At 49.4% G+C, this 60948-nt stretch overlaps 1 protein-coding gene across 2 annotated transcripts; it reads left to right on the top strand.

Annotated features, from left to right (window-relative positions):
• Window positions 1-3638: 3638 nt before the first annotated feature.
• On the top strand, window positions 3639-27487 carry ADAMTS8 (ADAM metallopeptidase with thrombospondin type 1 motif 8). Of its 2 annotated transcripts, none has more exons than XM_054441094.2 (9): window positions 3639-4678; window positions 12998-13237; window positions 15197-15332; window positions 15937-16104; window positions 17441-17742; window positions 20678-20861; window positions 23342-23514; window positions 23644-23819; window positions 26281-27487. In XM_054441094.2, the coding sequence occupies exons 1-9, from the start codon at window positions 3962-3964 to the stop codon at window positions 26849-26851; spliced, it is 2667 nt and encodes an 888-aa protein (XP_054297069.2). In that variant the 5' UTR covers window positions 3639-3961; the 3' UTR covers window positions 26852-27487. The 2 variants fall into 2 exon arrangements, with proteins under 2 accessions (XP_054297069.2, XP_063527698.1); XM_063671628.1 differs by having other exon boundaries at window positions 3832-4678; window positions 17489-17742; window positions 26281-27481.
• The last annotated feature ends 33461 nt before the right edge of the window (window positions 27488-60948 follow it).

Genomic DNA, 60948 nt, shown 5'->3' with positions numbered 1-60948 from the left:
ATGTAAGTTGATTAAAAACTTAAAAATCACTATGGGCCTACCGTATAAGACACCATAAACATAAAAATCTTTTAATTATTTAAGGATGGATTAAATAATAAGCAACTATTAGATACAGAATTAAAGACAAAAACAAAGATATTTTCATTTTTTGTATAATTTCCTTTTCACATTCAGAGCAAGAAATTATTTTGAGCTTCTTATGCCGTAAGAATGGCATATAGCAAGCCTAAGTAATCCCAGATTCCAAATTTGAGGAATCCAAATTAATGCTCTTTTACATTCAGGAGTCAGCAAACTTTTCTGCAAAGAGCCAGATAGTAAATATTTTAGGCTTACTCAACCATTCCGTCGCAGCTCAAGAGCAAAGAATGCGTACGTGAATGGCTGTGGCTGCATTCCAATAAACTTTATTTATGGACACAAATTTGAATTTCATACCATTTTCAACTATCAAGAAATTTTAATATTCTTTCCAATTTTTTTAATTTACCACTTAAAATATAAAAATTATTCTTAGCTTGTCGAGTGCAAAAGAACAAGCAGTGTGCAGCAATTAGCCTTTGGGCCGTAGTTTGGCAACCCTGCTGTAATTATATATTTTGGGAAATAAAGTAGTAATGTAAGAAATCCGGAATTGGCAGAATGCCGTTATGGGATTTTCACGGGTTGGTTTGTTGATGTTTGTTTTGCTGTACTGTTTTCATCTGCCATTCCTCTAAGAGTTTCCACTACAAACCACCCACCCTTTTTCTCTCCCTGTGGCAAGGGGCCTGGGTTTAACATAGCCAAGGTAAGCCTGACACCTTGTGGTTGCATTGAGAACGGCAGGAGCTACCTTGGAAATTAGCGGCCCTGCACATCTGGGGCAGGGGAAATCCAGGAGGGAGCGGGGGCTGCCGAGCCAGTCAATGAACCAGTCAGCAGGTGGTGGCGGCGGCGGCGGCGGCGGCGGTAGTGGGTGGTGGTGGTGGTGGTGATGTTGTTGTTGTTGAAATGAGGAAGGCTAAAGTCCAGAACTCACTATCTGACTTCTCTCCCCAAAGAGAACCTCCAAAATGCTACCTATGGGGGCACTTCATCCTATTAAAAAAATGAAGCAGCAGTGGCCAGGCTCGGTGGCTAACGCCTGTAATCCCAGTACTTTGGGAGGCCGAGGTGGGAGAATCACCTGACGTCAGGAGTTCAAGACCAGCCTGACCAACATGGTGAAACCCTGTCTCTACTGAAAAAAAAAAAACAAACATTAGCCGGGCATGGTGGTGGGAGCCTGTAATCCCAGCTGCTTGGGAGGCTGAGGCAAGAGGATCACTTGAACCCTGGAGGCGGAGGTTTCAGTGAGCCGAGATCTCGCCATTGCACTCCAGCCTGGGCAACAAGAGCAAAACGACATCTCAAAAAATTAAAAAATAAAATAAAAATGAAGCAGCAATTTCCAGAGCCTTCACAACTGAAGGCTTCATGGACACTCAAGACTTTCCTTGGTTCAGTTAAATCTCCCACTTCTAGCCCTTAGCATTCGGGTGAGAGAAAGAGAAACTGGGCATGCTTCTCACTCCCACTTCTCCCAGATGCTTACACTCGAGAAAGAAGGAAAACCTACAGGACCTAACTGCTACTGAAAACCAGGAGTTAGCTGGCGCAGTAGCTCACGCCTATAATCCCAGCACTTTGGGAGGTTGAGGCAGATGGATCACCTGAGGTCAGGAGTTGGAGAACAGCCTGGCCAAAATAGTGAAACCCCATCTCTACTGAAAATACAAAAGTTAGCCAGGTGTAGTGGTGCCCGCCTGCATTCTCAGCTACTTGGGAGGCTGAGGCAGGAGAATCTCTTGAACCTGAGAGGTAGAAGTTGCTGTGAGCCAAGATCGCACCATTGCACTCCAGCCTGGGCGACAAAGTGAGACTCTGTCTCAAAAGGAAAAAATCAGGAGTTGTACTCTGGGAAACAGCAAATAAGGGTCTTCAAGGAGGTAAAAACCAGTCATTGAACTGTTACAACAGCCCTGAGGCAACACAGAATTGTATTCATTGCTTGCCCAGGTCAGACTGTCCCAAGCACTGTACAGGATGTCCCAAGCACTGTACACTGTGCTAGGACGAAGTGTTTTGCTTGTTTTGAGAAAAGGCTTGAAGAGACTGTTCTTTCCATTCTCCTGCCTCTAGAAGTGTTTCCCCAAAACATTCTAGACTCAAGTTATTCCTATCCTATAAATTATGCACGAAAGGAGGTTCTGCACCATGCTAGGTTGGGAAGTTCATCCTTTCATCTAATTCACAGCTGTCCCTCTGTGTTTCTGAGAAAGCAAAGAGAGGGGGGATACTTAGAGGGAATTTGGCAGCACTTTCCCCTGGGCAAGAGCCTCCTCTTTGGAGGTAACAAGCCCTGAGAGTCTCAGATGCATGCCGAACCACCACAGCTGCAGAAAGGGGTCAGATGGGCTGAAAAGAATCAGCGATGACCTCAACTGTCAACATCCCCAGCATAAGCACAGAGCTGGGTACGTGGGGGCAGGTGAATTGGCAAAGGATTTAAAGGCCCTGATCCCAGCGGTCCCTAATGCATCACCCACATTGACAACTCAGAGAAAGGCACAGTTGGTGGGTGAGTCTAGAGTTTGTAGGTAGAGAACAGGGCTCTCCACCCAATCCAGACCTGTGTCATTGAGACTGGGGTGGAATGCAGTTTTGTGGTCTTGAGACCATGTCATCCCTCTCTTCCTGAGTACTACCCCCTTCCCTAGGGGGCAGTGGTGACATGGGACAGAATGAATTCACCTCATACACATTTATACCTGGGGCTGTGGGCAATGCAGTGAAAGGGCCTGCCACCTTACTTGAAGTCCCGGGCAACTAGCAGTATCCAGAAGAGAAGACCGTTTTCAGGGACTGGAGGTCTGTTTCCCTCTTGGGGAAATGCTAACTTCCAACCTCACTGCTGGTAACTTACCACTGTGCTGGCCTCTGCCCCACCTGCCCTCTAACATGACAGCGAGAGTCCCTCTTAGGGTTAACCAGGTGAGTTGTTTTTTGTTTTGTTTTTGTTTTCCCCATCTTCAGTTTGGAGTGAAAGTTAGGAAGGCTGTGCAGTAGTGATGAGAGGAGGGCATGATTTTAGCATGACCTTTTCCCCCTCTGCCTTTATGCTTTACAATGAAAAGCTCTGGAACCTTCTCCCCACACAGTCGGATCTCCGGAGGGATCTGCAGGGATCCCAACAGTGTCGGGCTCTGCAGTCGGACTCTGCAGGGATCCGAACAGGGTCGCTGAGACCAGTGCACAAGCCTCTTCGGAGGATGCATCCTGGACTCGGCCGCAGAGGAGGAAGCGGTTGGGGTCTCCCAAGGACTCTTTCTAAAGGGTCAGTCCAGCATGGTAGGGGTTAACGTGGGTCCGCGCGTAAAGGGAAAGGAAAGAAGTTGTAGTTGACACTTCAGGGGGGCGGGTGGCGGACGGGTCTCGCTGCCTGATTGGTTTTGCATTGCATCCCAATTTTTTTTCTCCGCTCTCTCTCCCTCTTTTCAGTTTCTCTCTCTGATCCCAGGGGAGGGGAAACGGGAATAGTGAGAGATCAAAAATAAACCTCTTATGTCAAGCCGGGAAGGAAGTATAAATAAGAAGGGCTCGGCAGCCCACTCGGTGCTTCCCGGGGCGGGGAGGAGGCAGGAGGCGGCTGCGCGGGGCCGGCGCGGGCAGGGGCGGAGGACGGGCGCACGCGGGCCGGGGCCAGCTGCTCGCGCTCGGCTCGGGGGCGGCGGCGCGGGAGGAGCGGGCTGCGCCAGCCAGAGGGGCCGCCGGGGGAGCGCTCCCGCCGCCGGGCCCCGCGGGCCGAGTCGGCCTTGCATCCGATCGATTCCGCTTTTCCTGGAGAGAGCGGCCGGGCCGCGCTCGGGCCGCCAGCACCTGCCCGCGCCTGGCGGGCTTCTTCCCTCTCCTGCGCGCAGTCACCGCCGCAGCCCCCATGCTCCCCGCCCCCGCCGCCCCCCGGTGGCCTCCGCTCCTGCTGCTGCTGCTGCTGCCGCCGCTGGCCCGCGGCGCCCCGGCCCGGCCCGCAGCAGGGGGGCAGGCCTCGGAGCTGGTGGTGCCCACGCGGTTGCCCGGCAGCGCGGATGAGCTCGCGCTCCACCTGTCCGCCTTCGGCAAGGGCTTCGTGCTGCGCCTGGCGCCCGACGACAGCTTCCTGGCGCCCGAGTTCAAGATCGAGCGCCTCGGGGGCTCCGGCCGGGCGACCGGGGGCGAGCGGGGGCTGCGCGGCTGCTTCTTCTCCGGCACCGTGAATGGGGAGCCCGAGTCGCTGGCGGCGGTCAGCCTGTGCCGCGGGCTGAGCGGCTCCTTCCTGCTGGACGGCGAGGAGTTCACCATCCAGCCGCAGGGCGCGGGGGGCTCCCTGGGTCAGCCGCATCGCCTGCAGCGCTGGGGTCCCGCCGGAGCCCGCCCCCTCCCGCGAGGACCCGAGTGGGAGGTGGAGACGGGAGAGGGTCAGAGGCAGCAGAGAGGAGACAACGAGGAGGACAGCAAGGAGGAGAGCCAAGAAGAGGAGGCAGAAGGCGCTAGCGAGCTGCCACCGCCCCTGGGGGCCACGAGTAGGACCAAGCGGTTTGTGTCTGAGGCGCGCTTCGTGGAGACGCTGCTGGTGGCCGATGCGTCCATGGCTGCCTTCTACGGGGCCGACCTGCAGGTAGGACTGAGAGCCTCCTCCAGCCACCGTGCCCGGAGGCCCCCCAGACGCCTCCCAGCGTCTCTAAAATCTCCCCTTCCAACCCCTCTGAGAAAAAAAAAAAAACAAAAAAAAAACAGCCCTCCCCACTCATCTTCTCCAGCCTTACCCCAAACGAGATTCTCTCCTTTCTGAGAAAGAGCAGTAACTCTTTTCTGAACTTCTGCCACCCTGGCTCCCTGCGCCCCCACCCCCAGGTCCCTTCCAGTTTAGAGTGGGGCTGCGACGCCCAACCCTCTCATCCGAATCTCCCGCGGCACGTGGCACACTGACCCGAAAGTGGGTATCAACGCATTCCCCGGCACCTGCCTCTCCCAGCAGAGATGAAAATTGAGCGTTTAGGAATAGCTCCCACTCCCACCCCTCAGCCCTCTACTGCCTCCAGATCTGAGAGGCTCCCAGGGAAAGGCAGATGGGATGGAAAGAGATGGCTGTCTGATTCCCTTGGGTATGGAGGTCGCCATAAGCAAAAGACATTGTTTGAAAGGAGCTGAACCTGGAGAGGGGCTGCCCAGCTTCTGTGCAGCCAGCTGGTTGTGATCAATGCAGCATGGACTACCTTGCCAACCTGGCGCTCAGCCCCGACAGAACTTGGCAGTGCCAGCAGCCAGCACAAGAGGGAGGGGCAGAGAACTTCTGCCTGGGGGCTCAGCCCAGAAACTGAAGCTTTGGTGGAAACGCGAGGGGTGTAGGGGCTGGGACCAGCTCTTTCGGTGTAAATGCCTCTAGTAAAGCCAGACCCACAGTTGGTCCACCCAGCTGCCCTTAGCCCAGACACAGCTCTTACCTAAACAGGGGAGAAAAACAGAGTCCAGGGGATGGCTACCTGACCAGACCATTTCTGACTAGATGCAAAGATGGTGCTGACTCAGCAGGAGGTGTCTGTGTTGCCCTAAACCCCAATTTCTCCCCTAAAGACCAGGTGAAGGCTTTTCCAGGAGGAAAAGAGGGTAAGGGTTCCAGGAGAGGGGTACTCTTTGCCCCTAGGGAGCACAGAACTAGAGATGTGCCAGGGAAGGAAGAACTGACCTGCCCAGACGTCATAGTTCCCTGAAACAGGGATCCTGGCAGTGCGGCAGCTAAGCTGACACTTTGTGGTGATGGCATCCTTGGCCGGGACCCAATACTAGGCTCAGCCTGTGCCCGACCGCTGGGGGCCCCAAGGGCATAGGCATCGTCTGTGCAGAATAGTCCAGACAAGGAGGCGATCAGCCTTCTGTTTCTCACCCCATCTTTCCCACCCTCTATCACTGGGAAAGGCAGGGTAGGAAAGACCCAGGGGGAAACAGATGCATAGGATGGGAAGTGCTGTGGGTGAGAGTCCACGTGGCTGCTCCTCTGGCTACTGCAGGTGCTGACTACACCCCAGGGAGGCACCCCCGCAAGCTCTTGTGGTATTTGCTTCCTCAAAAGCAGGGCAGAGCAGCTTTGGGTCACGCTGATTTAATACCTGTTTCCCTGCCTGCCCTGAGAGCAGGGAGCGGTGGGAGCACCAGCCCTCTCCTCTGACTCCTTTCTTTAAGCAAGTACTAGAGACTGTGGCAGAAGAGGGGTGAGAAGACGGCTTCTCCCATCTCTTTAGGACCCCCACACCTGGCTCCTAGGGGGCTCCACCAGAAAGAAGCTAAGATGGCTGGGCACGGTGGCTCAAGCCTGTAATCCCAGCACTTTAGGAGGCCGAGGCGGGCAGATCGCGAGGTCAGGATATCAAGACCATCCTGGCTAACATGGTGAAACCTCGTCTCTACTAAAAATACAAAAAAATTAGCTAGGCGTGGTGGTGGGCGCCTGTAGTCCCAGCTACTCGGGAGGCTGCGGCAGGAGAATGGCGTCAACCCAGGAGACAGGGCTTGCAGTGAGCGGAGACCACGCCACTGCACTGCAGCCTGGGTGACAGAGCAACACTCCATCTTAAAAAAAAAAAAAAAAAAGGAACAGAAAAAAAAAGAAAGAAGCTAAGATGCACCCACTGCAAACGCAGAGCGGGGTGCTGTGCCCGTCTACCCGCACACACGGAACAGATTCTGACATCTGCCTGAGAACCAAAACATAGGAAAGCCAACGAGAACTCTGTGCCAGCAGAGAAAGTCCGTTTTTCAGCCTTCAGGGCCAGACTGTCTCACTCTCTCAGCTGATCACCTGGACACTGGAGATAACTGAGTATTTGCCTCAGGGACATACTCGCATCTCCAGACATCCTAGCTATCTAGAGGCAGACATGCTCTGAGGCCCGACCCCAGGATGCCCAGGCTGCTGAAGCAGGAGACTCTGCTGGGGTTTGCACTCAATTTTGTTCCCTTCAGCTTAAAGTCCAGGTTTGCTGCCCCAGGCAATTCAGCTTTCTCTGTGTTGGAGATACCCGGGCATTGCCATCCTCATGAGACTCCTGACCGGGTGATCTGGCTCCTGCTTGCCCCACTCCCCATCCCCCACAAACACGCATTTCTGGACCTTTCCCAGCTGCACATTGGCACCTGCACACCCAGCCAGCCCACCTGGACCAGGAGAGCGCAGCAAAACAGGCATCGGACATCTCTGAAGGCTGAGTTCCTCTCCCTAGGGGGTTGACTTCTTAGTCTCACCTGGAAGGAAAGTCTTCCCTCAGGGAGACTAGCCCCGCCACCTCCACCCCGGGTCTCATGTCCCATCCCACCTGCGCTCCTGCTGCCACTGTGGCGGGTGGGGGAAGGACTGAGGTACAGCTGTGTCCAGGACCACCCTCGGGCCCCTCCACTACTATGAGCTGACCAGCCTCGGAGATGCTGCAGGACAGGCGTGACTGTCTCAGCTCAGTCCCCTGCACTTCCGAAAACAGGTCCATGAGCCCAGCTGAGAGAAGAATGAAAATCAAGTTCCCGTGCCTCAAGACCTTGGCTGCCCACACCCACCTCCTGCAAATGGAAGCCAGTCCTTTATATGTAGACCTCATTCACACAGAGGGAAGGCACTCTGGGGTGATTACTCTTGGTAATCAGGGGTGTGTGAGGATGAGAACAGCCTTTACCTCTCTAGGGCTTAGAGTTCCTCATCTGTGAAGTGAGACACCTGGACTAGGTGATCAATCCTGGTCTAAGCACCTGTGTGGCTGTTTCGTGATGAGCCGGTCTTCTGGAAGGTTTAGCCACTCTCTGAACATGTTCAATTCACAGCGTGGTTGTATACACATCACCTCCATGAAAATACCAGTGAGGGGGGCAGAGGAAGACTGCACAGCTCGCAGAGGAAGACTGCACAGCTCACAGAGGACATGTGGCTTCCTCAGGATCAGACAGCACTGATCAGGATCAGTAAGTGGCAGGGCTGGACCTGCAGCCCAAGTCTCCCAAAGCTGAATCCTGCACACTGTTATCCCACCAGGCGGCCTCTTTCTCAGGACTAGGGTCTGTGGCTCTGTCGACCCTCTGATACTTGCTTATGTTGTGGGAGTGGGTCCTTAAATCCAGCAGTTCAAAGCCGTCCAGGCCCACTGTGAGGCCCTATCCTGCAAAGAAACCACCATGGAGGCTGAGAGAAAGAACGCACCACTGCCAAGGCTGGTCTCACTGTTAAGCGACAATGAAGTTTTCCAGAACTCTGTTAATTGAGTTCATTTAATCCCATGACAAAAGGGGCCCCTGTCTCCCACCTTCTTATCTGGTTTCGGAGTTAAGGAGCTCAGACAGAGGGGCCTTTCTGAAAGGAGGGACCACCTGGGAAGACTCCATTAGCTCCGTCTACATCTAGCTGCTGCTCACTGTCCCCTGTGTGAACCCGGGGCGAGATGGAGTGAGGGGCAGCATGGCAGTGCCCACTCTCGCCAGCCTGGGACGCCTGTCCCGCCAGTGCTTCTGCAGTGAGCAGAGTTTTCGAGTCCTCTTCTTAGCAGAGAGGGTCCGAAAAGTGGCGCTTATCTTCCCAAAGGCCAGCAGAACACTCGCAGGAGGTCAGATTCTGGGAACTGATTTCAGGGACAGCTGTCACAGCCATCTCCATGCCCCCTTACCTGCATGCTCTGGGGAAAATGTCTTCCACAAGACACTAGATACTAGAGTGGGCATGCAGCCTAGGTTGTCCAGCAGCATCCCAGTTTCTGCCTGTTCTGGCATAATTATTAACACTACCGTCTTTCCCTCTCAAGGGTGTCCTGGTTTGGATGACAACACAAACAGATTCATGTCCCCCCGTCCTCTGTGGCTACCAGGGAGAAAAACAAGTGTTATATGTGTGTGATGTCCTTCCCATTGGCAAAGAATGCATCTTTTCCATCTCTTATGTCTGCTGCAGTCAGAATGATTATGGAGTATTTCCCAAAGAAAATGTCTCAGTGTCCAAAGATCACCCCTCCCCCATCCCCCAGGAGGTGGGGTGTGCATAGGCAATGAAAGGAGGACTTGCTGCTTTACAAGCCTTGGGTTCGCTTTGGCTAGGCTGCAGTTTTCCTTACAGCAGCAAAGATGGGTGGCAGTTAGTGCAGAGACTAAGAACATAGACTTTGGAATGAAATCGAAATAATGTAGTGTCCTCGAGCAAGTCACCTATTTCTCTGTACCTCGATTATTTCAGGTAGGAGCAGTTATACCAACGTCCTAGCCTTGTCTTGAGGATGTAAGAAAATATGGAATGCACCTGACCTGGTGCCTGGTTCAGACGACATACTCAGCAAGGCATGGCTATTACTAGAGTTGCCTTCGGTGATGGAAACCATTTGTTAGAGCGGGGAGGATGGGCTGGCCCATGCCATCAGAGTGTCGGCCACCGCTGTTTCAGCTTTGCTATTCCACACGGCAGAGGAACCTTCTCTTTCAGCTTGCCCATGCTCAGTGGTGAAGGCTGACTTGTAGTTCAGCGTAAGTGTATGCTTTGAAGGCGCAACATTGCCCTTTGCTGCTTGCAGAACAAGAGGAGATGAAGCATGTGATGCAGGTTGCTCTCTTTTCTCCTCTCCCTTCTTTCCTCTTGCTTTGCTTCTCCATCTCCACACCCCCAGCTCAGTCTCAGGCCCTAGAGACATCAGATAGGAAGAGGGAATGCACCAGATGCTGAAGCAAGAGCTTCCCGGGGCCACTTTTCCTCACCTGGCCTCCCACCAGGCGCGCTGCAAGGGAAAGCAGTGGAGCTGCAAGTGAAGCACAAACCGGCTCAGTGTAATGACATCAGGGCGGGAGGAGGCCGGCCCGTCCCCATCACCCACCGCAGCTGGCTTCAGCTACCACAGGAGCTCCGAGGAAGGAATCTCCTTGTTTGTATCTCAAAGAACCAAAAGGGGCTCTGGCCTACCCAACTGGCCAGGGTGTTGTTATTTTTTTTTTAATTCATTATTTTTTTTTAATAGAGACAGGATCTCACTGTGTTTCCCAGGCTGGTCTCAAGTGATTCTCCCACCTTTGCCTTCCAAAGTGCTGGGGTTACAGACAGGAGCCACCGTCACTGGCCTGATGTTCATCTCTACTCCAGGTCCTGGGGTCACTCATGCAGGAGCAGACTCCCTAAAAAGTGCTGCCTCTCCCTAACAAAAGTGAAGAGTATGGGATCCCCAAGTCATTCAAGAGCAGGTTGTTTGACCACCCCGGCTGGGCTGACCGTGGGCTCCCACCTACCTGCCGTGGTTTGGGGAGTGGCTGCTGTGCTGATGCGTCTGCTCCTCAGGGGGGCCAGGACCCCGTTCACATTCTTCACACGCAGCCTGCACTGGTGTGGGGAGCAGGGAGGTGTAAATCTGCACCAGGTGGTGGAGCAAGCCATCTGACTTCCTCCTTCACCAGCCGCAGGCCTGATCCCCATGGGACTCTCAGTCAGGCCGTCCTCTGGGCCCAGGGGACTAGGGGAGAATCAAAGCCTCACAGCCCCGAGGTCACCCACCTCACCCAAGCTCAATGGTCCTTCTCCCTAGAGAAGTGTGAGACACACCGCATGTATAAGGCATTCCTGTGGTCATTTCTCAGAAGAGCGGACTGGGAGGGGAAAACCAAAAACTCAGTAGAACAAGAGATAAGGAGAGGCCAATGGGATCGGGATCTGGGATTCTGAAGGGAACACTGGACCACAGAATCCTCCTAGCCTTCTTGAAAATGAAAAGTATCTTCTGAGACAGTGGCCAGAAAGACCTTCAGATGTCCTGAAGTCCAGCCCACCCCTTGAAGCTAAATGGCTCTGAAGCTGGCCCTGCCTGACAGCTATGCACTGTCTGGAGAAGACAATGATATGAGCATCCCGAGCTGCAGAGAAGGAGGCTCCCTGGGAACCTTAGGGCCAGGAAGCTCCTTGTGCTGTCTCGCCCCGATCTTCAAGCAGCAGTTTCTCCTGCACGAAGATCGGGAGTTAACCCTCACCTTCCTCCGGTCTTCACTGAGGACGTGAGCACTGCTTCATCTCTCACTCAGCCTCCCTCTGATCTGCTCAATGTGGGCACACAGACTTGCCCCAACCTCCTGTCTTTAGCTCCTTGTGCTGAGCTGTCTCGGCCCCGAAGCTTAGCAGCTGGTGTTCCTTAGCTTTACACCTTCCTTGTACGACCTCATCTTCCCCATTTTGAGATTGTGAAACTGGGACTCAACGGGAAGAAATCTTGGGATGACGGTTGCAGTTTGCCTCAGAAGAAATTCCAGGGGTTGGTCCCTGGCCCATGAGACCCTGGTCCTTCTTAGAGAGCAGGATACTGTTGGCCTCCTGGAAGCAGCAAAGACCCGGCCAGGAGTTCGTCTCGGCAAGCCACCATTCCTCAGCGCTCACCCCCGGTTGCATAATGATGTGATTGCTTTTTTTCCCTCCAGAATCCAACTCCAGGAGCAAGTGCCAAGTTTCAGCCTTGTTGATAAGATGTTTACATCAGCCTAAACATTGCTGGAGTGCTTGACACGCCAAGTAACCTGCCAACCCCTGCTTGTAGGGCTAACAAAATACCTGGCTCATTGCCTGCGAGGTGAACAGACAGATCCCATTCACAAATAATGGGATTCATCTGGAACGCCCACACGTGGCCTCACCCGATGGAATGTCCCTCTCTACCCTTTCCTTTCTCCTCCTTCCACTCCCATCTTCCAGATCACAGGAGAAGAGGAAGAGGGGCTCCCGAGAGGTGGTGATCTAGGGATCGGAGAGGCAGGGCAAGCAGGTGCTGCCCAGCTGACCACACTCCAGGCTCAAGGAACACCCACCTCTGCCTCTGTGTCTCCCCTTCCACGAAATGCTCAAAGAGGGCCACTTCAAGGGGTCGCCGAGGCAGGAGAGCGAGTTCCCATCTGGCCTCCTCTCCAAGCCTTGGAATCCAGCGGGGGAGCAGTTGGCAGCCCAGGGACAAGACAGAGGCCAAGCAGTGATGTATGCTCTGTTGGCCAGCCTGGGTGGAAGGGATAGCAGGTGAGATCCGAAGCACATGGGTCCTCTTAGGCCCACGGGATCCTCTCAAGCCCCAGTCAGGAGGGAATGAGCCCTTCAGGGCTGTCCAGGCAGACACCAGGAAGCCATGCCCTGGGAAACCTAATGAGAGCACGGTGGACCTCAGAGACAGGCACACCTGGGCTGGCCTCCTGGTTTCAATAGCTGTGTGACCTTTGACAAGTTAATTTGCATGACCTTCCTCATTCGTGAAATGGAATTACAGTACCTTCGTCACAGTTATTGTGAGAATTCAATGAGGTAATGTGGCAGAGTAGCTGTTGTTAGGAGTGATTATCACAGCAAAGTTTTCAGTGTTAACAATTCCCACCCCAAAGAGTAGAGTTACCCCAACAGACAACAGGAAAATGTTCAGCTGGATTCTAAGAGGGAATGCTACTAACCTTGAGCACTCAGAACTTTGCTTCTGGCTGAGGCCGGGGACGGGTGGGGGTGGTTGGCAGGGAGACGGTGTCAGGATTAAGGCAGAATAAGCCATGCCGTCCAGTAGAACTTTCTATCTGCACATTCCAGTGCAGTAGCCACGAGCCATATATGACTATTGATGCACTAGAAATGTGGCCTGTGCCGCACTATAAGTTTAAGGTTTTGGATTTTAACTAATTTGGATTTAGGTCGTCACGTGAAGCTGTTCTGGATGTTAGACACGCAAGTTCGGAGCAAGGCAGGTCTGGGTTCAAAGACCACTGTTCATGCATCAGCTTTGTGACCTTGTGCAGGTTCTTGAGCCTGTTTTCTCACATGCAAAATGAAGGGAGTAGCACGGAGGCCTCGGGGGTATTTTGAGGCTTTGGTAAGAATCTGACGCTCGGCCCCATAACAAGAGGTGATGGCAGCAGACAGGCCAGGCCGAGGGCCCTGAGACTTAACCCTTCACTCTGCCTCTTGTCTCCTCCTTCCTGACAGAACCACATCCTGACGTTAATGTCTGTGGCAGCCCGAATCTACAAACACCCCAGCATCAAGAGTTCCATCAACCTGATGGTGGTAAAAGTGCTGATCGTAGAAGATGAAAAATGGGGCCCAGAGGTGTCCGACAACGGGGGGCTTACACTGCGTAACTTCTGCAACTGGCAGCGGCGTTTCAACCAGCCCAGCGACCGCCACCCGGAGCACTACGACACGGCCATCCTGCTCACCAGACAGGTCCGTGCCTGGCTCCGGAAGCCCTGGGGAGGAAGGGAGACGGGATGGGCAGATCAAAGGGAGGACCACGAGGCCTGCCCAAACATGGGAAACATCTCCCTGCCGGCCCCAGCTGGACGCCAGAGCCTCATGCCCAGAATGATGAGGAGGAGGTCATGAGGACAAGTGTGAGGTATTTGCAAGGGAAGGAGAAGAATCTTGTAAGGGCTCTCTTCCAAAAGTTTGTGACCAGCTGTCTCCTGAGGTCACACATAACAAGAAGAAATGGGCTCGAGCTGCCCAGTGAGAGATCTGGGCTTGGAATGAAGAGAGTAGTTCTAGCTGCAGTGGTTGTAAAACACAGGGGCAGGTAGCCAGGGGGTCCTCTCAAGATTTGCCCACAGCAGGAGGGCTGCCCACCTACACGGCATGACTTCAACAGACAGCTTCCTGAAAGCAAGAGAGTGATCCTGTGTGCCGGGCCCTGTCTGCTCCTTCAGTCTCATAAGGGCCCCACGGGGCAGGTCCTGGTGTTATCCCCATTTTGTAACAGAGAAAACTGAGGCACAGAGTGGCCACACAGCTCTCTTGCCACGTAGCGGCAGCGCCCATAGTCCAGCCAAGACAGTGCTGCTGTAGAGTCGTGTTCTGAATGACTGTGCTGTCCTGTCCCCCACAAAAAGCCTTTGAAGTCCCAGCCAGCCCTAGGATGCAGCCAGCCCTAGGATGCAGCCAGCTTGTAACATAGAGCAGGCTCCCTTACATGAGTGGCTGATGTGAAGACAGACGGAGATTTCCCAATCTTGTCACTCAGAAATCCATCTTGATAGCCTTTGTATTTTATATTCTTTTTGGTTTTTAATTTTGTTTTGTTTTGTTTTGTTTGAGACAAGGTCTCGCTCTGTCACCCAGGCTGGAGTGCAATGGCACAATCACAGCTCACTGCAGCCTCTGCCTGCTAGGTCCAAATGATCCACCCACCTCAGCCTCCTGAGTAGCTGAGACCACAAGTGCAAGCCACCTTGCCCAGCTAATTTTTTTTTTTTTTTTTTTTGTTACTTTTTGTAGGGACGGGGTTTCACTATATTGCCCAGCCTGGTCTCCAGCTCCTGGACTCAAGCAATCTACCTGCCTCAGCCTCTCAAAATGCTGAGATTACAGACCGTTTTTATTTTTTAACAAAAGGAAATTTCACGGGTTACTCTCCAATTTAGAAAGATGGGAGTTGGGTGAACTGGCTTGACCATAAACACAAAAAGAACCAATAAAGCGAGGCCACTAGGTGGGATATCCAGATGCGTTGAAACTGCTGTTGCGTCCTCCTCCTTAAAAAAGGTCAGCCAGGCACATGGCAAGCGCCTGTAGTCCCAGCTACTTGGGAGGCTGAGGTAAGAGAATCTCTTGTGCCCAGGAGTTTGAGGCTAAGTGAGCTACAATTACTCCTGTGAATAGCCACTGCATTCTAGCCTGGGCAACATAGCCAGACCTCGTCTCTAAAGTTTAATTTAGGATGGGCACAGTGGCTCACGCCTGGAATCCCAGCACTTTGGGAGGCCGAGAGAGCCGGATTGTCTGAGGTCAGGAGTTCGAGACCAGCCTGGATAACATGGTGAAACCCTGTCTCTACTAAAAATACAAAAATTAGCCAGGTGTGGTGGTGCACGCCTGTAGTCCTAACTACTTGGGAGGCTGAGGTAGGAGAATCACCTCAACCGCGGAAGCAGAGGATGCAGTGAGCTGAGATCGTGCCACTGCACTCCAGCCTGGATGACAGAGCAAGACTGCCTCTTAAAAAAAAAAAAATAATTTAATTTAATTTAAAAGCTCAATAAATGCAGGTGATGCACAGGCCAGCAAGCATGCTATGGGACGCTCAATGGTCCGCTCCCACGTGCACGCTGGCCACCCCCAGCCCTGCAGGCCTGCAGCACACCCCACACACACACTGATACACTCTCTTGCTCTCTCCTCGCCAAGCAGAACTTCTGTGGGCAGGAGGGGCTGTGTGACACCCTGGGTGTGGCAGACATCGGGACCATTTGTGACCCCAACAAAAGCTGCTCCGTGATCGAGGATGAGGGGCTCCAGGCGGCCCACACCCTGGCCCATGAACTAGGTAAGATTTGCTGTGCCAAAGCCCACTTCCCCACATCAGAGGGCACTGCTCTTCTGGATCCAAGGTTGCGTAGATCCTAAGGAATAGGCAGCCCTCGCTTAGGAATAGCTCTTCCTAATTTTGACAGGGTGACTGTATACAAACAGATCCTGCGCTTGACAGTGCTGAACACAACTCCACTCCTACCCCCGAGCACATGGCCAAAATACCAAAGCAGCATCCCACACGATTATCACAGGTCACCGGGCAAATGCCAGGACACCAGACACGTGCTGGGGTGGAGGCGTGGAGCTGTGCACGAGCTAAGCCGTGGGATCTGGGGGAAGAACAATGGTCCAGGGACTGTCATGTAAGAGAGCAAATAATAGAGCTAGATCCAAATTCCAAGACGGGCTGAGGCAGAAAATAAAGGGGTAACTGTGTTTCTCAGTCATCTGAGAACGCGTCCTGGAAGAGCAAAGCGCAGGGGAAAGCTTTACGCAGAAATCTTCGGAGAGTGAGGGGGTGGCTGCTCCCCTGAGGAGCTCCATCTCTGTCCCTAGCTGGGCCGGGTGGGGCACCCTCAGGCAGGACAGGGCAGAGTGAACCAGGCCTCTCTCCCCAGGGCACGTCCTCAGCATGCCCCACGACGATTCCAAGCCCTGCACGCGGCTCTTCGGGCCCATGGGCAAGCACCACATGATGGCGCCGCTGTTCGTCCACCTGAACCAGACGCTGCCCTGGTCCCCCTGCAGCGCCATGTACCTCACGGAGCTTCTGGACGGCGGGCACGGTAGGCACCAGCGGCCCAACCATACTTGTCCCCATGGGCCTCCTTCCACTGGTGCTGGCGCAGGGACCCCCTCCAGCTGTGCCTCCTCACAGGGCCCTTAGAGCTGAGTCCCCCGCCAGCCTCCCATGCTGGGGCATTCACACCACCCCCGAAGTCTGCTCTTCCTGGCCCCATCTTCCAGCAGCCGAGTTCTGGGCTAATTTAGATTAGTCACAAAGCAGGGGGAAGTCATCCGAGAAGGTTGTCTGAAGGAGGAGGGTTTGAGCAGCGCTTGAAGGAATAGAAGCACATAGCACAGAGGAGAGACGAACCTACAACAGCTCAGGCGTGACAGAGGCAGTGACTGTGTCCTGTGAGAGCAGGAGGGTGGGGAGCTGGTTCAAAGGACTGGAGCCAGGCATGGGGTGTGCACTTGTGGTCCCAGATACTCATGAGGCTGAGGCAGGAGGATCACTTGAGCCCAGGAGGTCAAGGCTACCAGTAAGCCGTGATCACGCCACTGACTCCAGCCTGGGTGACAGAAAGAGATGCCATCTCTTTAAAAAAAAAAAAAAAAGGCCGGGTGTAGTGGCTTATGCCTGTAATCCCAGCACTTTGGGAGGCTGAGGCAGGTGGATCACAAGGTCAGGAGTTCGAGACCAGCCTGTCCAACATGGTGAAACCCCATCTCTACTAAAAATACAAAAAATTAGCCTGGCGTGGTAGCACACGCCTGTAGTCCCAGCTATTCAGGAGGCTGAAGCAGAAGAATCACTTGAACCTGGGAGGCGGAGGTTGCAGTGAGCCGAGATCGAGCCACTGCACTCCAGCCTGGGCAACAGAGCTAGACTTCGTCTCAAAAAAAAAAATTGCTTCTCAGAAGAGGGGATTAAAGAAAAAACAATGTTAAGTGGTTGGAATTGTTGGTAAAGTAATGAAATATTCTAGATCCTTCTCACTGAGGGACACAGGGACATGTATGATGCAAAAATAAGATTATCCAGACAGCATTGGTTGGTCTTCATTTGCATATGCTGTGACTTTTAGGAGCACGGTTAGGTTGTGATGCGAATGAATATTGTGTTAGCTGGCATTCACTGGGTACACACTGAATGTAGGGGGCAATGCTTCCTGGATACTCAGGACAGCAAAGGAAAGTCCGTCCTGAAAAGCATTTGCAACTGATAGTCAAAAATTGGGCATGCTCTCACTAGATCATCGAGTGGTGACAGCTTTTAGTTGGAGGTCAAGAAGTCGTGACACCTAGACCTTCAGTGCCATCCATCACAGGCCATGAAGAGTGGAGAGGGCGGCAGCCCTGCGCACGTTCTTACACCCCTGCTTCCTCTTTTCCCAGGAGACTGTCTCCTGGATGCCCCTGCTGCGGCCCTGCCCCTCCCCACAGGCCTCCCGGGCCGCATGGCCCTGTACCAGCTGGACCAGCAGTGCAGGCAGATCTTTGGGCCGGATTTCCGCCACTGCCCCAACACCTCTGCTCAGGACGTCTGCGCCCAGCTTTGGTGCCACACTGATGGGGCCGAGCCCCTGTGCCACACGAAGAATGGCAGCCTGCCCTGGGCTGACGGCACACCGTGCGGGCCTGGGCACCTCTGCTCAGAAGGCAGCTGTCTACCTGAGGAGGAAGTGGAGAGGCCCAAGGTGAGGGACAGCCCCTGAGGATAGCGGGGAGGAGAAAGGATAAACAAAAGGAAATGGGGAGGACTGAGGGCTGTTCTCAAGGAGGAAACCACACTTGAGAGTCGTTAACCGAGAGACAGCCAGGCAGAGCGGCTCACACCGGAATCCCAGCACTTTGGGAAGCTGAGGCAGAAGGATCACTTGAACCGAGACCAGCCTGGGCAACATAGTGAGATCCTGTCTGTACAAAAAAATAAAAAATAAGTCGGGCGTGGTGACTCACACTTGTAGTCCGAGCTACTCAGAAGGTGGAGGCAGGGAGATCACTTGATCTCAGGAATTTGAGGCTGCAGTGAACCATGATCATGCCACTGCGCTCTAGTCTGGGCAACAGAGGGAGACCCTGTCTCCAAAAAAAAAAAAAAAAAAAGGAAATTTCGGGCCAGGCTGCAACATAGGACTTCTAGGTAAAATCACTCATCTTGTAACAAACAAACCAAAGCATATTTATCCACACAGTGAGGAGCCCGTGAAGGCTATCCCCTCAGTCAGTGGGTTGACACTGCCATGGCTCCAGACATTAGCGAGCTGCTTTGGGCTGACTCAGGGCTGGTGCAGATGCAGATTGGTGAGAGGTGTGGAGACAGGAAGGTGGGCACACAACAGGCTGGAGCCACCGTCAATTCCATCATGAACGCAGACAGACACGTGGAATAAATTCCATCAAGAATTGAGTGGAAAGTATTCACAGCCTGCCCGTGCTTGAACTGAATGCATAATTACAGGTTGGGAGAATGAGAGCAGTTGTGGGAATTCCGGACTCAAAGAGGAGGACAGGAGACAGATTCAGAGCTGCCTCTGGCCAGGCAGAAAAAAACTTGGCCCAGGAGAGAGTAAACTCACAAGAAAAACCAAGGCAGTGCCAGTGAGGGTTTTTAAATGATTCACTTCTTTGCCCTGCTCTGAATACATCCAAACTGTGAGGCTGATCACATTTCTCTTACTGTGAGTCATGGAGTCATCACTGTGAAGCAGCATCCACCGAGTTTCACAGCCCGGTCCCCGCCAGCGCTGAATCGCCAGGGTGGCCCGAGCACTCCTCAGTGCATGTCTTTTGCACTGAGCCTTGGGAGCCTGCCTGCACCAGGTAAGCTCCATGCTCTTGTCCTAAGCCTGAGCTGGCACAGGATTCATGGACTGATCCTCAGCCACCTCCCATTCACCTTGTTCATTCTCATCACATGTCATGGAGGGGAGAGGAGAGGGATCTGCCACCAGTCCCAGAGCACAGCCGAGCTAAGTGCAGGGAGAGGTTGACATGAAATGATCGTGGAATGATGTGTGGCCTCTATTTTTAAGAAGTCAGATCAGAAAATACATATTTATAGAATCAGGCCGGGTGCTGTAATCCAGTACTTTGGGAGGCCAAGGCGGGTGGATCACCTGAGGTCAGGAGTTCAAGACCAGCCTCACCAACATGGTGAAACCCTGTCTCTACTAAAAATACAACAATTAGCCAGGTGTGGTGGCGGGTGCCTGTAATCCCAGCTACTCCAGAGGCCAAGACAGGAGAATCACTTGAACCCAGGAGGCGGCAGTTGCAGTGAGCCAAGATCACACCACTGTACTTTGGCCTGGGCAACAGAGCAAGACTTTCAAGAAAGAAAGAAAGTGAGAAAGAAAGAGAGAAAGAGAGAGAGAAAGAAAGTGAGAAAGAGAGAAAGAATATATACATAGAATCATATCTTTTGTAAAATAAAAGCATTGCATTTTTATGATGATATATTCAGAGCAAAAGTATGAAAAATATTGGTGAAAATCATGTTAATGGTTTTATCTGGGTAGTGGTGTTTTAAAGAAGTGTTAATTTCTTTTTTACACTTTTCTGCATTTTTTTATTTGTCGTATGAGCAACTATTACTTTTATAATTTTTAAAAAATCATTTTCATTTTGAATACTCTATGAACCTTTGGGCATACAGCATTCAAAAGGGCAAAGCTTTGTTCCCATAGGTCAGTTGTAAAATGGGAAGCAGGGCCAGGCATGGTGGCTCACACTTGTAATCCCAGTACTTTGGGAGGCCGAGGCGGGTTGATCACTTGAGATCAGGAGTTCAAGACCAGCATGGCCAACATGGTGAAACCCCATCTCTACTAAAAATACAAAACTTAGCCAGGCATGGAGGTGTGTGCCTGTAATCCCAGCTATTCGGGAGGCCGAGGCACAAGAATTGCTTGAACCCAGGAGGCGGAGGTTGCAGTGAGCCGAGATCACACCTTTGCACTCCAGCCTTGGCGACAGAGCAAAACTCTGTCAAAAAAAAAAAAAAAAAGAAGCAATTCTGTTTCTTTTCCAGGCATTATCCTATCACTGGAGCCAGTGGCTGGTAGACTATGGCAACACCTCCCAGGGTTGCTTCCTTTAGACCAGAGTTCCTCTACCTTGGCACTAAGGACACTTGGGCCTGGATAATGGTTACTGTGGGGCCTGTGCATTGCTGGATGTTGAGCAGCATCCCTGGCCTCTACCCACTAGATGTGGTAACGTACACCCTCCACAGCTGCAGCCACCAGAATATCTCCAGACATTGCCAAATGTGCCCTGGAGGGCAGAATTCGCCCCAATGGAGAAACACTGCATTATATGCAACCTTATTCCCATAAAAGAGTGTCATTCATTCATTCAGCAGATAGTCTGTTGAGCACCTTACTAAGCATAAGGCACTGTTTTAGGCGCTGAGGAGTCAGTAGTGAATGAGTCCAGCCTGGTCTCTGTGCTCACAAAGCCATGCAGGCCACACAGTCATTAAACAAATGATTGAGGCAGTTTACAGCACTCCATGCGCCAAGATGAGAATGACTAGATGAGGAAGCCAGGGCTTTGGCCACCCAGTGGCATAGACACTGAAGCCTCCTGGCCTTTGCTCCTCATTCAGTGTGCCATTGTATGTTGCAGCCCGTGGTAGATGGAGGCTGGGCACCGTGGGGACCCTGGGGAGAATGTTCTCGGACCTGTGGAGGAGGAGTACAGTTTTCGCACCGTGAGTGCAAGGACCCCGAGCCTCAGAATGGAGGAAGATACTGCCTGGGTCGGAGAGCCAAGTACCAGTCATGCCACACGGAGGAGTGCCCCCCTGACGGTAACTACCACTCAGGGCCGCCCCTGCCAGAGCAGCTACTATCATTGCTGTGGCACATCCCCAGAGGATGTGTAAAGTGGGAGTAAAGTGGGTGTCCCAGGATATAGAGTTACTCCCAGAGGGGAGTAAAGTGGGTCTCCTGGGATGTAGAGTTTTGCCTGTGATCTCCACCTAAATGGGTTCTGCAAGGTTCCAATCCCAGGGGCAGCTCTCAGGGACCCGGGACAGCTCTCATAGTGTTCAGAGAGCCTGGCAAAGTCAAGGAGAGAAATTACGCTCATCTTCCAAGATGTGGAGAGAAGGACATCACTCCCAACCAAACTTATTGGGGAGGAGCCTCTGCAGAGGGGCTGGTGTCTAGGAAACTAATCCTCCTGGAGGCATCGGAACCCTCATCTGTGTGCAGAATGGAAGCATTTTCCAAAGCAAGTGTCAGAGCCAAACCTCCAAGGTCTTTCTAGCCAAAATTCAGCCCAGGGCAGAGGGAGGATTTCTGAATCTGATTCCTGTGCACATTCCTTCTGAGAAGAGTTGCCCATCTTCCCTTGGGGCCATGGCAACTGTTTGACAGAATCTTCCCAGGAAGCAATACTACCTCTCCCTCCCCTTGGCATATTCCTATCCCCAGTACCTGCTGGAAACCACAAACATTAACTTAGAGGCAGTAAAGGGGCAGCAGCAAACTCGTGAGAGGGAAATCATTACAAGGTTTTTCCCCGCCATCCCATCCAGCTGCCCAGTGTGCAGCTCCAGGAAGGATTGGCAGGCAAGAAAAATCAGGCAGAGCCTTTGGAGAGATTCAGCCATGGGAAAAGACATTGGCGTTGTGTTGATGTCTCATAGGAGAATCTGTAGGCTTTGTGGTTTCACAAGACAAGAAGGATCCACAATGGTTTGAGGCTCTAGAAACTTTGCCCTGGAATTTTGTGAGAGTTTGCCTGGCATACGGGGTGAGACATTGCTGGGAAAGGAGGAGGACAGGAATGAATATAGGGTGCAAGGTAGGCGTGGACGAAAAGTGATGTCATGATTTCAGATGCACCAAAGTCTGCCATTATTGTCGAGTATTTTTTAGTACTTTTTGTGTGTCTAGGACTATAAAAATGTATGAAAATGTAAAAGGCATGGTCTCTGTCCTTAAGGAGCTTGCAGTCCAATTAGAGACCCAAATCCCTTTAACACAGCCATTAACGTTTCAATGGATGAGTCACAGACCCTAGATTGGTGAGGGGCTCGGAGAAAGGAAAGGCTGGGTGAGCGGAAGCTTTGAAGGGAGTTAGGACTGAGCAGAGTCTGGAGGACTGAGATGGGGTGAGGTGTGAGGGGACCTGCCAGGGTGGAGGAAAGGTGTGAGAAGGGCCCTCATTCGCTTAGGTGGAATCAAGCAAAGCACACCATTATGTCAAGGCCAGACCACAGAGGTCCTTGAAGGCTGACACAGTATCTGGGGGTTATCTGTGCCACCTGTCCCATCAAGTCACCTGGAATCTCCTGCAGACACAGCCTAGACCCCCGCAGCTGCACTGACTTAGAGTCTCAGGCGTGGAGTGTGGCATCTGCCTTGGCAAAGTCTCCCCAGGCATTCAGATGCACAGTTTGGGCAGAGAACCTTGGCAGGAAGAACAGCTTTAATTTTAGGATTTGGGGGTGGAAAGCAACCCACATCTAACTTCAGATGGGTTGGTCTGGCAGCGGCACGTGGCAGGATGGAGAGGAGGCAGGCACAGGTCCCCATGAAGCCAGCAGGCCTGGGCTTGTGGTGGTGAGAGTGGGATGCCATCGTTTTAAATCACAGATTGTCCTGAATACAGTGTGGGTCTTTGTGACAGTTTGGAAATAGCAGATAGAGATGCTCAAATGTTCAGGAGATACCAGGATACCAGTCTCAGACTTGAGCATGGTAAGATCAGCAAATGAAAGTCAAGACAGTTCGTAGAAGGACCATCAGGAGCTTGGCCATGCTGAGTTGGAGGTAATCATAGTACATACAAACGGAGCTCCCCAGAGACACACAGCATTACAGAATGTGGGTGTAGGGGCAAGATTGGAGCTAGACATGTAGATTTAGGAGTCTTTGGATTCATGTCCAGTGTCACTGAGGAAATCGATACTGCACAATTAGTTGTGTCCTAAGAATATAGCTCCACGTGCCATTCTGTGCCTTCGAAGCTTACTGAATTGTTCCCTGTTGCTCCCTGAGTGTATTCACCTGTAAAGTACGATGAGTCTCTTTCCCTAATGGAAAGGGCATTTATCCTAGAAAGCCCAGCAGGAGGCTGGAGGCTCCTTTCCTTGCCCTTTTGAGTAAGGGTCACACATGCATCTAGGAATGTTATGCCCAGAAGACACTGGCCCTGGGTCCCTGGGTTGAGTTCAAAACCAAAAGAAAGAAGAAAAGTGCTGTAAATTCGGGATTTCTCCACCGGGTGCTCCTGCTTCGGCATGGGTGTCACCTCCATGCCATTTCTTCCTTTTTCTAGGGAAGAGCTTCAGGGAGCAGCAGTGTGAGAAGTATAATGCCTACAATTACACTGACATGGACGGGAATCTGCTGCAGTGGGTCCCCAAGTATACTGGGGTATCCCCCCGGGACCGCTGCAAGTTGTTCTGCCGAGCCCGGGGGAGGAGTGAGTTCAAAGTGTTTGAGGCCAAGGTGAGAATCACCCTGGGACTCAGAATCCAGAGATGGGGAAGAAGGTCGCCTGACCCCACACCCCCGCCCCCCGGCAGGCTGCTTCTGTGCTCAACACGCCCTCCCTCACCTTCCCTTTCCCCGTTGCAGGTGATTGATGGCACCCTGTGTGGGCCAGAGACACTGGCCATCTGTGTCCGTGGCCAGTGTGTCAAGGCCGGCTGTGACCATGTGGTGGACTCGCCTCGGAAGCTGGACAAATGCGGGGTGTGTGGGGGCAAAGGCAACTCCTGCAGGAAGGTCTCCGGGTCCCTCACCCCCACCAGGTGAGTCTCCCCAGGAGCTCTGTACCTTGCTTGGTAGAAGAGCATAATGGGCTTTGCACTCTGATAGGCCCAAATTTGAATTGTGGCTGCTACTTAATAGCTGTGAGGGTTGGGCAAGTTATTTAAACTCTCCGAGCTTCAGTTTCTTTATAAAATGTCAGCAGTATCTCTATCTCAGAGTCGTCATAAGGATTTCCTGAGATGGGATGTGCACTTGGCAGTGTCGAGCTCATAGAAAAGATAGAACACAGGGCAGCCATGACTTTTACGAGGGCTGGAGGCCATGTGGATAGGGAGCTGTCATCTCTGAGTCAGTCGAGCCACACTGAGTAACCTGGACCTCTGCCAGAAAACAGCTCTCCCAGGCCTGTTTTGGGAAGGACGTCTCACCCTAAGTCTGGCAAGCCCTGTCATTTCTGCAGATGGATCTTCAGAGAAGGGGGTTACCAAAAAGGGGCCCTGGCAGCCTCAGGGCTTTCATGAATCTGAGAACCCCAGACACTTTGTTCTCATCCTAATGCCCCACATTCATAAAACTCCAAGGATTTTCCAAAGTGCTTTCATTTCCATGGTCTTGTTTGATTTGTGAAATAAGTCCATGAGGTGACTAAGGCCAATACTATTCTTCATTTTGCAGAGGAAGAAATTAAGGCACAGAAAGACTGAATGACTTTTCTAAGGTCATATTGATGGTTAATGACAGCCAGAAGAGAACCTAGTTTTCCTAAGTCCTGGATGACTTTTGTCTCCCATTCCATGTACTTCCTGGAGAGTAAGGGCAAGGTCGGGTGTTTTATACGGGCCACACTCTGCCTCTCTGCCTCCAGTACATCAATGTGTCCTAGGGGTTATGTGAGCATCCACCTATCCAACCATTTCCCCCACTCACGGTCTCAGAGTTTTTGAGAAGTGTTCACTGTATTGTTTTCTACCTAGTGAAGCTCACAAACCCTGCCCCATTCTCTGTGTGTGTGTGTGTGTGTGTGTGTGTGTGTGTGTCTGTCTGTACATCTCTCATCTCACCAGTCTGAGAGAACAGAATCAGCCTACAGCAGGCAATTTGGGACTGTTTTCATTTTTTCATTTTTTTAAATTTATTTTTATTATTTTGAGACAGAGTCTCACTCTGTCGCCTAGGCTGGAGTGCAGTGGCACAATCTTGGCTCACTGCAACCTCTGCTTCCCAGGTTCAAGCAATTCTCCTGCCTCAGCTTCCCAGGTAGCTGGGATTACAGGCATGCACCACCACACCCAGCTAATTTTTGTATTTTTAGTAGAGACGGGGTTTCATCATGTTGGCCAGGCTGGTCTTGAACTCCTGGCATCAAGTGATCCACCCGCCTTGGCCTCCCAAAGTGCTGGGATTGTGGGTATGAGCCACTGCGCCCTGCCTTGGAACTCTTTTTACATTTAAGCTCAAAAGACACAGAAAAAGAGAAGCAGACACTATTCAGATACTGGGTCCCTTGGCCACTTTCCCTCAGGCTTTAGACAGATGGGCCTGTGGACACTCTCAGAGTCTGAGACTAAGCAGCTAGCCCCAGCTGGACATACGGTAAGAAGAGCAAAAAGCCCGCCTGACCATTTGCCTCACTTTCTCCCCAGCCTACGGAACCCAGATTTCCAGAAAAGAACAAACAACTAATCTTTCTTCATCCTACCTAAAGCCCTAAGCCTATAATGGACTGGAAACAGTTTCCCAAAACAGCATCCTATCATTCCAGAAGCACAGTGCTCATGGTGCCTGGGCTCTCCCAGAAGGTGGCTTCAAAGAAGCAGGCTTGAACCCCCAACTCCCAACCCCACCCTGATCCCACCCTAGGGCCATATTCATCAAATATTAGGAGCCGACTGACTCAAAGAGGTGGTGTGAAATTTCCCTCCTGTTCACGTTCTGGAAGGGGTGTGTGGAACAGTTTTTTCCATGTGGGTTTGAGCTCTGGGCGTGGAGGTGGCCAATCAAAGTTGTATACCAGTGCAAGGAACTAGAGGTATTTGAGATCACATTTGACAGGTGCCAGGTTTGGCTACACCAGCGCAGCTTTCCACATCCTTCTGGGTTCTCCTCCTCTCTATGCTGTTCTCAACACCCACATACCTCAACTCCTCAACCACACTTTTGAAATAGAGTTGCCAGATGAAGCAAAAACCCTTGAAAATCCCAATGTACAAGACATTTCTGTCTGCCTAAACAGCTAATTTATTGAGAACTTTGAGGCAACTTGAAATAGAGTTGAAATAGAGTTGCCAGATGAAGCAAACACCCTTGAAAATCCCAATGTACAAGACATTTCTGTCTGCCTAAACAGCTAATTTATTGAGAACTTTGAGGCAACTTACTTAATTACTTGCTTTGTTTTTTTCTTGTCTGCCACCTGGGATGCCCACTTCAGTCTCCAAGGCATCATGACCTAGGCTGGGCAGCCACTGGTCTAAGGGTGTCTTTCTGTTTCTATCACAGTTATGGCTACAATGACATTGTCACCATCCCAGCTGGTGCCACTAATATTGACGTGAAGCAGCGGAGCCACCCGGGTGTGCAGCACGATGGGAACTACCTGGCGCTGAAGACGGCTGATGGGCAATACCTGCTCAACGGCAACCTGGCCATCTCTGCCATAGAGCAGGACATCTTGGTGAAGGGGACCATCCTGAAGTACAGCGGCTCCATCGCCACCCTGGAGCGCCTGCAGAGCTTCCGGCCCTTGCCAGAGCCTCTGACAGTGCAGCTCCTGACAGTCCCTGGTGAGGTCTTCCCCGCAAAAGTCAAATACACCTTCTTTGTTCCTAATGACGTGGACTTCAGCATGCAGAGCAGCAAAGAGAGAGCAACCACCAACATCATCCAGCCGCTGCTCCACACACAGTGGGTGCTGGGGGACTGGTCTGAGTGCTCCAGCACCTGCGGGGCCGGCTGGCAGAGGCGAACTGTAGAGTGCAGGGACCCCTCCGGCCAGGCCTCTGCCACCTGCAACAAGGCTCTGAAACCCGAGGATGCCAAGCCCTGCGAAAGCCAGCTGTGCCCCCTGTGATTCAGGGGGGCAGGGGCCAGTCTTGTGCTCCCGGACGTGGGGTACTGAGGTGCAGGCAAGGGTCTCCACTGTGGTGACTGTGTCCCTTGGCCATACCAAGGCAGCATGGCCCACCCAGGCCTCCCTATGCAGCAACCCCTCCAGTACTGCACAAATTCCTAAGGGGGAAGAGGAGAGGGGATGGGGCGGCAGACCCTATCATCAGCTGTCCAGTGGACTGGACCTTGCTCGGGTTCAAGCAGAGGGCATAGGTTAAAAGGTAAAAGTGCACTTATTGACTCAGACAGGACACTCCGCGTCAGTCTGTTTGCAAAGGACTAGCAAACTAAAATGAAAAAAAAAATTCTATCTGGTTTCCCCGATAAATAATCTACCTCAGAGGGGAAAAAATTAGTACAAGAGAGGCATGGGGCAGGGAGTCAATGGTGAATGTCAAAGCAGGCTCCAAAGCTGGACCCCAAGCTGTCTTCAAGAATGACCACGACTGTCTTCAGTGTTAAAATCCATCACCTAAAGGCCCGCAGCATCGCAGGGTTGTGGAGAGCCACATGTTCTCAGGCTGCCACCTGCAGGGGTGGATCCATTTCAAGTATTTATGCAAATGTGTCTCTGAACTAAAGTGTGATCTTATGCCAATGCAGTGGTCTGGTCTGATTCATTGTTTCTTTGGAAAGGGCAGGGACCTAGAACCCAGGGATGGAGGCTGAAACTAGGTCAGCTCATGTTGAACTCATGCTGGGCAGCTGGCTCCCTGCCTGCTCTGGATCCTCACAGGCCTGCAGAATCCAGCTCATTCGGGCAACTTTCATTTGCATGATCTAGACCAGTGGTTCCCAAGGTTTCATTAGGATCATCTAGAGGGCTGTGAAAACAGATTGTGAGGCTGGGCACAGTGGCTCACACCTGTCATTCCAGCACTTTGGGAGGCCGAGGCAGGAGGATTGCTTGAGCCCAGGAGTTCAAGACCAGCCATGACAACATGGCGAGACCCTGTTTCTACAAAAAATTAAAAAACGAAATCAGTCGGTCGTGGTAGTGCAGGCCTGTAGTCTCAGCTACTCAGGAGGCTGAGGTGGGAGGGTCACTTGAGCCCAGGAGGTTGAGGCTGCAAGGAGCCATTTTTGTGCCACTGTACTCCAGCCTGGATGACAGAGTGAGACCCTGTCTCAAAAAAAAAAAAAAAAAGAAAGAAAGAAAGAAAAGAAAACACAGATTGTGGGGCCCCATCCCCAGAGTTTCTGATCTAATGGTTGGGGTGGCCTGAGAATCTGCATTTCTAACAAGTTCCTAGTGACTGACATGGAGGCTGCTGGTTTGGGAACCACACTGTGAACGCCTGTGCTACAGGAAACGTCCAGCTGGGAGATCACAATTGTTATGCGATGCCTTTGGGCTCGTCATTCTTGAGAAAGAATATCCCCTTCCTCTCTGTGAGCCACCCCATCATCCTCTTACATGCTGCCTGCCTCCTTTTAGTCTAGCTGGGGGCACCAGATCCTCTTAGCCCCTACTCCGCTCCATAGCTCCTCATCTCTCCTGTGTCTCGGAGGAACTCTGGCTCAGTCTTCCCCTGGTCTGGTGCAGAGGGAACTTACTTAGTCCCTGATCACAAATGGGTGACAAGAAACAGACATCAAGAAATGACATTCTAGCAAAAGAAGGAAAATACCCAAATGTGCATCTTGGCTTTTTTCACCACCTGTGCCCCCTTTGTCCTCCCATTCAGATATCTGGCACCACAGGCAGAGAGGATGCTGTAGGGGCACTAGGCGAGGCCATGGGATTCCAGCCCCACTGTTCCCCTTAGCTGCTCTCTACACGATGACAGCTGACACAGAGTGGGTCACTCCTTCTTGTCTGCCTACTCTTTTCAGCGAGTGGGAGGCTGGGCTTACCTAAGCATAAACAGGCACACACACAGGCATGTTGTCGATGACTAGCAAAACCAGACTCTTTCCCTGCTGTGCACCAGTTTTGTGGAGGCTGATGTATGTTTCCACAACTCTTCATCGCCCTCCATTTCTCACTCTCCCCCAAATAAGGCCAAGTGTGTCCCCCTTAACGGCCTAAGCCAGGCCAGCTGTGCCATCCCTGCTCCCTGCATCATTACCAGGCACAGCTTTTGCCCTGGAGTTCAGCTGGCAGCAGAGCTGCTGATGTGCAAAGCAGAATGGAATCCAGCTTCGCTCTCCCAGCTGTGTGGGCTCGGTGAGCTCTCAGAACGCATACTTGTTTGTGTCTGGAAATTCAACAGCTGCAGCCCAGGGACTCAGAAAACAGATCTGCAGAGGAAGACCACACCATTATCTGCCCCAGCCAACCACGACCACTCTGTTAACCCACAGAAGGAAAGAAGACTGTATTTCCTCTGCTGAAAGATTGTGTTTTCCAGCTAGTGCTCCTAATGGAAACTGGTACTCTCTTCTAATGGGAGGCCCCGACTCGGCAGGTAATTTGGTCATTAATCTGAATCCTCCAGGCACCTGCCAGAAATACTTCGAAGGTGGTACAGTAGCATAAAGTTAATTTCCAACCTTTCATTTTTAAGATAAGTGAATCTTTGTCTGGGGTTTATCCTCTGCCCTTTATTCCTCTATCGCAGATCAGAGGGTTTTGTGAATTTACAAAAGTATGCAATATTACCATTCCCAGTCCATTCTAGCAGACCACACCCTCTCCCAGGAATATATTCCAGGGGTGGTAGGACCCATCTCACTAGATTCGCATCTTGTTCTCTGATGATGTCCACCTGGTTCTATATCCTTTGTGCTTGAACTTTTTAACCAAGTGACCCTCTTAATGAGGACTCTTCCTCTTTTCTGGTGTCCAAACATGTCACCCTTCCTGTTTTCCTCTGGAGTGTGCTTCGGAGTTGTTTCAAACCACCCCTCCCTCCCCACACCCCCCAAAAAACAAAACTACAAATGACAAGAACAATCGGAAAGTTCTTAAGGGATATTGGCTTTTGCTTTGTCTTGATATTTCCCACTTGTGGTCCAGGGCAGATAAAGAGGGAGGCCTTGTCGGCCCTGCACTATGGGGTCTGCAGCGATGAGCAGCTGCGTGTACTGGGCTTTCCTGCGTGGTGCAGACTCCCCTGCCCAGGTGCCCCTGGTCCCAGGAGGGGAGGCTCGTGAACCCCGCAGCAATCTCGACTCCGTGTGCTCTGCCCTGGATCACCAGGTCCCTCCAGGAACCTGCAGCATTTCCTTTGCCGTTTGGGAATTCAAAATGGTTTCTCGAAAAGTGTGAACAGGAAAGCAGAATCTACCAAGGAGGACTAGATGTAGCACGACCCTTGGATTCCCAGATTTCTGCTGCCACAGACTCATTACTTCTTTTTGCCCCTATGATGAGTTGAAGCTACATTTCGGAACACATGGCCCCAAAAAACAGGAGACGGGGTGAACATCATGAGGACAGTGACGACGTCTTCTATAAGCCTAGGTTACTGGCCCTGAGACGTGTCCTCTGCCTTCCTCCACTCCCATTCTGCCCTGTGTGATGTGGGAGGGAATTCCCCAGGTGAAGACAGGCTCGGCCCTGCCCAGAATTTCCCATCCGTGGCTGCACCGCGGGTTAGACACCCAGCTTCCCCAGGCCCCGCACGTGCACCATCAGTAAGTACTGGGACAGGAAGCAGAGGAAGGGAAGAATGCAGCTGCATTCAGTCCCGGAGAATAGCAGGCCCGGGTTACTCCTCTTTGGTGGCCGGGGCTGAAGGACAGTCTGTCTTATGGGGAAAGTCTCCTCCCGCATAGCACATTTTTCTGGGGGCCTCCGCTGAGCTTGCCGTCTTGGGAGAGCTGCATGTGGAATGTGGGAAAGAAGAAGTCACCCATCTAAGCCGACGTCTTCATTGGCTCAATGTTGGTGATCACCAATGCGACAAATACTGTGGTTGTATTGACCGTACATATGACAACATTCTAAACAACACAGGAGAACACAACGAGCAACAGTAAAAGCTGGAGTGTCCCGCGAACGGAGTGGGTGGGCTGTGACTCCCACACTTTCCCTGCCCCTGGCCAGCCCCTCCTAAGCACCTGTGTGCTTTCCAGGTCAACACTGCAGAATGACCTGGCCAGACGTAGCCAATAGGTGTGGTCCTAAACAGCTGGTACCACATTTCCCTGGCTCGTTCTTCTTCAGGTGGGGAGTTTTTCTGAACTTCCACTTTGGAAAGAGCAGGACGTGCTTAAAACTGAGTGCTGGCCAGCCCACACCCCCGAAATAGATCAAGGGACTCATCACAGCCACTGCTCAAGTATTGGGAAGGGACATGACACCAGTGCACAAGTGCATTCTGAACCATAATGACAAGCAGGGAGCAAGAAAGCCACCTGTCTCTTTAGAACATACTTTCCCTCAGGCCTGGGGCTCAGTGGAAAGAGACAGGAAGGTTCCGGCTGGCCTTCCAGCCCCTAGAGCTGCCCAGCCCAGCCCTGGCAGATGCGAATCGCCCCAGGAAAGGAGAGAGGAAAGAAGCCTTCCCCAGACCTCACCGTTCCTCATTCCAAACATCTTGTAAGTCCCAGGGGCACTGAGAGAGTTTGTCTGCAGCCAAACACAACTTCCTGTTTCTAAGAAAGGGAAGAAAAAAAATAGTTGAAAGGGTTTTTGGACACTGGAGATTTCAAGTTTCTGTAAACGCAAATGAATCAGACACATGTGGAATGAATTTCTCCGGAAGTAAGAAAAGATGCTGTGAGTTCCTCTTGCTGGACCAGAAAATAGGAAACGGGTAGCTGGGAGGGGAGGTGCATCAGAGGCTGCAAGGAGACAGGCCATGTGGACATGGGATGGAAAAGAGGGTCCCATTGGTGACAAGGTTCAATGAGGCTGCCCTGAAGCCACGTCCTGAAGCTGCTCATTACTCAGAACTGCTCCACCTCTGAAGTCCTATATCAAATCTCCTCCGCCCCAACCACAACCTCCCATCTTCCCAGATCTTTCCCATAAATGCATCCTTCCCCACGCCCTGACCACCTCCGCATGCCCTGACCACCTCCTTCCCCCATCCATCTTTCCTGCTCCTCTGTCTTCAGCTCTTTCCCTGAGCTGCTTGGACTCCATGTTCAGCACCTCCACCTCAATCTTGCCAGTGTTCTCAGCGCCCTTGCCCCACGGACTGTCTGTGCTGCTCAGCAGGCAGAGCCTCACACGGCACCCATTCCCCTCTCCCCACCTCTCACCTCTCATGTCATCCTGCTACAAGCAGATCCACACCACGGAGCAATCCCAGCCCTGAGCACACTGGCGCCACCATAAAATTACAGCGTTTGATGGAAACCGTCCAGCAACCCAAGCAGACCCCCTCTCAGCTCTACCGATGGTCGTCCACAGAATTATTCTGCACTTCCCATGCTCCTCCAGCTCATCCCCCTGCCACGCTTCACTGTGGGTAAACAAACTCACCTCCACTGCTAAGTGGAGCCCAGTACCGTATCTCTTATCATGGAAGGGAGAGGGGACACCAGCTCACCATTAACGGGCCACATATAGACACGAATCTAGAGGAACATTGTAACTCTCCCTTATTTTGGATTCAACAGGCATGTTTCAATCTCTGTCAAGTCTATAGGAGAGTGGAGACTCAGAAGATAACTCCTCCCCCTGATTAAATTAATCCTCCAACTCTCTGAAGGGCACAGTACATCATGAGGTTTAAACACCGAGGTCTAAAAAAAAAAAAAAGAAAAAGAAAAATATGCAGGGCACAGTGACTCATGCCTGGAATCCCAGTATCTAGGGAGGCTGAGGCAGGCAAATCACTTGAGGCCGAGAGTTTGAGACCAGCCTGGACAACATGGTAAGACCTTGTTTCTATAAAACATATAAAAAACTTAGCCAGGGCTGTTCCAGCTACCCAGGAGGCTGAGGTGGGAGGATCACCTGAGCCCAGGGAGGTCGAGGCTGCAGTGAGCTGTGATCCTACCACTGCACTTCAGCCTGGGTGACAGAGCCAGACCCCTTCTCAAAAGTAAATAAATAAATACACACCCAGGCTCCCTCATGGCCCAGCTTCTCTACCTCATCCTCCTTGTTGGCCCCTCAGTTTCCACCACTGTTCAGAATCCTGGGTGTGGCCCTGACATGGTCTGTCAGTCCCTCAGTTATTTCTAGTTTCACTGTTAGACGGAGATGGCTCTTCAGATCCCAAAGGTGGGTGAGGGGAAGGGGGAAAAGCTCTCACAGGGACAGAACCAAGGACAGCACACCCAAGAGAGTAGGCTTTGCACAGTGCTAACTGTGGCCTCCTGCTAGCCTATCTCTGGTGCATTAGGATGTGAGAAAATGTCTCCCTCTTGTCCATCTGGAGTTACATTACCGAAAGCCTAGCCTACAAATGTGCCAGATCTCAGGAAGCAGGACAGGGTGAGGAAAAAAAAAAAAAAAACCCACAAGAAAATGAAATCATAATTTTAAAAACCATGTTCGTTTCTTACCACCAATCCTGAAATCTTGCTGGTAGCTACAGATGCGCCTCAATTTACACAGAGTTACATCCCCGATAAACCCATCGTAATATCGTAAGACTAAAATGCATTTAATATCCCAATAAATCCATTGTAAAGTCAAAAATGTGTAAGTTGAATCGTCCTAAGCCCAGACGCTCCTCCACTTACAATCAGGTTACATTGGGATAAACCCATCGAACAGTCAAACAATTGATTGTAAGCTGAACCATCATAAATTGAAAACCATTGTATATCCATCCTTTTTAAAATCTATCCTTTCTCCTTCTGTTTCTGTTACATGAGAGGTATTTTCCCACTGTCAAAACTAATCCCTTCTCAATACTGCAGCCCTCCACCCTCTCAAGGCACTCAGCCCCTCCAAGATCCCTCCCTTCCCAAAGACTCAGCCCCTCCCTCTCTGCTGACAGCTCCCCATCAGTGTTCGCAGGTGCTGTGTCTTTTCACTCCCGCATTTCACAGCTATGTCTCTCCACTCTCCCCTCACTCCCTGAATTCCTGCTGCTCTTCCAAAGCACACAACTTCTCTCTCCAAACATCACATATACTCTTCCCTCTTCCGGAAATGTTCCTTTTCCTCTTTCTTCTCTCCCCACTTTAACACAACCCTACTTATTCTTCAGGTCACAGATGAAAGGTCCCGCCCTCAAAGAAACCCTCAGGTTAGGTTCAGCACCCTCATGTTGCTGTGCACTTAGCTTTTTTTTTGACAGAGTCCGGTTTTGTTGCCCAGGCTGGAGTGCGGCAGCACAATCTCAGCTCACTGCAACCACCGCCTCCTGGGTTCAAGTGATCCTCCTCCCTCAGCCTCCTGAGTAGCTGGGATTACAGGCTCCCGCCACCATACCAGGCTAATTTTTGTATTTTTAGTAGAGCTAAGGTTTCACCGTGTTGGCCAGGCTGGTCTCAAACTCCTGACCTCAAGTGATCCTCCTGCCTCGGCCTCCCAAAGCGTTGGGATTATAGGCATGAGCCACCACGCCCTGCCTGCACTTCACTTTTCAAATACTCCGCACCCTTCCTTCCATCTTTGCTGCTGGACCATACACTGTGAGTCCCAGGCCACATCTCATCTTCATTTGCATCACTCATATCTAGCTGAGAGCCTGCCATAAAGCAGGCAGAGAAAAAAAATGATCACGTTCCCTTTCCTCTTTGAAAAATATGTTTCCACTTCCCCATATTTCTCTCTGCTACCTCTGTGCACCTTCCACAGTCATACTTGAGAGAACTGCTCCCTTCCTCACGCCCTAACAAGCCAGCTCCACACACCACTGCCCACGGGACTGTGTTGCCAAGGTCATCGATGACCTTGTGCTAAGTCCAACAGACCTGCCTCGATCCTGTGCCTGCATCCCGGCCTCCTCTGCATGCCCTCTCCCTCTTGTTATCCCTAAGTTGTTGAGTTCCTCTGGGTTCTGTTCACTCTTCCTGGCTGATCCCATCCACCCCCATGGTTTCCATTTTTTCCTATTTGCTGATTACTCTCAAATTTAAATCCAGAGGCTCTGTGTCAGGGGCCCCCATGCCTACCTCATGTTTGGAAGTTCTCTGGAAGGGCTCCTGGGACTCAGCACACAGCTGTGCTCATGGTGAGGCTTTATCCTTTTGCTGTGGTGAGGACACACGGCTGGATCATAAGGGGTCAAGGCACGGGCAGAGTCTAGAGGAACCCATGCGAGGCTTCCTTATGTTCTTTCCGACCACCAGGGTCCCACAGAGCCCACTGTCCCTCCACAAAAATGCAGCAACACATGTGTGACATTTCTGCCTGGGGAAGCCCGGTAGAGACTTAGTGCCCAAAGGTCTTAACTGGAGTCTGGTCACATGGGCACCCTCTGCCTAGCAAAATTCTAGACTCTCAGATGGAAAGTAGATGTTTGGTATAAATTGTGTTGTCTGCACAGACAGTCTAGCCATGGGGAACCACCTTATCAGTTAACTGTTAACTAGGGATGCTCTGAGAGCCAAGTTCCCAGACGCCAGCCAAGGGCCAACCTTGCAGGCAGGTGTTTCTATGAACAGCAGTGTCAGGCCCACTGTGATAACTCCTTTCTGCACAGGCTGGGTATGTTTCCAACTTCCCACCTGACTCAATTTGCTCAAAGTCAAACTCACTGTCTTCCTCCCAGCTATTACACCTATAACCTATCTTTTTTTTTTTTTTTTTTTTTTAAAGAGACAGAGTCTTGCTCTGTCACCTAGGCTGGAGTATGGTGGTGCAATCATAGTTCACTGCAACTCCTAGGCTCCAGTGATGCTCCTGCCTCAGCCTTCCAATGTGCTAGGATTTCAGGCATGAGCCACTGTGCCTGGCCAGGACCTATCTTCTGTTTCCCCTTCTTCTCCACCCCTCCTATCCACTTGCCCTCAAATGCAAACTCCTCTCTCCATCTCCATTGCTGCTGCCTTCGTGGGGGCTCTCCATCCCCTCACCCAGCATGGCTTCAACAGCCCTGTCCCATTTCACTTCACATCCCTCTAATCCCATCCTCACATTACTCAGTGATCTTTTAAACATGAAAATTGGGGCCGGGCACAGTGGCTCACGCCTGTAATCCAAGCACTTTTGGAGGCTGAGGCAGGCAGATTACCTGAGGTCAAGAGTTCGAGACCAGACTGGCCAACATGGTGAATCCCCGTCTCTACTAAAAATACAAAAATTAGCCGGGCATGGTGGCACACGCCTGTAATCCCAGCTACTTGGGAGGCTGAGGCAGGAGAATTGCTTGAGCCAGGGAGGCAGAGGTTGCAGTGAGTCGAGATCATCCCACTGCACTCCAGCCTGGCTGACAGAGTGAGACTCTGTCTCACAAAAAAAAAAAAAAAAAAGAAAAGAAAAGAAAATTGGATCATTTCACTTCTCCATTGAAAACCCTTTGAAACCCTTTAATGGCTTCCAAATGCACTAAGAATTTTTTTTAAAAATCCAAACCTCTTAACAAGCCCTACAAGTTCCTCTGTGGACTGCCACCTACTAGCTCCCGGTCTTATTTTATGTCACTCTATCCCCCTGGTGACACTTTCTTTTGTCACTTGCTCACCAAGCCCTTTCTCACTTAGCGGATTCCCACATGCCAGTCCCAAGCCTGGGATGCTCTCTCCCATGCTCCCCCCTGGCTTTCCCAACTCATCCTTAGGGTCTCAGGTTGACGATCACAGCCTAAGAAAGTCCTCTCCTATCTCCTCCAATCTAAATGAGGTCCTTGTAACTCTCATAATTAATAATTCTATGTATCTCACGTTGACTGTTCTTTTGTTTGTTTGTTTTGAGACAGAGTTTCGTTCTTGTTGCCCAGGCTAGAGTGCAATGATGCAGCCTTAGCTCACTGCAACCTCTGTCTCCTGGGTTCAAGAGATTCTCCTGCCTCAGCCTCCCGAGTAGCTGAGATTACAGGCACATGCCAGCACCCCTGGCTAATTTTTGTGTTTTTAGTAGAGACGGGGTTTCGCCATGTTGGCCAGGCTTGTCTCAAACTCCTGACCTCAGGTGACCCGCCCGCCTTGTCCTCCCAGAGTGTTGGGATTACTACTATTCATTTAATGCTTCCCCCTCCACCCCACTAGACTGCAAGCTCCATGAGGGAAGGACTCTTTGTTCACTGATGGATATTTGAAGCCAACCTAGTACTGGCCATGTGGTAATGCACTGTTTCAGTTAGCTTGGGCTGCTGTAACAAAATGCCACCGACTGCATGGCCTAATCAACAGAAATGTATTTTCACAGTTCTGGAGGCTGGAAGTTTGAGCTCAGGGAGTCTGTATGGCTGAGTTCTGGTGAGCACTCTCTTCCTGGACTGCAGATGGCTGCCTTCTCACTGTGTGCTCATACAGCCTTTCCTCCATGCATATGTGTAGAGAAGCGATAGGGAGCTCTCTGCAGTTTCTTCTTATAAGGGCACTAATCCCATCCCAAGCGCCCCACCCTCAGGATCTCATTAAACCTAATTATCTCCCAAAGGCCCCAGCTGCAAATACTGTCACATTGGAAGTCAGGGCTTCAATATATGAATTTTGGGGAGACAAAAGTCAGTCCATAGCTAATGATCTCAGTGTTCCAAGAAAAAAATAAGTGAATTGCTGACAGAGAAGTATTTCTAAAATGTATGTCTAATCTTGTCACTTCTTTCCTGAAAGTTTTTCAATAATTCCCACTGCCTATAGAAGAAGTCCTAAAGTCCTCAGCTCAGCATCTGGGCCTGTGATAACCCAGCCTTGGGTTACCATGGGGATACTCAGCAGTGCCCCTGGAAAGTATGTCTTTCTCTTTCAGGAGCGTGCCCAGAGTTCATGCCTGTTCGATAGCCCCTGCCTCCCAGGGGGCTGCTCAGCTGTCTGCAGCATTGGTGCCGCTGAACCTCATCCACAGCTCCCTCAAAGCATGCTCTCTGCAGCCTGAGTAGTACATCCAAGCATCAGAGTGAACAGATGCAGATGACTTCCAGAAACATGTGCTCCCAGAGCTGAGAAGCTGCTGCAAAGAAGCCTCATCCTGACAGAGGCAGAGCCACACACACACGGAACTGGGCCTGAGTCTCTGGAGAGAAGAGGCTGTTCTGAGATGAGCCCAGAACCTATCCCTCAGCACTGGGCATCACCACTTATGAAGCCCCTTGTCCACCCTTGAGAATGTCCCCCATCTGCTGGGCAGAGCACAACAAGACCTGGTGTGAACTGGCACAGCCTTGGCCTATCTCTGTGAGTGTCCTTCCCAAGTTCTGAGAGTGATTAATGGGTCAGCACGGCCCACAGTGGACACTCCGTAAATGTGCATTCCTTTCCTCGCTCCCTGTTGCCCAGCTTGTAAGCCTCCACATCAAGCATGTGCTTTTAGGTCAGAGGCTTCCAGTCCTGGCCCTCCTCTCCAACACACTTTCTTCTGCCCCCTGGACAACTGGCATTGCCCTGATTAGGTTGCACACTATCCCAGTGGCCCACTGTGGGATGTATTGGTCCTTAATTCCCAATAGCCTCACCCTATCTGGTGATGAAAATAAAATCTGGAGGGAAATTTGCTAGAACTTCGGCCTCCCACCATATGGCAAATTGAGAGCTGACTTTGACTTCATATATATGCTAAAGGATCAGCACGTGTTAGAAAAGCAACAGGCGGAGAGTTAGATGGCCTGGTTTTGAGTTTTGTCTTCGCCATTCACCAATTAGGTGACCTTGGGCAAGCCATTCAGTCAGTTCCTCTGAGCCTCAGTTTCTTCATCTAGAAGATGTCCTACCAACCTCAAAAAATGTGTGCAAAAATCAAATGAAAGAATGCTATGTGACGGTGGTTTGCAAATTACAACACACTACATGAATGTAGGAAATTCAATACCTTATATCCTTAGGAGACTGGGGGCATCACTTGCTGGAATAGTATTTTGCTTACCACCAGATCCCCGGGTTGGAAGAGGGTCTAGGCAGAGAAAGATAAAGAAAAGCATAAAATTACCTAATTTAGTGAACACCAAAATTGGTAGCATAAATTCTGTGCATGCTGGCAAGTTGGAAGAAATTAAGGAGAACAAAAAAGCAGACCTGGATGTGTTTGGCTCAGTGGTGTGGAACTTCAAATCCAGTGCCAGGCTTGGCAGACATGTGAAGTGTAGACCACACTCCTCTCTCCTCTGAATCCTAAGCCTTTGGGAAATAAACACAAGATGTGAGGATCAAAATGTCAGCTTTATTTTTTATAATAGCAAAAGATTGGGAACAACCTGATGCCCATCTGTATGGGACTAGTTAGATAAATTACGGAAATTCACTCAACAAAATACTATGCAGCCATGGCTGGGCATGGTGGCTCATGCCTGTAATCCCAGCACTTTGGGAGGCCAAAGTGGGTGGATCATCTGAGGTCAGGAGTTCAAGATCAGCCAGGCCAACATGGTGAAACCCCATCTCTACTAAAGATACGAAAAATTAGCCAGGCGTGGTGGTGTGTGCCTGTAATCCCAGCTACTGGGGAGGCTGAGGCAGGAGAATCCCTTGATTTTCCTGAACCCAGAGGCGGAGGTTGCAGCAAGCCAAGATCGAGCCATTACACTCCAACCTGGGCAACAAGAGCGAAATTCCATCTCAAAAAAAGAAAAAAAATACTATGCAGCCATTTTAAAAAGTGAAAAACAGCAAGGTGTCGAACCGTATCTATGGTATGCTACCGATTGTGGAAGAAGTATATGAATGTAAGTACGTATTTGTCTGAATGTGTATAAAACACGCCCAGAAGAGGAGATGCTTAAACACAGGTGCCTCTGCTGAGGAGAACTAAGAAGCTAGGGGAAAACAAAGGGGAGAACATTCACTCTCTGCCTTTTTGCACCTTTTGATTTTTGAACTGTGTGACCATAAGACTGCATTATCGTGTGCATGCATGTGCCTGTGCGTGTGTGCGTGAATCCGATTTACTGGACTCAATAAACACCTTGGACTTAAAGCCAGTGGGCTGCCTGCTTCCTAATACTCAGCTATCCACTGGAAGTTCAGATGTGTGACCTGCTCGTGGGGAAGTTAAATCCAGACAGCAAGATGCAGGACCAGAGTAACAGAAGGTGTGCTGTCAGCCCCTGCAACCAAGAACCAAGGGGCCGTGACAGCAGCATCCTTCTCCCACTCCTGACAGTGGAAGGGAGGAACTGGCAGTTTTTCCAACCGGACCTCCTCGCCCTGCTGTGGCAGTGTGAAGAGAGGGAGGATGAGGACCCTCCAGAACAGTACAGGAAATGTTAGCATCAAGTGGACGAAGGAAAGAGGGAGCAGGTGTGGTAACAGTGTGGCTGGGGAGCGGGATGCCAAGAAGGAAACTGACAAGAGGCTGCAAGGCGGGGCTGATGGATGATGAGAAGGAAGAGAGGTGTCAGGGCCTCGAGGATCGTACAGTTTCACGAGGGCCAGGAAGTGAGAGGGTGCTGCTGGGTGCAACCCAAATATTGTTGTTCATTAGTGAGACTGGAGAGCGAAAGGATGCAACCTTTGATCTTGCACAGTGAGTGAGGATGCGGACCTGATGGGGCCGTGACAGACTTTCACCAGAGCATAATTCAGCCTGATTCTAAGGAGGTCCCTCCCTTTCCTGATCCCTTACTGTCCTCTGCCCATTCCCAGCCCCCACATTTAGCAAAACCACTCCGCTTGGCGTTCCAATGTTCTGTTTTACATTTGGCTTTGTTCAGCAGCAGCCTCTGTTTAGCCAGTTTCTGCTTGGGAGCCAAAACACCAAGAAACTACACAAGAAGAGCAGAGCCTGGACAGGATCAGAAAATGCCAGAGATTTTGCCACCAAGCCTGCTCCGCTGAGACTGCCAGGAGAGCTTTGCAAATGGAATCAATCTGAACGTAGCTGATGAGAAACATCTGAATGGAGGAAGCCAGGACAAACAGAAATCACTGTTTCCCACTGCAGTGGGCTGAAGTGGCTTCCCCAAGACTTCTACTTGTGCGCATTTACCTTTCTATCACGAAGAAGACTCATGCTACTTCTTGGAAACCTATCCAGTTCACAATAACGGACCCTGACCTCACGAACTCCGCTTTCCCTCCAGTCCCCAAGCCCTTCCGCGCCACAGTCTGCAGGTGGTTCTTTGGCTTTGTTGCTGTGTTTGATACATTTTGATAGCAGACAGGTCAGAGGTAGATTTTGGTCACAGTATATGGTGTCTCCTTTTCTCCAGAATTTGAAAACATCAGGAAGCCTCACCCACTGCCCAGGTATGTCCTTACCACCCCCAATTAAAAGCCCAAGATACCTCCCAAATGTAGTCAAGGAATTTGGGGTGTGCTTCTGCAGTTTCCTCAGGAACACATACCTGAGGCCAAGCAAATGGTGGCCTCATTCATTGTGACATGTCTCGGATGATGATATAATAATGGAGCGTGCTTGGCCGACTAGAGCTAATAAGGAAAAGAGTTCAATCCAAAACCGGGACAGTGGTTATCTAGCACATTTCGAGGGAGAGAACACTCCGATTCTGACTAATACGTGCTCTTGGGTCCTAGACCACTTTGTCTTCAGAGTGGAAAATTGGAATACTCTCACGAGATACTAACTTTAGACCAGGTGCAGTGGCTCATGCACTTTGGGAGGCCGAGGTGGGAGGATGGCTTGAGCCCAGGAATTCGAGACCAGCCTGGGCAACATGGCAAAACCACATCTCTACAAAAATTAAAAAACTTAGCTAGATGTGGTGGCACGCACCTGTAGGTCCAGCTACTTGAGAGGCTGAGGCAAGAGGATTGCTTGAACCCAGGAGGTAGAGGCTGCAGTGAGCCAGGATTGTGCCACTGCACTCCAGCCTGGGTGAAAGAGTAAGACCCTTTTTTAAAAATTATAAAAAAGAGAGGTATCAATCAATAGATAAACATTGATTCAGCAGTGTCCAGCTTCCTTTCCCTGCCTGCACATCCACCACACAGCCTTCTCAATGTTAATGCAGAGCAGCTAGCCAGCTGCAATCACCTGAGCAGACAGCGGCATTCAACACATGGACATGGTGCTTTGTCAGCTGGACACTCGACGTTTAGCTGGCACAAATCTGGGTAAATGCCAAATTGAGATCTGCCATCTGCAAAGCTTTGGCCCAGGACTGGGACTGAAGGTGATTGATGGTTCTGTAATTGTATAGTTAGGAACCCCTGAGTTTAGGAACACGAGTGACGCGTCCAGAAACAATTAAACCATTGGTCAGGGAGGTATCCTGCTTCTTGCGTTCTTTGAAGAATAACTTAGCTGTGTGTTACTCTGAGCATAAACATTACGCTGACCTTGATCCAGGAATTTAAACAGTGTCGTGTAATGTAAACACTACAAATACCTTCTTGCTGAAATGGTCTGTTTTCAGGATGGGTTAGGGTTTCTTCTCTACAAAAGTACTTTGGGGCATTGGATTTTAAATTCACAGTCAGATCCGCATTTTTCTCCCATTTACATTGCGTGGCCTTCAAGCAGTCTCACCAGCTTCCAAGGTTGAGGGAGCCCTCTACTGATGGCACGGCTGTAATTTCACAGCACATAGCAAGGAAAACTGGATGAAGTCTAAAGAACTCCTGGATCTGAGAACGGTAACCAGTCTTGAAACCTAGAGCAGACAGAGCTCTGTTTCTAGAGCCTATGAAAAGCCAGGCTCTAGAAACATCCTTGATTTCCTCAAACTATCCACATTATTTCAGGTTTTATACTTTCAGGCAATAGAAGAAAAAAAGGTCTGAAAGGAAAGTCGTGTTCTATGCATTGAAAGCCTACATATTCCTGTGTGCATGCCCCATACACATGCACACACACACACACACACGTATGCACGCACTTCTGCTTTTACAAATATACACACACCTACACATACACTTACATACTCTGCAATTGCAGCATCATGGCCCACTACAGGAAGACTTTGCTCTGTGTGTGCGTGTCCTGGAGGAAAGGCGTGGGAGGTACATAAGTATACATAGAATTCCAGAATCGTGGGACTGGATGGAACATTCACCCTTTGTGGCATGTTCAGAGGACAACTCTGAGGAGGCCACAGCTTGAGAAAGGAATTCTCCCCAGCGGCTGTGGCCTTGATGCTGGAGGTTAACAGCTTAACACCAGGGTGTGGTGCCCAATTCTGAACTCAGGAAATTAGTGACGATAAGGGTGGGCTGCCTGCCAAGGCCCGTGGTGTGAATCCCAAGAGAAGCACCTTCTATTTTGAGACCTCCTCCGACCATGCTGTCCTCCGCTCTGATGCACGTCCTACCTCTCTGTCTGTGTGCTGCTTTCTTCGACTCTTTTATTCCTAAACTTCCCTGGGTTTCCAACCCATGGACAGTGAGATCAACTTATTTCCTTGCCCATTGATTCATCAAAAACAATAATCATGTGGTATTAGGAATCAAGTACCTAACACAGATGTCAATAGAAGATGTCAATGGTATAACTCTTCCCTTGCCAAGAACATCAAAGAGAAGAGAGGGGAAATGGCAAACAGAGGATCAAACTAAGCCTGGACAAAAGGAGATAAAAGCACAATAAGGTTCTTTTCCTTGAGAGGGCTCCCCTGGAAAGGAAAAATAAAAGCATAGTTTCGCACCACATCATATAACCGACGCTGCCAAATAACCACACACGCCAAAGGAGCCATCCCTGGAAAATCAAAAGATCAAAAGACGTCACTCCTCTGCTCAAAAACCTTCAATCACTCCCGTTGCCCATAGAAAATCTACAGTCTTTAAGAGGACATTCAAGGTTCTTTGCTTTTCCTGCCACAGTTTCTACCCACCCCAACAGGTGTGGCTCACTGTCATGTTAGCCGCAGACCACGGTCACCTCATGGCTTTCCTGCTACTGTTCCTTTCTTCTCTGTGTGTCTGGGGCCTACCTATCCTTCAAGAGTCAGCTCAGATGTCACCTTCTGCATGAAGCCTTCTCCAGCTCTCCCAGGCAGAATGTATTTCTCTCTCTCCTGTGTACCCAGAGGATTTTGTTTATGCCTTCCTCCCCCACCATCATAACACTTACGGACAGCCTTCATAGTTGGGTCTCCTCCACAGTTCACGCATTGTGGTCAAGCCCACATCTTACTCATGTTTGCATCTCTCTTGAGTTCCCACCCCCACCATGTCACTCCATGCCCACCGCTGATCCTTCTCTCCTCATTCCCCATCCTCATTCCTCCTGCCAGGGGCCTACCATAGCATCTCCCATACAATCAATTCTTAATACTATGCATTGCCTGTTCCATGAAACTAAATTAACACCTAAGATTAGGGAAAAATATACTTCACTCCAAAGACAGAAAAAAGGCAGGTGAGATATTCTGTCAGATCCTAAGTAATACAAAGTCTCCAGCGTGGGCAACATAGGGAGATCCCATCTCTACAAAATAAAAACATTTTTTTAAAACTTAGCCAAGTGTGATGGTAAGCACCCATGGTTCCAGCTACTCAGGAGGCTGAGGTAGGAGGATTGCTTGAGCCCCAGGAGATTGAGGCTGCAGTGAGCCGTGATGGTGCCATTGCGCTCCAGCCTAGGTAACAGTATGATACCCTGTCTTAAAAAAACAGAAAAGGCCGAGTGAGGTGGCTCATGCCTGTAACCCCAGCACTTTGGGAGGCCGAGGCAGGTGGATCACGAGGTCAGGAGTTTGAGACCAGCCTGGCCAACATAGTGAAACCCCATCTCTACTGAAAATACAAAAAAATTAGCCGGGCATGGTGGCAGGCGCCTGTAATCCCAGCTACTTGGGAGGTTGAGTCAGGAGAACCGCATGAACCCGGGAGGTGGAGGTTGTAGTAAGCAGAGATCACACCACTGCACTCCAGCCCAAGCAACAGAGCGAGACACCATCTCAAGAAAAAAAAAAAAGAAAGAAAGAAAGAACTCTCATTTGTCAGTTCCAACATGGCTCGTCTAAAAGCTTCTCAAGGCTGGGTGCGGTGGCTCAAGCCTGTAATCCCAGCACTTTAGGAGGCTGGGATGGATGGATCACCTAAGGTCAGAAGTTCATGACCAGCCTGACCAACATGGTGAAACCCTGTCTCTACTAAAAATACAAAAATCAGCCAGGTGTGGTGGCACGCACCTGTAATCCCAGCTACTCAGGAGGCTGAGGCCGGAGAATCACTTGAACCCAGGAGGCAAAGGTTGCAGTGAGCTGAGATCGTGCCACTGCACTCCAGCCTGGGCAACAAGAGCGAAACTCCATCTCAAAAAAATAAATAAACTAAGTAAAAGCTTCTCAAGGTTTTGAATCCCTCCAGTTTCAGGGCCTTCTATATGTGACCATGGTGCACTGAGACCAACTTTCAACTTTTGAGCAAATGTGAATTAAAGACCTCCCCTTCCTCAAGACACTTTACTGTCATCTGCTAGAAATTTGTCATAAAAACTATCCAAATATGCTAGGAGCAGGAGATGAATGACACCTCCTGGGGTTGTACAATGAACAGCCCTAAGTGGCCTTAACGATACTAAGTTGAACACAACCAGTCAGTGTTTATCCTTCAAGGTGGGCATCACAGTGGTGCACGGACCTTGGAGTGTGAGAAATCTGAGTTCACATCTTGGATAACCATCCTAACCACTAGCTTCCAGGCCTCTAAAATGTAGCTTATCAAAAAACCTCTTCACAGGGTTACTTTTAGGATTACACAAAATTTTAAATATCGAGTGCTTAAGGACTCACAACAAATGTTCAGTCAGTGAAAGCCACTATTATTACAGTAATGCTTCTAAAATTCAATACATTTCTGAAAGGTATCTTTTGAAATTACCGTCAAAGCCCTTAAGCCACATTCAAAAATCATCAGTTTTGTGTGTGTGTGTGTGTGTGTGTGTGTGTGTGTGTTTCTTGCTTTTTTTAAGACAGAGTGTCACTCTGTCGCCCAGGCTGGAGTGTGGTGGTGCCATCTCGGCTCACTGCAAACTCAGCCTCCCAGGTTCAAGCGATTCTCCCTTCTCAGCCTTCAGAGTGGCTGGGATTACAGGCATACACCACCACATCTGGCTAATTTTGTATTTTTAGTAGAGATGGGGTTTCACCATGTTGGTCAGGCTGGTCTCGAACTCCTGACCTCAAGTGATCTGCCTGCCTCAGCCTCCCAAAGTGCTGGGATTACAGGCATGAGCCACTGTTTCTGGCCTGTTTCTTACTTTTGCTAAAATGATATTATTGTATCTGAGTCTCCATTTTATTAATCAGATATAGCTAAAATGATATTTAGATGTTTATAAAAGTCAAATTTGTTGTTTTAGAAAAAAAGGTTTGCAGCCACTGACTATATGTTTCAGTTACTTAAAGAATTCCAAAGGCATTGGTCAAAACCAAAATTTTGTATAAAGAGCATTTACATCTTATACAAATATCCCAGGTATGCCAGGCATGGTGGCTCACGCCTGTAATCCCAACACTCTGGGCAGCCAAGGGGGGTGGATTGCTTGAGCCCAGGAGTTCAAGACCAGCCTGGGCAACACAGCAAAACCTGATGTCTGCAAAAAATACAAAAAAATAGCCAGACATGGTGGCAAATGCCTATAGTCCCAGCTACATGGGAGGCTTAGGTAGGAGGATCTCTTGAGCATGGGAGGTCAAGGCTGCTGTGAGCTGAGATCACACCACTATACTCCAGCCTGGGTGACAGAGTGAGACCCTGTATTAAAAATATATATATATATATCTCTCCCAGGCATTCTCCACAATATCTAGCAGAAAGTTAGACACAGTTGTTCCTTCCCTAATACAAATTATCAACTACTTATTGAGGGATGATAATTGTAAAAATCAGGTCTTCTGAGTTCATAGCATAGAATCCCAAGAAACCTACAGTTTCGGAAGTAACCTAACCTGTAAGGTCAGTTAAACTGAAATTCTGGATGGCTCCAGGGGATGTCAAGAGAGTAACATTCTCTGGGTTCCCTTCTGGACCTGAGAATAACTTTAATTACTACTTCATATTCCAGTTTTCCAGTGCGTAGCCAGAGAACGTCCTTGACGGGTCACGTCACTAATAAATACTGCCAACTCTGCTTTTTCAAGAGTGGATTTTGATTAATTCAATCAGCAAGCACTTTCCAATCCCTCTCATGTGTAGAACATAACACTTGACACTGCACGAGTTACCAAGCACATAGCACATGCATGACCCCTGACCTCACGGGGTTTCCAATCTAGGGGAGACTAGAATCTAGAATTCCAATCTAAAATCTTTCAGTTGTAGTCAGTATATACAACAATAAAGTATGGATTATGATACAATTACTTATTGACTAAATAGTAGAAATAATGCATGCTATAGAAAGACACCTGTGGACAAGGGTCGTTATGGAGGCCCTAGAATCAAACTCAGCCCCAATAGACAGAAAGGCTTTCACTAGGCAGAGAGAATGGGAGCCAATCTAGGTGAAGAGACCACTACAATAATGATAAATTGTACAAGGTGCATTGGAAAATGGAAAGTAGACCAATCCACTTACATAGATGTTAAAGTAGGGGTACAGTGGTCATAAGATCAAAAAGACAGTTTGGAGGCTGGGCATGGTGGCTCTCGTCTGTAACCCCAAAACTTTGGGAGGCCAAGGTGGGTGGATGCCTTGAGCCTAGGAGTTTGAGGCCACCCTGGGTAACATGGTGAAACCCCATCACTACAAAAAAATACAAAACTAGCTGGGTGTGATGGCATGCACCTGTAGTCCCAGGTACTTGGAAGGCTGAGATGGGAGAATCACCTGAGCCTGGGGAGGTGGAGGCTGCAGTAAGCCATGATTGCACCAGTGCACTCCAGCCTAAGCAACAGAGCAAGACCCTATCTCAAAAAAAAGAAAGAAAGAAAAAGAAAGGTTTGGGACTACACTGTGACGAATCTGAATGGCAGAAGCAGGAATTCATACTGTATCCTGTATAGACTAGGAAGTGATGCCCTCACATGGCACATTGTAGGAAGTTGGGCAAAGATACAGAAATGCTGAACAACTGGTTGTTTTTGTTTGTTTGTTTGTTTGTTTTTAATCGGGAGACAGTCTTGCTCTGTTTCCCTGGCTGGAGTGCAGTGGTCTGATCATCGCTCACGGCAGCTTCAACTTCCCAGGTTCAAGTGATCCTACCGCCTCAGCCCCCGGCATAGCTGGGACTGCAGGCACATGCCACAATGCCCAGGTAATTTTTGTATTTTTTGTAGAGGTAGAGTTTTGCCATGTTGCACAGGCTGGTCTCAAAGTCCTGGGCTCAAGCAATCCGCCTTGGCCTCCCAAAATGCTGGGAGTACAGGCGTGAGCCACCGCGTCTGGCTGAAATGCTGAACTTTTAATGTCCCTTCTTGGTTCATGGCCAAGAACAAAAAAAAAGAAAAGAAGATCAACCAGCTCTTCTGACATCAGCTCTGTAGTCAAAAGTATTCACAGGGGAGTGAATCTAAATCTTCTGGCCAAAAAAAAAAAAGACTACAACTTGGGGATTAGCTGTCCACTTCAGTCTTCCATGTGCACTCTGGCCTGTCTGACCCAGAGTCATCAGCAATGAGCAGCTGAAGCAGGAAAAGCAGCAAAAACTCAGAGCTGCTGGTGGCTGGAAAGAAATTGTTCCTGGCAGTGAAATCTGCCTCATCTATGCCTGGGATCAAGCAGTGGGATTAGGTGGTTTGCTGGGCCCCACAGCATGGTCTGCGGTGCTGTCAGCAGCCTTTAATCAAAACATAACTGTGTAGCACGCAGTGGTGGCTGGTTTATGTTCTAGATATTAAATGCAGGCTTACGCATCCCTCTATTTATACATGCACCCAGACCTGCTGGATAACTGCCATTCCATTCAAGGGAGGTGAAATAAAACCCTCCTGTGCAGCACACTGAGACACACAGCACACATTCCTGGAAGCAGCAGGCAAGAAAGAATTTGACCTCCAACCACAAAAAGGAATCCCGTAGGGGAAACCGCACAGTGGCCTAACAGACCACAAGCAGAAATCCATTTCAGAATGTGGAAAGCTAGTCTTGGTGAAGTAGTAGGTGGCATTTGGAACAAGTCACACCAAGTTAGAAGCACAGGAAGGCAACACAAAGGGCACAGCGGGCACCACCTGTCTGCATTTGCATCAGCTTCATTGTCAAATTTCAGTCTTGACAAAATCCTGCCCTTGGGAGACCACCTAGGTCTAACTTCATTCCCCAACTCATCGGGCTCATCTGCCAACAGTCCTTCCCCAGAGACTGACGGTTTCAACCCAAGTAGAAAAGCAGACTGCAGAGGCCAACAAGGTGGGTTGTGTGGGAACTTGCTAAACTGAGTTTGACAGCCCCTACCAAGACAACTGGCTGGCAGCTTATGCTGACAAAATTCACTGCTACATACACCTTTAGTTCCAAACCACCCACCTCCTGTTGCTTTCTGATTCCCCACCTGTGAGCATCTATAGACAGACCATATTTTATTTTTTTGTCACCTCTTTCCTAATGCTTTCCCATATTACTGGAACTGAATGTTTTCTTTTTTTTTTTTTTCTTCTTTTTTGAGACAGGGTCTCACTCTGTTTCTCAAGCTGGAGTGCAGTGGCACCATCTTGGCTCACTGCAATCTTGACCTCCCATGCTCAAGGAATCCTCCCACCTCAGCCTCCTGAATAGCTGGGACTACAGGTGTGTGACACCATGGCCAGCTAATTTTTGTATTTTTTGTGCCAATCAGAAAATCTTTGAATCCACCTATGACCTGTAAGCCCCACCCCACTTCAAGTTGTCCTGCTTTTCCAGACCAAACCAATATATACCTCACATGTATTGACTGATGTCTTATGTCTCCCTAAAATGTATAAAACTAAGCTGTGCCCAACCACCTTGGGCACATGTTCTCAGGACCTCTTGAAACTGTGTCTCAGGCCCCGGTCACTCACAGTTGGCTCAGAATAAATCTCTTAAAATATTTTACAGAGTTGGGCTCTTTCCATAGAAAATATAATATGCCCTCAACGAAAACTTGTTGAGTGAACGAATGTACAAATCAATGAGTACATGAAGCAATAGTGAATGAGTGAATGGATGGTTAGATTGTCAGTATTGCCCAGATTTAAAGAAAAGGAAAGTCACTCCAGATATTGATCAGGTTGAACCTCTTGCCTTTACTTAGGTTAGCCATTATTTAGTCTTATTTTACAGAGGAGCCAACCAAGGCCAGTGTGGACTGAACACCTTGAAAAGGCCACAGCGCCCACCTCCTAATGTGGAGCTCTTTATTCTGTACCATTCTGCATGATACTGGTATCTGGTTTTGTTGGTTTCAGTGTCTGGTACATACATCATGGGATCACCTTCAAGAAGACCAGAGAAAATACCCTACTTCTTTTTATCCTCTTCTTATTAACCCCTTCTTAGTTTCTTGTCTTTACAGAGAGTACAGATGAACATATACTTATAACAGGAAGATGCTCGACTCTGTTGTTATTGTTTGTTGTTGCTGTTACTGTTGTTGCTGTCGCTGTTGAGGTAGAGTCTCACTCTGTCGCCCAGGCTGGAGTGCAGTGAGTGGCTAGATCCTGGTTTGCTGCAACCTCTGCCTCCTTGGTTCAATCAATTCTCCTGCCTCAGCCTCCCAAGTAGCTGGGATTACAGGTGCCAGCCACCAGCCCGGCTAATTTTCATATTTTTAGTAAAGACAGGGTTTCACCATGTTGGCCAGGCTGGTCTCAAACTCCTTACCTCAAGTGATCCACCCACCTCAGCCTCCCAAAGTGCTGGGAATACAGGCGTGACCCACTGCGTCAAACCAGAAGATGCCCCACTCTATAAACAAGGCAGTCATGGTCTAAACAAGTCCAAAATGCAAAAGTCTTTCAACATCAAACATTGTCAGGCCTCTGAGCCCAGGCCAGGCCATCGCATCCCCTGTGACTTGCACATATACATCCAGATGGCCTAAAGTAACTGAAGATCCACAAAAGAAGTAAAAACAGCCTTAACTGATGACATTCCACCATTGTGATTTGTTCCTGCCCCACCCTAACTGATCAATGTGCTTTGTAATCTCCCCCACCCTTAAGAAGTTTCTTTGTAATTCTCCCCATCCTTGAGAATGTACTTTGTGAGATCCACCCCTGCCCACAAAACATTGCTCTTAACTTCACCACCTATCCCAAAACCTATAAGAACTAATGATAATCCATCTCCCTTCGCTGACTCTCTTTTCGGACTCAGCCCACCTGCACCCAGGTGAAATAAACAGCCATGTTGCTCACACAAAGCCTGTTTGGTGGTCTCTTCACACGGACGCGCATGAAAAACATAATTCCCAGATTTGAGTCCACGGACATGGCAAGGAAGAAACTTTTATCAAAAGAAATTGCCAAATCGTGGGAATGTGAGCAATGAATCCATCACAGGTGCTTCATCAGTTCAGCTGGCAGGGCCAGGAAAACAGCTGCCTGCAAGTATACCTGTCTCCTCTAGCCAAACCACCACCAGGATTTCCATGGCAAGTAGCTCCCTGGACTTGATTCAGAGCCTACAAATGGAAATTCTCAGGGCAAGCCTAGCCTTCTTGCCGCTGGCAAAGTGCCACAGAAACGTTGCCACCCCCTCCTCTCCTGGGCTCCACCGGAGACACAGGCACCAAACGGAAAGAGCAGAGCTTCTAAGGATGCAATGGACTCAGGCTTGGTAGTGGCCACAGGCCTCAAGCAATGCAATCACCACCACTAAACATGCCTGTTCTGATGCTGCAGGAAGAGTGAATCCTGGGCTCCAGGGAAATTTCTGGCAAATGTTCTCACAGTTTGATTTGTGAGAACAGCAGTTCCTGATAAAAGCTTCAGAAAGAAGATAGTAGCTATTAACACCTCTTGGGCTGAACCCTGCAAGTCCTTTGACAGTCTTTCAGCATGTTAGACAAAGGTGTGCAGAAAGTCAGAAAGATTTACTGGATGGTGGGGGTGAGAGAGCAGCCTGGAGGCAGGAGATAGTTCTTGCCCAGCCTTTGGAAGAGGTCAAAAGCTAAATGGTTTTCTGCCTTTATTTCCGTAACTGTAAAATAGGGGTGACCCAGGGTTTGGACTGTTGTGCTTGTATGTAAAATGCCTAATCTACATTCTGTGAGTGTAGGCCAGATGTCCTCAAGCCCCATCAGGCTGGGATGGTGACCCTAACAGAAGAGTCCTGGGGCTCAGCCCTCATCGGTAGAAGACTTCCTCATACCCTGCCTTTCTGGTTCCAGGAGCGCCCGGGCACCCCACAGGCGCTCTGGAAGGGTGCTGGAGCCTCTCTCCAAGGACCCCCAGGACACTGCTCTTCACACTGCTGCACCCATTGGTGCCCTCCTCTGAGCCCCACAAACACCGGTGCGGTGCTCCAGTGTGATGCTCCAGTGCGCTGCTCCGGCGCCCACCTCACTGAAAGCAGGGAATCTGCTCCTCCTAGTTTCTATTACATTCTCAGGCTGTGGTGCCCAGCAGGACCAACTGAGATGCTCATATTATAGACCTTTGAGTGAAGCATCTGGCCAGTTTGTGTAGTTTGTGAAAACTGAAGAGTGATAAGGTTCATAAACTTGGGGAATGAGAGCTTCCTTTCTCATAAAAGGTTGTGGCCTGCAGGGTGACCATTCAGACAGGCCGGGAAGCACAGCCTCCATCCAGAAGCCAGAAACAGGCACTTTGTTGGGCATGGTGGCTCACACCTGTAATCCCTGCACTTTGGGAGGCCAAGGTAGGCAAATCACTTGAGGTCAAGAGTTTGAGATTAGCCTGGCCAACATGGTGAAACCCAGTTTCTACTAAAAATACACAAAATTGGCTGGTCGTGGTAGTGGGTACCTGTAATCCCAGCTACTCGGAAGGCTGAAGTGGAAGAATTGCTGGAACCTGGGAGGCGGAGGTTGCAGTGAGCCAAGATGGTGCCACTGCACTGCAGCCTGGGAGACAGAGCAAGACTCCGTCTCAAAAAGAAACAGGAACTTCAAGCGTCAGAAATATAAAACAGGGATTTATACTGAATGTGGTGGCCACCTATACATATTCAATAAGCTATAGGAGGAGTCATGAATATTCATGAAAGGAGAAACATGCACATGCACAACTGAGCTTCATGCCTCTCCACAGGACCCATGTTCAAAGGATGGTGGCATTACCACGATCCATTGATGGAGTATTCAGCCCTCTGATCAAAAGGTGAAGCAGAGGACATGAAGACCCTCACTGTACATCCTCCACAGACCAGCCAGAACCTCTCTGTGGTTGCTGGTCTCTGATCAGTAAGGAAGGTCGGTCAGTTGTTGTGTTGAAACCGCAAAAGGGAGGGTCAGAAGTCAGTGTTGGTGGAAATCAGTGATGCTCTTCTGAAAGGGCCAGTTTCTGTTTAGCCCTTAGGGAAGAAAGCCTAATGGTGGTTAGTGAGGGATGGGATACAATGAGGCATTTCTGAGCTTCCATCCCATCATGGCCAGGAACTTAGATTCCAAGGTCTCTCTGGGGTCCCCTTGGCCAAGAGGGATTCTGTTCAGTCAGTTGCAGAGCTTATATTTTCATTTTTACTTCTCGTTCTTTAAGGCTCCCTGAAGCGTTGGGGTAAAAGTCCATTTGAAAGGCATTTCAGCGTGCATGTGGCAGACGCCCCTGACAGCAATAACTTCACTGAAGCAGGACTCTGTGAATGACTCTGCGGTCTAAGAAGAATGTGTGTTCAGAGTCCCAAGCTAAGGGATCCAGGAGCAGCCAACCAGGAGATCCGCTCCTAATCTACGAAGGACATTTGAACCTTTGGCCCGTAACTTGGAACACAGGTAATACAGGGGATCAAGTCCCTTTTTGGGGGATTAAATGGAGGTTAGTAGGTGAAGGTTGCTAGGTGGAGGATGCTATGTGAAAATGCTGTATAAACTGCATGCTTTTTTACCAATAGTAGTGGTTGTCCTGTCCAGCCCACTGTGACTAGACCATCCCTGTATGTAAGTTCCCCCACATAAACCCTATGTCTCATTGGCTGTCTCTAGATCTTTTCTTTGGCCTCTTGGACATGGTGCCATCTCTATTGGAGTCAATAGGGGTCTAGCACGACACTATGTTACTGCAGTGAAGTTCAAACTTTCCCGTGATGGTTCAAGTCTAAGTCTATTGAAATCAATTGATAATACACAGATTGGCCAGGCACGGAGGCTCACACCCGTAATACCAGCACTTTGGGAGGCTGAGGCGGGCGGATCACCTGAGATCAGGAGTTCAAGACCAGCCTGACCAACATGGCAAAACCCCATCTCTACTAAAAATACAAAATTACCTGGGCTCGGTGGCGGGCGCCTGTAATCCCAGCTACTCGGGAGGCTGAGGTGGGAGAATTGCTTGATCCCAGGAGGCGGAGGTTACAGTGAGCCGAGATCGCGCTCTTGCAGTCCAACCTGGGTGACAGAGCGAGACTCCATCTAAAAATAAATCAATACACAGATTAACAGAGGAAAAAAGGCATACAATTTTTTTGTTGTTATTTTACTTTGTTTCTGTAAGGTATACAATTTTATTAACATGCAGAAACACTGGGGGATCGCAGGAGAATGGTTACCATAACCCAATGAGATACAGATGCTTCTGCACCCTTCTTCGTAGGTGGAGGGAGATGCAGAATGCAGGCCATGCATCTGAGGGGTAGTAAACAATGGTTAGGGAGAATGAATAGACCCTGGAGACAGAGATTAACTTGTAAATGATTCTTTTTGGAATTCAAATGAGCCACAGAGGCAGACATTGTCTTGTGAAAAAGTCAACCAGGTGTGGTTGCATTCCTCAGTCTTCTTTTCTGCCATAGATAATGAAATTTCAGGGAGGGGATGGAAGGCAATTGTGTTTTCTTTGCATGGTCCAGTACTTTTTCTTTTTTCTTTTTTAATATTTGTAGAAATGCGGTCTCACTATGTTGCCCAGGCTAGTGTCAAACACCTGACCTCAAGTGATCCTCCCACCTCAGCCTCCCAAAGTGCTGGGATTACAGGCGTGAGCCACTGCACCCGGCCAAGGGTCAAATCTTAAAGTAGATAAGAGAATATCAGAGCATAACATCTTTCAGTATCTGCTTACTTTCAAGGATGCTTCATTTAAAATAATCAGCATGCTAGAGTGCCATGTTTTTTAAACATAATCACTATACTTTCATCATACATAACAAACATAATAATTCCTTAGTGTCTTCTAATACCAATCCATATGCATATTTCCTTGATTTTCTCAAGTTGTGTTTTTATTGTTGATTTGTTCAAATTGGGATGCAAACAAGGGTCTCACGTAGCATTTGTTATCTCTTCTCAGTCTATTTTATCCCAAAAATCCACCCTCTCTTTTTTTCTAATGCCATCTTGGTTGGAGGATAATGCATAATTATTGGAGAAAAACTGGGTCATCTTTCCAATGGAATGTCCCACCTTTTTTATTTTGCTGGCTGTATTCTTGTCATTTAAGTCATTCTTCTGTCCCCCATATTTCCTGTAAACTAGTAGCAAATTCTAAAGACGATACAATCAGGTTCAATTGTTTAGGCAAGAAAGTATAAATGATGCTTCCTGTTGCATTACACCATGAGGCACATAGTGTTTGAGCTGCCCTACTTGTAGGGAGGCTGAAATTGATCATAGATTGATCATGGGGTGTAGGTGAGGTCAGCTTGGCCCTTCCATTATAATGTTATCCATCAATATTCCAGTCAATAGTTTTAGCCTCATTATTGAATGTTGCCTTGTTGCCTAGATCAAGTCTTTCTTTTTTTTTTCTTTCTTTCTTTTTTTTTTTTTTTTTTTTTGAGACACGTCTGGCTCTGTTGCCCAGGCTGAAGTGCAATGGCAAGATCTTGGTCCACTACAACCTCCACCTCCCGGGCTCAAACCATCCTCCTATCTCAGCCTCCCTGGTGGGGACTTCAGGCATGTGCCACCACACCCCGCTAATTTTCATATTTTGGATAGAGACGAGGTTTTGCCATGTTGCCCAGGCTGGTCTTGAACTCCTGACCTCAAGTGATCCTCCTGCCTCGGCCTCCCAAAGTGCTAGGATTACAGGCATGAGCCACTGCACCCGGCCCTAGATCAATTATTTCATTGGAGGTAATTTTTTAAAAATCTATGATTTCTCCTGCATTGATAAGTTGGAATTCTATATAGGCAGAAACTACTTTTATCAACTACTTAGTTATTCTAAAATGTAGTTGTCATAGGAAAGGTAAAATAAATGCTTTCTCATTATTTATTCATTTTCAGAATAATAAACCCTAACCGTAACCTCCAAAGACAAGCCATTAGGTTGCTTGGGTTTATTATTATTTTTAGGTATCATTGTGAAGTTATGATTTTTATGTATTTGATGGGTTTTAATCCATTGTATTACTACTATCCTTTTTGATGCAGAAATTGCCCCACTTCAGCCAGTGGGAACCCATTCAAAGTGGGTCCTCTGCTGTTTTGACACAATCCTAAGTAGTCTTGGAGTGCTTCTTCACTTCCTGGCAAAACAAGTTCTCCAATGCTCATCATGTGCATATGTTGCCCCAAACCTGGAACCAGCCATTTCACCAAGGGAAATGGTATTTAGAGATCTACCTCAGGATTTTTATTTTTTTAATTAAGCATTGCAAACATAATTGAGACTTCCTGTGCAGACATCTCCCAGATTTTACTGCCCTCCCTTTTTCTTTTTATTTCTTTTATTTTTTGAGACGGAGTCTCAGTCTGTCACCCAGGCTAGAGTGCAATGGTGCCATCTCGGCTCACTGCAACCTCCACCTCCCAGGTTCAAGCGATTCTCCCACCTTAGCCTACCAAGTAGCTGGGATTACAGGCGCCCGTCACCATGCCCAGCAAATTATTTTGTATTTTTAGTAGAGACGGGGTTTCACCATGTTGGCCAGGCTGGTCTCTAACTCATGACCTCAGGTGATCCGCCAGCCTCGGCCTCCCAAAGTGCCGGGATTACAGGCATGAGCCACCGTTCCCGGCCCACTTATAGGATTTTTAACCCATCTGTTATGTAGGACAGGGTTCTAATTTTGTGTTTTTCTATATGGATAATTGATTTTCCAAGCACTATGTATTAAACAGTTCATTAGTTTCTCATTGATTTTCTATTTTTTTTGAGATAGAGTTTTGCTCTGTCACCCAGGCTGGAATGCAGTGGCATGATCTCGGCTCACTGCAACCTCCACCTCCCAGGTTCAAGAAATTCTCTGCTTCAGCCTCCCGAGTAGCTGGGATTACAGGTGTGCACCACCATGCCTGGCTAATTTGTGTATTTTTAGTAGAGACAGGAGTTCACCATCTTGGCCAGGCTGGTCTTGAACTCCTGACCTCATGTTCCACCCACCTCAGCCTCCCAAAGTGCTGGGATTACAGGCATGAGCCACAACGCCTGGCCAATTTTTAATTCTGTCTTTATCATATAGTGAATGTCCAGATACGTGTGAGGATGTTCTGGGCTCCTATCCTATTTCATTGACTTATTTTCCAATTCTTGCACCATCCCACTATGTTCTTATTTCTATAGTTTAAATAAGTCTTATGACGTCATAGAACAAGTCTCACCATCTTCTTTTTAAAAATGGAATTTAGTCTTCTTGGCCTCTTGCTCTTCCTCAGAGTCTCCCAGAGCACGAAGGACAGAGAAGACAGTATCTAACATCTGAGAACTCTAAAGGATGGGGGACTGGCTGGTAGTCGCTCTGAGGGCAGAGCAAAGAGAGGCACTGGGGAAATTCCACATTCCCAGAGTTTATCTGAGCAAAGTATGAAGATACCTTCCATGGGCCAGTTGTGAGCCATAAGAGACTGTTTGCCATTATAAAGTTTCCTAGATCCAGCTAAGACGACCAGCTTCTAGAAAACTAGAGCTATGCTGAGGCAGGAGGATCGCTTGAGGCCAGGAGTTTGAGACCAGCCTGGGCAACATGGCGAAACCTTGTCTCTACCCAAAATACAAAAATTAATCAGGTATGGTGGCATGTACCTGAAATCCCTACTAAGGAGGCTGAGATAGGAGGATGGTTTAAGCCCAGGAGGTGGAGGTTGCAGTAAAGCAAGATTGTGCCATTGCACTTCAGCCTGGGCAGTAGAGCCAGACCCTATCTCGAAAAAAAAAAAAATACTGGAACTAGAAAGAGAACTGAACACTGAGCTGCTAAGGGAAGACTTAGAAAAGATGCATTCTCCTGCAAGAATGAAATGACAGGTGAGAGATTCCCAAAAAGGGAGGGGCCAGGTGGTGGGTGGAGGGACACGATCTCAAAAAAAGTTCACAAAGTGCTCCATGCTACAAAAAGTTGACTTTAAACTTCTGTCCAGCTCAGGGAGTTCTAATGCCAGCTCATGTCAGTGCTGTGCAAGTAGGACCTTCCCTGTTGCCCCCTCTCCCTTCCCTGTTTCTTTTTTTTTTTAGACGGAATCTCCCTCTGTCGCCCAAGCTGGTGTGCAGTGGCACAATTTCGGCTCACTGAAACCTCCACCTCCCGGGTTCAAGCGATTCTCCTGCCTCAGCCTCCTGAGTAGCTGGGACTACAGGCACCTGCCACCACGCCCAGCTAATTTTTTGTATTTTTAGTAGAGACGGGGTTTCACTGTGTTAGCCAGGATGGTCTCGATCTCCTGACCTCATGATCCACCTGCCTCGGGCTCCCAAAGTGCTGGGATTACTGGCGTGACCCTGTTTCAACCTACAGGAGTCAGAGGCCACCTAAAGAGTGCATGGGTAGGAGGAGAAAACACCACTGAGGAAGACAGATGAGACACATACCACACCCTCCATTCCCACTGCGGGCTCTCCACCCACTGCAGGCTCAGGTAGGGGCCAAGATAACTTATGCTTTGTGATGTTGGAAGTTTTGACTACTACCTGGGACATATATTTTTCTTTTTCTTTTTCTTTTTTTCTTTTGAGATGGAGTCTCGCTCTGTTGCCCAGGCTGTAGTGCAATGGCACCATCTCGTCTCACTGCAACCTCTGCCTCCTGGTTTCAAGTGATTCTCCTGCCTCAGCCTCCCAAGTAGCTGGGATTACAGGTGTGCACCACCACGCCCAGCTAATTTTTGTATTTTTAGTAGAGACGAGGTTTCACCATATTGGCCATGCTGGTCTTAAACTCCTGACCTCAAGTAATCCACCCCCCTCAGCCTCCCAAAGTGCTGGGATTACAGGTGTGAGCCACTGTGCCTGGCCTAGATATATTAATCCATGACTGAGACTGGTTTTAATGGTCAAAGGACTTTTTATTTGGAGTGGCCAGAAAAATCAGTGACACCTGGCAGAGATTTCATTCAGAGACAAGAAAGAACTCACCATACATTCAGCTTACAAGTGTGGAGGGCACGGTGGTTCACGCCTGTAATCCCAGCACTTTGGGAGGCTGAGGTGGGCAGATTGCCTGAGGTCAGGAGTTCGAGACCAGCCCGGTCAACATAGCGAAACCCCATCTCTACTAAAAATGCAAAACTGAGTCGTGGCCTGTAGTCCCAGCAACTCAGGAGGCTGAGGCATGAGAATCGCTTGAACCTGGGAAGCAGAGGTTGTAGCAAGCCGAGACGGTGCCACTGCACTCCAGGCTGAGCGACAGAGCAAGACTCTATCTAAAAACAAAAAACAAAAAAAAACCCAAGTGCAATCACAGGAGAAAAATAATACTACTTCATGATTATACCCCAGGAATCCTATTTATTTATGTAAAGTACTGGCTACCCACTATTTTTAATACACTGCATAACTAAATTTGCTAATATTTTATTTAGGATTTTTGCATCTACATTCTTTCTTTCTTTCTTTCTTTTTTTTTGAGACGGAGACTCGCTCTGTCGCCCAGGCTGGAGCGCGGTGGTGCGATCTTGGCTCACTGCAAGCTCCTCCTCCCAGGTTCACACTATTCTCCTACCTTAGCCTCCTGAGTAGCTGGGACTACAAGCGCCTGCCACCACGCCCGGCTAATTTTTTTTGTATTTTTAATACAGACAGGGTTTCACCATGTTAGCCAGGATGGTCTCGATCTCCTGACCTGATGATCCACCCGCCTTGGCCTCCCAAAGTGCTGAGATTACAGGCATGAGCCACTGCGCCCGGCCTGCATCTACATTCTTAAGTGTGATTAATAGATTATTTTCTTGTTCTTGACAGCTTTAGAATCAAAGTTATACTAATTTCATAAAAAGATCTGGGTAGGTTTTCCCCTATTCTATGCTCTGAAACAGTTTGTATAATATAAGGACTGTATGTTTGTTGATGATTTTGTAAAACGTGTCTCTGAAACCATACTTGTCTTTATGACTGGCAACTTCAGGGGACAGGAGAGTAGATAAATAATCTGTAATTTCATTTCAATACAGATAAATTATCAATTGCCTGGAAGCTAGCAAATGAGTGGGAGCACCATTATCCCCTCAATTGTGGGATTCTCTTCTCTTAGGACACCTCATGCAATCACATATATGGCCCTGGGCTCATGGTTGAGTAAGAATACTAGTGTTGGCCAGGCGTGGTGGCTCACACCTGTAATACCAGCACTTTGGGAGGCCAAGGCGGGCGGCTCACGAGGTCAGGAGGTCGAGACCATCCTGGCTAATGTGGTGAAACCCTGTATCTACTAAAAATACAAAAAAAAAAAAAAAATTAGCTGGGCATGGCAGTGCGCACCTGTAGTCCCAGCTACTCGGGAGGCTGAGACAAGAGAATTGCTTGAACCCAGGAGGCGGAGGTTGCAGTCAGCCAAAATTGCACCACTGCACTCCAGCCTGGGTGAGAAAGCAAGACTTCATCTCAAAAAAAAAAAAAAAAAAAAGAATACTAGTGTTAGTTTGGATATTAAATTTTTGTAAAGCTGAATTTTTTTCTGTCTTTTAGGGTAAAAATTAAATAGAAATTGACAGAAAAGAAACATTGCCTCCCATACACCGGTTGGACCTCTTATGCACCCCATCTTTGCAGAGCACCACTCTAGAAAGTGGAGTGAACATGATGGGCAGCTATAGCAATGCCAGCAATCCTTTCAGGTCTTCTTTGGAGAAAGGAAGAGCAGAAAAAGGGGGATAGATTTGTGCAATGGCCGTGTCAGCTATTTTTTAACCTGTGGGAGGCAGTATATTATGCATTTTCAACCTTGTCTAATTATAAGGATTACTGAGCACACCTGTTAAAAGAGATGCCCGGACTTATGCCCAGACTTTCTGAATCAGA

This window comes from Pongo pygmaeus, chromosome 9 (genome assembly GCF_028885625.2).
Source record: "Pongo pygmaeus isolate AG05252 chromosome 9, NHGRI_mPonPyg2-v2.0_pri, whole genome shotgun sequence".
Taxonomy (NCBI): Eukaryota; Metazoa; Chordata; class Mammalia; order Primates; family Hominidae; genus Pongo; species Pongo pygmaeus.
This window is presented reverse-complemented; position numbering and strand designations above follow the sequence as displayed.

Bases quoted from the DNA above. Each gene is read 5' to 3' on its own strand.
- ADAMTS8 (XM_054441094.2), top strand. From the start codon at position 3,962: ATGCTCCCCGCCCCCGCCGCCCCCCGGTGGCCTCCGCTCCTGCTGCTG. The intron at 4,679-12,997 runs GTAGGACTGAGA...CCTTCCTGACAG, and splicing joins TCTACGGGGCCGACCTGCAG to AACCACATCCTGACGTTAAT. The intron at 20,862-23,341 runs GTAACTACCACT...TCCTTTTTCTAG, and splicing joins GGAGGAGTGCCCCCCTGACG to GGAAGAGCTTCAGGGAGCAG.